Source organism: Ursus arctos, unplaced genomic scaffold (assembly GCF_023065955.2).
Source record: "Ursus arctos isolate Adak ecotype North America unplaced genomic scaffold, UrsArc2.0 scaffold_8, whole genome shotgun sequence".
NCBI classification, from domain to species: Eukaryota; Metazoa; Chordata; class Mammalia; order Carnivora; family Ursidae; genus Ursus; species Ursus arctos.
The window spans coordinates 70,471,826-70,541,353 of NW_026623100.1; the positions used below are offsets into that span (position 1 = coordinate 70,471,826).

The 69,528-nt window shown below is 56.0% G+C and overlaps 1 protein-coding gene and 1 long non-coding RNA gene across 3 annotated transcripts; both read left to right on the plus strand.

Annotated features, from left to right (window-relative positions):
- The first annotated feature begins 4,169 nt into the window (after positions 1–4,169).
- Positions 4,170–27,882, plus strand: SDC1 (syndecan 1). The gene is made up of 5 exons (XM_026519389.4): positions 4,170–4,533; positions 23,142–23,223; positions 24,165–24,628; positions 25,453–25,576; positions 25,728–27,882. The coding sequence occupies exons 1-5, from the start codon at positions 4,468–4,470 to the stop codon at positions 25,895–25,897; spliced, it is 906 nt and encodes a 301-aa protein (XP_026375174.2). The 5' UTR covers positions 4,170–4,467; the 3' UTR covers positions 25,898–27,882.
- A 20,998-nt stretch (positions 27,883–48,880) lies between these two features.
- On the plus strand, positions 48,881–54,000 carry LOC130543186 (uncharacterized). Of its 2 annotated transcripts, XR_008958331.1 has the most exons (3): positions 48,881–49,012; positions 50,819–51,090; positions 53,263–54,000. It is a non-coding gene; the product is annotated as an uncharacterized LOC130543186 (long non-coding RNA). The 2 variants fall into 2 exon arrangements; XR_008958330.1 differs by having other exon boundaries at positions 50,819–54,000.
- The last annotated feature ends 15,528 nt before the right edge of the window (positions 54,001–69,528 follow it).

Genomic DNA, 69,528 nt, shown 5'->3' on the forward strand with positions numbered 1-69,528 from the left:
AAATGCCAAGTTATATGGAGGATGTAGAAAAATGGGAGTTCTCATAACTGCTGCTGAGAGTATAAATTACCGTGGACCCTTTTGGAGAGCAATGCATCTAGAGAAATTAGAGCAATTCCTAAAAAGCTGAATATAGTTGTACCTAAAACCCAGCTGCAGCTACTTTTAGAGAAAGTCTCCCATGCACTCAAGGAGAAAGCTACGAGAATTGACTGCAACATTGTCTATGATATGGAAAAACTGGAAACAGCCAAATGTCCACAGATAAACGACCTGTGGCATAAGCATAAAATAAATGCCACAGCGATGAAGGTAAGTGCCAAATGTATCAACAGAGATAAATCTCAACACATAAATTGAGAAGACTCAATGGAATCTATAATGTTTCATTCATACAAAAATTAATGAAAAGAAAAGAAAAAAGATCATGTTAAGATTTGATAAATGTAGTAGTAGCCGTGTAGGTGTTTCTTATGTTATTATTTTGGGGGTATTGCTAGTGAGGTAGTTTTTTGCATTCTTTTTTATTGTAAAATATACATAATGTAAAATTCACCATTTAAAAAAAAAAGATTTTATTTATTTGACAGAGAGCACAAGCAGGGGGAGCAGCAGGCAGAGGGAGAAGCAAACTTCTTGCTGAGCAGGGAGCCTGATGCAGGACTCGATCCCAGGGCCCTGGGATCATGACCCGAGCCAAAGGCAGACACTTAATGGACTAAGCCACCCAGGCTCTCCCCATATATAGAGCTATATACAGATATATATATATCTAAAATTTAAAAAACTGAATAATAGAGTAAACTTAAAAATTCTCCTACACTGTCGCCGTCCCATTTTCCTCTGCTAGAGGAATTTTTTTTTTTTAAAGATTTTATTTATTTATGTGACAGAGAGAGAGCCAGCGAGAGAGGGAACACAGCAGGGGAGTGGGAGAGGAAGAAGCAGGCTCCCAGCGGAGGAGTCCGATGTGGGACTCGATTCCGGAACGCCGGGATCACACCCTGAGCCGAAGGCTGACGCTTAACGACTGCGCTACCCAGGCGCCCAAGAGGAAATTTTTTTTACAAAGTCAATGTACATTACACAGATGTTTGTTTGTTTTAAGATTTTATTTATTTATTTGAGAGAGAGAGAGAGCACAATCTGGGTGGAGAGGCAGAGGGAGAGGGAGAAGCAGGCTCCCACTGAGCAGGGAGCCCAATCCGATGCGGGGCTCCATCCCAGGACCCTGGGATCACGCCCTGAGCCAAAGGCAGACGCTTAAGGACTGAGCCACCCAGGCGCCCCATGCTTTTATTTTTAAAAAATTGTGGCCATACCATATAAAGATCACTCTTTAACTTGCTTTTTTCACCTAAAAATAGGCTTTAAAAAATGTTGCATGTCAGGACTTAAACACCTGCTTTATTTTAAAAACAGTTGTATAGGGGCGCCCGGGTGGCTCAGTCGGTTAAGCGTTAAGCCTATGTTTTGGGGCTCAGATCCTGATCCCGGGGCTCCATGCTCAGGAGGGAGTCTGCTTCTCCTTCTGTCCTTTCCCTGCTTGTGCCCTCTCTTGCTCTCTCTCTCTCAAATAAATAAATAAAACCTTAAAAAAAAAAGTGTTGTATAGTTTTCCACAGGGTGGGAACACTCACATTTATTTCACTTTTCCTCTACTGATGAACATTTAGACACGTCTGTTTGGACACTGGTGAAAACACTGGGAAGAGTAAACTCACTGAGGCAGAGCTCCCGAGCGGAAGGCTAAGTGCATTTCAAGTGCGGATGGATGTCGACTTGCCTGAGGATACCTGTGCTGGTTCGGGTGCCTAACGCAGTGAAGGGCAGCCCTGTGCCCAGGGTCCCACGCACGCCACGCAGGACCGGCCACCGCCCCGTTGGCAGCCGTGTGCATCTCTCCCGTAATGAAGCCCTGGGTGCCCATGGGAAGAATGAGAGGAATGAGGTGGGGGACACACTGGCCCTGCCTTCCTGGAACTTTCTTTCTCGTAGTGGGAAAAGGAAGGAACATTTCAGGCAGTTAGGGATTCACCAGGGATGATACTGAACATAGTTAATAACCCATGTTAAGAACACAAATCAGGATGAGGACCCTGCCTTGGTGCTTCCAGATGGGAGGCTAGAGGCCCCCTGCTCAGCCAGATATTAACCCTTTAGTTGCCAGATTTATGAAGGTCTTGGAGGGGGTGGGGGTGGGTCCCAAGGCAGGGGGCTGATGAGTACAGCAGGGATGGACGGCCATACCCGTGCATATGCGATGATGTCGCTGTGGCATGCCGAAGGGCTGTAGCTCTGACACAGTTTTCAAGGAAAAGGCTGGCTTGCTGACTTTGGACTGGAGCAGAAAGGTGGGCCAAAGGTGAGCCCTGACCCTCTACTTCCCTTCTTTTTCTCCATGCCTCCTTGGGACCCCTTGGTTGGGTCCCTCCTCTTCCTATCTGCCCAAAGAAATCCACATGGGTCTGGGGCAAATGTACTGTTGGAAAGAAACACTAAACTGGTGATTCTTGAAAAGATTCCATCAACTCCCGTACCCCCCGCCGCCCCAACTGTCTCTCTTTTGTGAAGTAGGGAAAGCAAGATTCCAAACTGACCTATTTTTCCTCCACATTGGGTTGAAAGGACTAGAGAACTAACTTCAGACCCATGGAGCCTGGCCCCGCGAGACACACTAAAAGGGCTTTTTAACCCACCAGGAGTCCCCGATGTCCCAGAGAGACCCTGCCTGGTACCATGCTATCGGATGATCCGTGATACCAAGGCACTCAGAAACCCCGCATTAGGCCCCCAAAACCCTGATGAGGATCTATCATCCTCCAAAGACAGACCTGGGGAAACAGACCCCAAAATGGGGAGGTGCCGAAGGTCAGACAGGTATTCAGAGCAGGGACAAAAACAGGGCTGAGTGCTGTTGGGGGGCATCATCTTTTAGTGCTCTGATAGGGGAGTGTGTCTAAGATGGGGAGGCAGGAGGCCGCATAGCTCTGGTCAAACCTGCTGGGTGGGTGAAGAACCCAGGGGCCCACAGCAGATTGTCCAGGCCTGCCTGCATAACCAAGACCCAGGAACGTTTATATCGTTTAAAAAGCAACACTGGGGACTGCTGAGAGGCCAAGAGACTTCAGGAGACCTTCTTGGTTCCCAGTTCAGGCCAATTGAGGCCGGCCTTGCCCACTGCCGGGAGAAGATGGGTGAGGAAGACGCCATCTTTGGTCTCTAGGTCCAGGTACGAAGGTCATTCGGCACCATCTCTACCGCCTACCAGACTGCAGGCAGGTTCTTCCCCTTTTCTCTCAAGGGGGTTTGTGCGACACCCACAGGCCTTCCATAGACTTTTTGCACAGAAGTGCCTGATGGGTGCTGGAAACACTGAGGTGCAGGGCCTCTTAGGGAATCACGAAGGAGCGGGAACTCAAGCGGTGCTTCGCAGAGCTGCACGCCAGAGGAGGTCCGACCTGGGAAGAAAGCTCTTTATTTTTCCGTTTAGCTCAGAGGATGAAGAGGGAGGGCAGTCTTCTCTAGAAAGACACAGAAAACTTTTTTTTTCTTTTACAGCCAGTCCTGAGCATGTCCTGCTGTTCAAAGTAAGGCCCCAAGTTTTCAGCACTTTCTGGAAAGCTGGCGGAAGGCATGTGGGAACCTGTCCTTGGAGAAGTGCGGACGCCGGGACCTCTTCCGAAGCCGGAGGAGAGGAGGGGGGAGGGCTCCATCGGTTTAGGGCCCCATCACCTCGAGGCTCCTCACAGCCAGGAAAGTGTTCCGCCGCCAGGATCTGGGGAGTCTAACGCACCTGGAGGACGCTCGGTGCCCACGCCCAGAGGGCGCTGCAGACTGGCGCCCACAGTCGAAGACCGACGCCCGCCCCTCCCGCCCCTCTCCCGGACAGCGCCCCACTATTCTGGGCCGGGGCGGAAGGGGGTGCGCCCCGAACCCCGCCACCCAGGAGCAGCAGAGCTGAAACGCCGGGCACAACGGCCTGTGGGGACCACAGCTCCGGAGGAAGGCGAGGTTCTGCCCAGCGGTGCGAGAGGGGGCGGGGCAGGGGGCGGGGCCAGGACGCCGGGGGTGGGGCGTTCCAAGGGGGCCGGGCTGGGTGGCTCAGGGGGCGGGGTCCTAGGGGGTGGGGACTGGGGCTGGCCCGGAGACCTGGCGAGCTGGGGGTGGGGGGCTAGTTTTTGCAACGGCTAAGGGCCTGTGGGTTTATTATAAGGCGGAGCTCGGCGGGAGAGGTGCGGGCGGGAGCCGAGCGGAGCCGAGCGGAGAGGAATCCAGCTGTAGAGAGCAGACTGTAGCCGGCGGGTCCCACAGCCCTCGCCGTAGACAGCTGCGCGCGGGGCATCGCCCGAGGGTGCAGAGCCCAACGACCCGGAGGAGCCGGCCAGGAGCCCCGCGCAGTCCGTGCCGCGCGGCGCCGCCCAGATCCCCGCAGCCTGCCGCGCTCCCGCCGCCGGTCCGGGCAGCATGAGGCGCGCGGCGCTCTGGCTCTGGCTCTGCGCGCTGGCGCTGCGCCTGCAGCCGGCTCTCCCGGTGAGTGCGGCCCGGGGCCGGGCAGGGAGCGGCGGGAAGCCGGTGCTTGCAGACTAGCCGATGCCGCCGGCGGCACGTGGAGGGGGAGGGGAAGCGGGGACTTGCCTTCCCGCGCTGGCCCGGCGGGCCCGGGACCGTGACCGCGAAACCAGGGCTCTCGCCTCAATTGCCTCCGCCGTCGGTGGGCGCCGCGCCGGTTCCGCCGCTAAGGGCCGGGGGCTCGGGCTCCCCGGGGAGAGGAGCCTGCGCCGGGGCCCCATGCTCAATTATGTGAACGGGCTCCACTTGCGTCGGAGCCCCCCAGCCTGCGGCGCCGCCCGGGGTCGCCGGCTCCCCTCCGGTCACCCCGGGCACCACAGCGGCCGGGGCCCCCGCCGGCGACCCCGGGAAGATGCAGTGACCGAGGCCACAACGCCCCGCCCGCAGACCCTAATTTAAAGCAGACTCGCCGAGCCCGGGTGCCCGGCCCCTTCGGCGGAGGCAAGTTTGGGCGCAGCGGGGCCCGTGCGTTGGCAGAGGAGCCCCGGCCAGGGCTGCGCGGGGGTCGCGGTGGCGGCGGAGGTGGGGCCCTCGGCTTCCAGTCGGCGGCCCTAAGGGAGCCGGGCCGAGCTGGCAGCGGGAGGTTCCGGGAAGTTGGCTCCCGAACACCAGAGCCCTGCAGGAACCCAACTTTGGGGCTCCTGAAGTTGTGCTGCCAGCGGAGGGGCGCGTGCGGTGCAGGGCACGGCCGGCGCGGGCTGCGGCTTCCAAGCGAGTGGACCCCAGAATGGCTCTTCCCCTCCCCCGGCCTGGCTTTGTGCTGGAGCCGCGCGGAGGGAAGGCGGGTCCCTTGGCGCGCCCAGTGGAGCCGGGGGGGAAAGAGGGACAAATGTGGAGCCCGTGGCGGGGGGAGGAGGCCTTTGGGTAGGACTCCAGCCTCCACCTTTGGCGAGGGGTGGGTCCCCCCCTTTAAAGGGGATCTGGCCGACAAAGAGCATCCCGAGGGCCCCCAGAAAGTGATATTCCGCCCCCGCGCCGTCCGCTAGCCCGCCTTCCCCAATGGGGGCGCTTTGTTCTCGGCCCCTGTAACCCTTTCCTGGGAACCGCCCCGCAGCGCCGGCCCTGCCGTGGGCTGGGACCTGGGCGGCCGCCAGGTGTCAGCGCTGGCCGCCCGGTGTCCACGTCCACCCCCAGCCCCCACAGCCGCTGCAGGAGTCCCGGGGCCCTCCCCACGGGTTGGGTCGGCCATCCCCCGGGATGGAGAGGGGAGGTGCGGACGGAGCGGGGGGGCTCTTCCCCTTCCGGAAGTGGCGGTCTCTCGCCACCACATCTGGACCGCTGGACTTCCCTAGCTCTGGGTAAGGGAGGCACGTGGGCAGAGAAGGATCTCGGCCGGGGGGCGGGGGGAGGTGCCGGGTCTTCCCCTGGTAATGTGGCATCTGTACAAGTCTCAGCAACGCCGACCATCTGTGAGAGGGTCCCTCTACAGTAAAAGGACCTACCAGCTATTGAGAGCTATGGGGTATTTTACAGGGTCTGGCTCAGGTGAGGTGCTTTCCAGGCTCATCTGTGAAGAGCCCTCCCTGCTTTCCAGGCGACTGTTGTGTCTGGAAGTATTTTGAAGTCCAGCACAGGGTCCCTGATGCCTCTTGAATTGGGTTGGAGGTGGGGACCAGAGGCTGCCAAATCTGAGGGAGCCATGGGGACAGATAGGATTTCTGAGCTCTGTCTCCATGCATTCCTGGCTTTCAGGTCCAAGAAGTTGGCATCTGGCTGCTTCTCTCCTTAGGGCTGCAGCTTCTGTGGGACTCAGATGGTGCCTTGAATCATAGTTAATACTCCGGAGAAGAGAGTGGAGGTGTGTGGCTTACTTCCGCGGCCCATCTGGCCTTACCTGGCTGCTCCACTCTCTCCAGGCCTAAGATTGGGCCTCAGCAGAGACCTGAGATGGGGTTCTCCACCTCTTTCTAGCAGAATCGGGAGGAGCTCGGGTGGTGGTTCTTTTGCCCGCATTGGTGGAGGCTGGCATTCTCGTGAGCTGAGATCCCAGAGAGCCTGTTGACATGGGGGAGGCAGATGGTATGTGAGGTTCTCTGTGGACCGTGTTTCCCAGAGTTTCCTGTGTATTGGGTAAGGGCAGATGCTGCAGTAGGAGGCATTATATCTTACCTAGAAACTTCGACACACTACAGAGGGAGACACAGGACTGGGAGGCAGTTGAGTCTCAAGGGGGGAAGAAGGGAGTCTCATTAGAATGTGTTGGTGGGAGGGCTTCCTGGAGGAGGTGGCTGAGTGGAGCTTGAAAACCCTAAGCTTCGGAGTCAGATCTTGGCTTGGAGCTCAGGTTTTCCTTTTTCTTTTATAAAGCGTAGTTTGTTTTCTGTTTCCCAGCCCTGCCTTTTCCCTCTTACAATGGGTGTCCATGTTGGGTTTAAAGTGGGGACATAAAGTGGCATAAAATACCTTCCCCTCCTCCCTTCCTAAAAGAAATAAGGCAATGGGGTTTGCCTAAAATAAGAGGATGTGTCTACAGGTTGCAGAAATCTGGGCCTCTCCCAGGGTTCACTTTGGTCCCAGTGGGAAGCAGGTCAGAACCCCCTGGGGACCAGTGAGGTAGGGCGTGATCCTGGGCACCTGACTTTGAATGGGCAAGGGAAGTCTGCTAGGGCAGAAGGTTGCTTGAAACCACTCCCAAGAGACAAGAACAGGTTTGTCTAAAAAGGCTTCTGTGTGTTTCCCGTGGTCTTTTGTTTCTTCCATGTCAGAAAAATCGCTTGTTCTGGAATAGTTATTTGCTGTTTTCCTCTCCTTCGCTTTTCTCTTTCTCGAAAGGCATAAAATCCCTTTTTGCCCTAATTATGGGGGCTAGTAGAGACATTTCCCAAAGGCCTGGCAGAGTGGGTGAGGGGTGGGGGAGGCGCTAACTGCCCCCCCCCCCCCCGGGCTCAGAGCCTTCTCTAGGTGATGTCACTCCTGGCTTCAGATCCACCAGGAGGGTGGAGCTGGTTTAAGTCTCTACCTGTGGCTCATGGTGGGTTCCAATAAAACCTCATTAGCCGAGGCTGGTGGGGAGAGGGATGAGAAAGGAGAGAGGCCTGGAAAGAATTAGTGAAAAGCTTGAATTTTGTAGCATTTTATAGAGGACTATTTCCTATTGCAGAATTTTGGATCCTGAAATCCCTTGGGAATGAGGTATCCTTGGTATCCAGGTTTTCTTAGCTAAGAATCCATATTAACCTCAAAAGTATTCTTACTTTGGGCAGGACTCTGCTATATTCATTTTCCTTCCCTTTATTGACAGAAGAACACGAAACATAATCTACTCTGGGGATGCCGGGGTCCTTATTGCTGTCACTGTGTTACGTTAAGCATTTAGGGTTTGTTGAGCTCCGAAGAGCACTTTGCCCCTGGTGCAGGGTGCCCCCGGGTTCGTACGTTTTGAATTCTGGTTTGTTCTTTTGCTCTTTTTCTTCCTCCATCTCTGATAGCAGCCCAAGGTGACAGTTGTGGGCCCAAGTGTAGCAAGCAGCTTTTCTGTTCAGTTCTAACTTGCGCTTTTCTCCAGCAGTACTGAGACACTAAACAGATTTGAGAATGATTTCTAAGACGTGAGTTTTCAGTGCTGGGTGAGAGTTGTGCTTGTGCGTAACATTCAAGATCTGTGACACGTGCGGTGTGTGTCTTTGTGGACCCAGCTGGGACCCCTGCAGTATCCCTACTAGTACCTAGAATAACAAAGGCTGTCAAGGGAAGTGCTTACAGGCTTCCTCGGTGAACAGGTGTGAATGACCTCTGGGAGGAGGCCCCTGATGACCCCTGTGTTCTGACTCGCTAGTCACAGGTCGCCTGGACCTGGTGAGGCTAAGTCACTATAGGGCCCTCGTTCTCAGCGTGGATCCTGTCTCCGTCTCTTTACCCTGTTTGATGTGGATTGAAGGGCACGCATACTATGTGGCAGGCCACTGGATTAAGTAGAGCCCCAGGACGGAGTCTCAACCCTGCCACTAATTCACCGTGTAATCTTGGGTGGGTCAACTCACTTCCAAGTCTTGATGTCCTCTGAAAAGCGGACATCATACCTGTTCTCCCTGTCTTCTTTCTGTCATTTGCATATTCATTTCATAATGAGTGTTTGAACGTGTTTGGAAGTGAAAGTGCCAGAGAAAAAGGGAGCTATGGATGGAATTATAGTTCCCTTTGATTGAATGCCTCCTGTTGAGCGCTCAGTGCTTTCCTTACGTTTGTATTTCATCTTTACCCCAAACCTTTACGAGATACGTCCTTGTCCTCCTTTTGAGGATGGGGCCTATGGACGTGAGCCCCTCTAAGGGGCTGATGTGGAAGAACCAGGCTTCGTCCGATGTGTGGGCCTATGTGTATGGCCTGAATGAACTGATGGACTCTCAGGTGTCTCTGATGAAGCCCGGTATAGGAGGCTGCCTGAAACTTGCAAGGCCCTATGGGTATTTGCTGTTCCATCCCAGAGAACTGTGGGTGTGCGTGTTTTGGACGGAGGGGGCATTGGGCTGCTGAGCTGCCCAAATGGTGCCTTTGGGTGAACCCTGAGCATTGGCAACATCCTGGGCTTGGGCTGGGTTCACCCAATGGCTTAGGGGCAGGCAAGAGTGGCTCCCACGAGCCTAGGTCAGGAAACAGTGGGATCCATGAGAGCAGGGTGGGACATGCTCCCAGGTCTGATGCCCATGCAGGGACCATATGTCCTTGGTTTGGTGCAGAATGGCCTGATGGGGCGACTGTCCCCATGATTGGATGGTGCCTGCGTGCTTGTCCCCAAGGCAGCAGCCAGTCTCCACTGACTTTCATCTTAGGCACCGGGGAAATGATTTCGGAATTAGTAGAACCGTTTTTAAGCTTGGGAGGCAGGTCCCATGGTACCAGCCCGGTGATCAGACACCCAGGACTCCTGGCTCCTGGACTGGGCTCTCCTGCTGGCCCCCTCCAGCTCTCACTCTCGCTTCAGGAGCGGCCCTGTGAAGAACTGGTCATTAAATGATTTCTAGTCGTGGAACGCTGTTAGTTTTACAGAACAAACGATTTCCTGATTTCTTCCTTCTTTTCAACGACCAGTTTTGGAGTCTTGGGTTGAAAGCCCACCCCCCCTTGAGGGCCTGCCTAAGTGTGTCTAGAGAGAAGGAACGGATTAAGGGAGTCTGTGGAAAGAAGGCTTTTGGCGCCAGGATCCTGCGCCCTGGAATAGATTCAGCACGGTGTCATTTCCCTCCCAGCTGTTCCAGCAGACGTTGGGCTTTCGATGGGAGCGTGTCTTCTGGAACCTCCCTCTGAGCGGACTGGGAGTGCCCCGATGGCGCCAAGGGTGGGCAGGCAGGGATCCCTGAACACAAGGAAGCACGTTTGAGGCCACAAAGGCAAGACCCTGGGCCCGGGGTCACCTCAGCAACTGTGCGACTTCCAATCCAGGAGACACGGGGAGCGCCCCGCACAGCCTCTGGGATGGCCAGCTCAGTCTGCGTGATGGCTCTGCTTCGGCCTGTCCTCAAGGAGCTTATACTGGGGAGGGAGTAGGCTCTAGAAGGTCCTCTGTATGTCTGGGCCTGAGACAGGGGCATCTCGTTAGCTCCCCTGTTCTCAGTGCTCTGGGGCACAGAGGAGGGAGCTGGTGATGGCGGGCGGCCTGAAGGAAGGTGGGCTAAGCTTCCTCTGGAAAGTGTCCTGCTTCCAGTCGTGCTGTGCAGGTCTGGGGAGCCAGGGGTCTGCAGGGGCTCAAGTGTGTGGAGGCAGGCTTATGGGGGAGGGGAGTGCAGGGGGCAGTCCTGGGGCTTGGGACCACGGGTCAGGAGAGGGAGACCTGCTCCTCGACTCAGTTGTTTGCCCACTGATGTTTCCTGTGACTCTCGAACTTGGAGACTTCCAGCTGCACCCCCTTCTGTCTCTGGAGCTCCTTGAGGGTCTCTGTCCTGGCGTTTGTTTATGGCTCGAAGGGCTGCGTGGTCATATGTAGAGGTTGCTTCCCCTCTGGCCTTCAGTGCTGGGAAGACTCCTGTGACTCACCTGAGGGGTGCAGACCCCCCGAAGCTGTGTGTGTGTGTGTGTGTGTGTGTGTGTACGCAGGTGTGGGGTGGTGGGCCCGCAGCATGGGTTACAGCTACCCCTGAGCTTTGCTTGGGGGTCTTGACTCTGTTTCCCCATTGGGCTCTGCCGCTGGTTAGGCTGCAGTCTGTTTCGGGGGGAACCTGGTTCTCAGCTGCCTGCGGCTTCCTCTTTGGAAGCCAGGAAGCGGTCTTCCTCCGCTCTCTTCTTTTCCAGTGGACGTTTCCCTCTTTAGCTGCGGCTCTGATGCTCTCTGTCGCTGGCGTTAGAAGTCTTTGGAAGTTATTCCTCCAGAGAAGGGCGTCCAGGACACCTGTCCTTCCTAGTCCCAAGTTAGCCTCTCACTGGCCTGGGCAGGTCTTTGCCTCTCTGTGCCTCAGTTCTCCCATCTGCCCAAGGTGTCTCCTTCCCCTTCCTCTGTTCTGATGGCCGCGTGGTCGCAGAGACCTTGTCTTGGGGAGGGTGAAGGTGGCCAGGGTGGACTTGGCAGGGGCTTAGGGTCCTCTGCTGTTACTCTTCTAGGGACTTGGGACACTCCCTGCCTGAGGAGTCATCTGTGGGGGTGGAGGGCAGGGCAGGCTGCTTGGAGGAGGTGAACTTAGAGCTCAGTGTGGGAAACAGAGGTGGACAGGGGACCCTGGGCAAGGTCAGGCTTGGTGATGTTCACACACACCCAGGCATCCTGGCCACGTGCCCCAGGTCCGCTCATCAGCAGGAACGGAAGCCATGTCGGGCAGGTTGGGGCAGTGGGGCAGGCGGGCATGTTTATCGCTCCACTGTCAGCTGAGTCATGGTGCCAGGCCCACAGATCCTCCCCTGACACTCACCCAACCAGTCCTGACCATGAGCCCACTATGTGCCAGGCATGGGGTGGGGAGCAGCCCAGCGGGGCTGACTAAGGCTCTGCTGCCTGGCTTCCAGCCCTGGCCCTCCTCTTTGCTGCCGAGTGACTTTGTACAAGGGCCTCTCTTGGCCTCAGTGAGTCCATCTGTGAAATGGGGGGAGGGGTTAAAGAAGCTGAGGTGACCATCATTCATTGGGGTGTTCATGATGTCCTGCTGTGTCACAGGACTGGTGGGTGTCTGGGTGGGGCCTATCTCTGTTCCTGCTGCCTCGATCCCTGAGGGTCCTGAGCCCTCCCTGGTTTGACCAGATCTGAAGCCCAGGGCCTGGGCACCTGCCATGTACATAGCCCTGTGCTGGTGGGGAGCGGTCTACACCTGGTCCAGGGGCACACACAGGAGAGGATGGTCATGACTGGGACCAGAAAGGAGGGTTGGTCTGTGCAGACGGGCCAGAGGGGTAGTGACAGTAAAGGTCATCCACTGAGACAGGGTTCATCCCAGAATCCCACAGCAGTTTCTAATCAGGAGCTTGGGTCATTTTCTGGCCATGGGAAGTATTAGGGGAGGTGGTGCCCTGATGGGGGCAGTGGGAGTGGCCGAGGCTGCCAGTCCTGCTCTGGGACCATTCATGGCACCACTGATCTCCAGCAGTAAGAAAACTGTCCCACCACAACGATGCTGAATTCCCCATCTTTCCCACTTAGGGCTGCCTGGTACTTTCTGTGGCCACGCCGGCCCTCCTTGGAGGCCCTCTGCCCCTGGGTGGGTGGAATGTGGGGAGGTAAAGGAGGGAACTTTTGCAGGGCCAAGGTGCGCTCATCCACCCCAGACCCGGCACGTGCCAGCAGCGGGCGGCCCAGGGGGACGTGAGGACCGCTGTTTCCATGCCCCCTGCAGCACTGTGGCCGCTCGTGCCCGGGGCCTCGCCTGCCTGCTTGGGGCCTGGACTGTGTCGGCAGCACTGGTTCTTCTCTCCGTGGCTTGTCCACATCCCGGCTGCCCAGGAGACTGTCCAGGACCTTGGAGTCCCATCACTGGGGAGTGTCCCCGACGGGTATGGGATCAGGTTTGGGCTCGCAGGGCCCCAGGCTGCGGGTGTTTTGGGAGCCTCCGAGACTGTGGAGAGGCTGACATCACTCTACCTTCTCCCAGAGAGAACAGCTGGGGCATGACACTGCCATTTGCGGTGACCGCGCCTCCTCCGGGGTGCGTGCTGGGGACCGTCGGGGCAGCAGGACCTGCGGGCTGTGGGCCAGGCTAGGAGAAGGGGCACACCTCGGCCCAGGGGGCTCCTCAGGCTCTGCCCCTGCCTCCTCTCCCTGCCCCCACAGGCACTCTGGGAGTAGGGGGTGGGGGTGTCTGGGGGAGGAGCACAGTTGCAGTGTTTTCCTGGGGTCATCCTGGTTGTTGTAAGGTCCTGGGAGGGCCCTAAGGTCTGGGTCCTGGTCCTGGGAATTGTGTGAGGAGCGGAGAACCTGTGACCTCACCACCCCTACCTCTACCCACTGCAGAACAGGGCCATTCTTCGAGACCCCTACCTAGGGCCTGGGTGTCCAGGGAACACCCTGGTCCACCTTTCCTCCCAGTGTGATGGCAGCAGTCTGAGCCTGATTGCTTGGGTCTGCCTATCTTTGGGGTAGGTTCTGAGGCCCTGTAGCTGTGGGGCTGGGCAGGCCAGGTGGGATCTAGAACTGGCGGGCTAATTGGCATAGTGAGTGTCCCCGGGGACTGGAGCAGGGAGAGGTGTCCTGCGGAGGCTGGGAAGGGCACCGGACATGGAGTTACCAGGCTCCATCCCATCCTCCCTGTGTACCTCAGGCATGGTTCTTCACCTGTCTCTAAGCCTCAGTCTCCTCTTCTGTAAGTTGGGGGTTTTCGTCTGCCTCAGAGGGCTTTGGAAGAGATCCCAGGAAGTAATGTATGTGGCATGCTAGAGAGCCCCTTCCTTGCCTGGGCTCAGAGGAGCAAGTCTAGGGGCGCCTGGGTGGCACAGTGGTTAAGCGTCTGCCTTCGGCTCAGGGCGTGATCCCAGCGTTCTGGGATCGAGCCCCACATCAGGCTCCTCCGCTATGAGCCTGCTTCTTCCTCTCCCACTCCCCCTGCTTGTGTTCCCTCTCTCGCCGGCTGTCTCTATCTCTGTCAAATAAATAAATAAAATCTTTAAAAAAAAAAAAAAAAAAAAGAGGAGCAAGTCTAGGGGAGTTTTGGGGCTGACTCTGGGTAGGGGGTCCCCTGGGGAGAGTCCCTGATGGCTGTGGCTGGGGGAAGGAGTACAGTCTGACCTGGCCTGGGCGTGTAGTCAGTTCATGGGAGTGGCCAGCTGGCCTTACTCCGGTGTGCTGATACCAGAGGGTCTGAAAACATGCCTTCTGCCCCTTCTCAGAAACTGGAACCTTCACCGGCAGGCCAGACTCTGCTCGGCTCTGCCTGAGCCTCTCCAGGGGCCGGCTCCTGACCCCGACGAGGTGTGGGCTGGGCCAGTGGGCGGTGGGAGGAGGCCGGACCCAGGGCACCTGGGCAGGAGCTCAGGCCAGCTGAGCAGGACCCCCCCACGCTGTGGGGGGACAGTGGCTTTTCCCCAGAACTGCAGACTGAAGGTCGCCTAGGAGAGGGAGCTGGGCTAGGCCAGGCTGCGGGATGTTGGGGCAGGGAGGGCCCCACTTCTATGGTCCTTCCTTCCGCACTTTCCCCTTTGCCACCTCCCATGGAAATGATGGCTCTTTCTTCCTGAGGGTAAGAGAGCCACATGGTCCTCCCTGAAGGGTGGCTGACAGCATGCCTGCTGGATTGCCTGGCCACAAACCCTCTCCCTGGCTCTTCATTGGCTGTGTGCCCTGGGACTAATGACATGTCCCCTTTGCCTCAGTTTCTTTATCTGGAGGATGGATATGGTCCTGGAATCTAAGGTTATTGTGAAGATTAATTAATTCAGTTAAAGTGCTTAGATTAGTGCCGGGCACATATAGTACACAATAAATATTCGCTGTGATAACTAGTTTTTTTCCTAAGGTCTAATTCAGGTATTTCTGTTTTTTGAGTAACCCCCAGCCCAGGTTAAAGCCTGAGGTTCTTACTGCCACCCTTGAGTGCCCCTGAGCCCTGGGCACGGTGTCAGGGCTACTCCCCCTCCTGGGTGCCTGCGAGCTCCTAAGACTGGGGCTGCATCCGGGGTCTCTCTTCAGCTGCCTTAGCACCTCCCAGGAGCTCAGCGCTGGGCGTTCGAGGCTCTGCGAGCCTTCCAGCCCTCAGGAGGCCGCTGGTGGATGATACGCTGACAGTCACAGGGCCTAGGCTGCTCTGCTTCAGTCTGAGGTGGGAACCCACCAGTAACCTGGGGAGCAAGCTCAGCCTATTCAGACCTGGTCTTCGCGGAAAATTCTGCCGTGTCTTGCTTAGGCCCAAAACTCCCAGTTCCACTCTGCCATGGTACCCCCGTGGGACTCCTTCAAGGACGCTCTGTCCTTCTTGTGTCTTTGTCTGGGTTTCTAGCTGCCTCAGTGTCTAATCAGTCTGAATCGTACTTTGCCCCAGAGGCAGGTTCCCAGGCTAGCCCATTCTTCTGCATGTGGGAGGAGAAGCCATGTATGTCTGTAGCTCGAAGTGGGAACAAAGGGAATTTAGTCTTTCTTGGGTATGGAGTTGGCTGGCAACCATATTCTGACACAGGTTGAAAAATTTGCTCTTGGCATCTCCCAGCCCCTCTTTTGTAATCCTTTCCCATCCTCCATAGCTCCTACCCACCCCACTTCCAGAATGGGCCCCTCCCCCGTTAGAGCTGCTTTATACTCTAGTGTGAGTGACTAGTACCAGATAGCCTTCCCAGAGGCATTTTAAAGGAGATACTCTGCAACTGCGGGGACACCGATTGGGTAAATTTGGGTGAGGAAGAGTTCCCCTTCCCTGCGCACACAGCTGGAGCCCTGACTGGTTGCAGGTGTGTCAAAAGCTACAAGTTTCTGCCTCTGTGAAACCTGAGGATACTTTATTTAGATAGAGCAGGGGGAGGGTGTCTCCAGAAGCCCACGTGCCAGAGGTGTCAGGCCCCCAAGCCTAGTGGAATCTGGGGGTTAGTCAGCTAGAGAGGAGCACAAGGGGCCCCTCTGAAGGGTGACTGGGGAACCCTACACTGAGCTTCTGGTCTTCGCTGTCTTCTTAGGATAGCCAGGCCTGGGGAGGGACGGGGCCCTGGAGGCCTCAGCCGCTCCCTCTGTCCTCATGGGTTGCCAGTTGCCATCCCAGAGCCCCTTTGATTTGGAACATCTCCAGCACCCTGCCTAGGCTGTCACCCACCTTGGGAAGCTGAGAGCAATGACCCGAGTCCCTGCGGGCAAGTGCTTTCCCACCCTCTTACCGTGGTGTGTCCTCCCCCGCTGAGCACCGTGGTTGTGGTGCACCCCTCAGGTGGACGGCCTCCTGTGGCCGCGGCACCTGGCTGCCCCTCGAGGGCAGGCCTTGACTTCCCAGCCGTAGACTGGGGACTAGGAGCCCCTTTGCCGTCACTCATTGGACAGATGGGGAGCTAGAAACGGCATATTTTCCAAGGTCATCCAGTAAGTTGGGAACAGAGCCCAGGCTAGAACCAGGTTTTCTTGGTGTTGGGTTTGGTCACTTTCCCCTGGCCATCTCTGTCTGGCTCCCAGGGCAGCCCGGCCACAAAGGCTGGCAGGGCCAGGCTGGGCAGCCTTGCTCAACGCCCAGCCCAGGGCGCTGGCGGGCGGGTGGGGAAAAGCCGAGGAACTGGTCTTCCAGCTCTGCGGCCCCACACCCGGCCCTCAGCTGGGCCCGTTCTGAGACGAGTCCCAGCACGTGGGCTGTGAGGCGGGCGCCAGCTCTGGGGAGGGGTGGGTATGGGGGTGCTGGTGGCAGCTCTGACCCGGCTTGGGCATCGGGCCTGGCGCTGGCTGCCGGGATCCTCCCTCCCTCAACGCAGCCTTGTCCTCTCCGGGTACTTGACACAGGCGGAACGGGCCAGGGCAAAGGGCTCTGGATCTTGACCTCATTTCCCATCTGGAAAGCCCAACATTTAGTGCCATGGGAAAGGCTACTGTGGAGGGGCTTTCAAGCTGGTATGGATGCCGCCCCGCACCCCGGCCCTGCCCTGGAACCCCCCCGCGTGGGGAGGTCTGTGTCCCAGTGGCCGTGTGGAGACAGCTCAGGCAGGTTGTGTGCGTGAATGGGGGAAGGGTACCCAGCGGGGGTCCCCTGGACATGCTGATGGGGGGTGGGGGCCTAGGCGCCCTCATGGCTGCTCAGGGTGACAGCAGACTAAGTCCCTTGTCACCCGGCTGCCCTGGGCCGTGCCCATCACGCCCTCTGCAAGTCCCAGCTTGACTTAGTTCTGGAAGAGAGACACTGAGCCGATAAATCACTGCCTGTCAGGCTGGAAACGCTGATGGGGCTCTGAGGCACTGGTGGGGCCCCCACCTCCTGTGAGTGTCTTCACTGGGGGAGATTTCAGGGTCTTGAGGCCAAAGCTGGGAGATCTGTGCCTCTCAGGGCCCTAGGCACGTCTCCCTGGCAGCCCCAAGTTAGGAAAGGAGGCTCCTGAGAGAAAGGGATTTAGCCGCCACCGCTCGGATCGCCTGGGGCCGGAGAGAGCCCGGTGTCTTCTGGGCCCTGGCCCGTAGTCCTGCCCCTCCCACCTACCCCGGCCTGGCTGTCTGCGGCCACCGTGTCACCCCTGTACTGCTCCAGCCCCACGGACAAGGAGTTGGGGCCGCTGCTCCCATGTCCCAGCCTAGCCTGTCAGAGCACTAGGGGGGTTGAGGGTACTCTGGCCAAGCCCCTTATGTTGTCTAGAGAGAGGCAGGGAGCTGCCCAGGTCACCTAGCAAGGGGGTAGTAGAGCTGGATGTGCCCCCGGTCAGGCTCTTTCCCCCGCCAACCCTGGCTCTGGTCCTTTCCCTGAGACCCTGGATGCAAGATGCTTTGGGTTTGACCTGCCTGGCCCCTTGGGTCCGTGCTTAGGCCATGTTAGCCGGGGCTAAGGGAGGGCGTACAAACGATGCCCCCGACGAGGAAAGCCATCACAAACCCCACTGCCTTAGGGCACCAGGGTGTTCGGAGAGCCCTAGGAGTAGGGCTGCGTGTTCTGCAACATTCTTTTCCCCTGCCACCCCCTCCCCCTGTCTCTCACCCCATCTCCCCGGGCAGGCAGATACCCCTGAAAGACTGCAGTGAGGCTCTGCATCATCAGAAATGCAGAGAATGTTCCAGAGCCATCTTGGGTCCCTTTGCCGCTAGGGCTTATTTACGGGGTTCTGTTGCTCTTTGGTATCTCTTCCCTGGACACAACCTGAGTAAGGGTCTTGGGACCTTTGCAGGGGTTTGCCTTCCTCGGCGCCCAGGCCCTGGGCAACTCTGGGCTAGAAGTTTTCCTGTCCAGGTGAGTGTTCTCCAAGTATAGTCTGCATCCCACCCATAGGACTGGGGACTTTGTTCAACAGCAGAGTCCTGGGCCTTTGCCCCAGACCCACTGAATCAGCCTCAGGGATGGAGCTCAGAAGACGTCATCTCTGGTGGGCTCCTGGTGATTCTCAGGGACGCTGAGGAAGAGAGCCCCTGGCCTGGACAAAGGCGATGGTTTGAATGTCCCCTTCGGTCAGTTTGGCACCTTGATGCACAGGTCGGGGGTAAAGGCTGGGGTTTTGTAGCTCTGAGACCTCAGGCCCCAAGAGTTATGAACTCTAGGTGTGTGTTGAGGGGGGAACCGGTCCCATTTCCTTAGTTCCGTAGATCTGACCAAGAAACTGAGGGGGTGAACATTTCTAAAGAAAATATAAATCTGTTCACCCTCCTGAGAATGTCTGCTGCCTCGTGGGATCTCAGTGGGTGGGAAGGATGGGTGTTTGTCCTGTCATGTCTGTGGGGCCCACCTGCCTGTTGACCCCACCGCTGGGCTCTTGGAGCCAGTTGGGGGTCCCTCCGGTCAACAGCCCCAGAGGCAGCACCAAGGCTGACTGCTGAGGAAAAGCTGTGGCCAGCCCTTTTCTTTCTGGCTTCCCTTGAGACGAGTAGGGCTGTGGATTCTGTGACTTGGCTCCTACCACCGCAGCAGCCCGGGCTTTGTCGTCCCGCTGGATAAACAGCGACCGGCAGGTACCAGAACCTCCCTGCCTGCCGGACGGTGAGCCTGCCACTGTCCTGAGGTCCCCGGTGTTGCCGAGGTTGGTGACATGGCGCTGAGCACTGTCTTACTCTCCCCAGGTCTGCCTGGGGGCTTCAAGGCCCAGCCCTTGTGTCCCCTGGAGGGTGATCCTCTGTGCCCCAGCCACCCTTTTGGAAGACCGAGGTCGGGTTTCTGGCTGTGTGCCCTGGGAGCTTGCCAGGACCAGGGCCAGACCACATCTTTTCTCTCCAAAGCCCCTGGATGGTATCCCCTGAGATTTGCTGTCCAGGACCGTGTTTAATATCAGTCCGTGACCTTCTTACACGGTGTTGTATTTCTAGCAGCATGTTCCCTGGAGAACAGCACAGTCCTGTGAACTCAGGAATGCTTTCTAGAGGATTCGTGCTTTATCCACTGCTTAAGTCAGGCGGCAGGTGACACATGGTTAGTGACTCAGGGTGTGGGTTGGAAACCGCAGGTCTTTGGACCTGTTGGCTGCAGTTGATGGGGTGGCGGGAGTCCAGCGAGCAGCTGGACAGGCAGCCTCTTCCATTCGTCCAGAGTCCGCCATCCTCGCTCGAACCTCTCCGACATATCCACTTGGTATCCTGACTTGTCATCGATCCTACCATGGAGCTCTTGTCCCCGAGATGTCTTAGAGGGATGCTGCCACATGGCCTCAGGCCTGTCGGCCAGCCAGGGCAAGGGGTGGAGGTCGGATGGAGGTCACCCAGGAAAGTGGCCTCTCTATGGCCGATGCAGGGTGAGAGCTTGGCTTGGCTTGAGGCTCTGCCTTCTTGAAGCTCCTCTCTTGGCCCTCTGCCTACAGGCTCCCGATCTGTTCTTGGGAGTGGCTGGCAGCAGCCCGATGCAGACTCCCAGCCCTTGGCAGCTGTGAAGTGTGGCCTGGCACCTTGGTCCCCTTGGCTGCTGGGGTAGGGGTCAGGGATTCTTACTCTGTGACGCTCTCCTCCCGTGGCACGGGAGCCTGTGGCCGTGTTGATGAGACTGGCATCTTCGTGTACGTGCCGCAGAAGCGCAGACAGGCGCCTTAAAGTGGATGGGCCTGCTAGGGGGTCTTTCGTGGCTGGGGGGAGGGAGAGAGCTGGGTAGGTGAGGGCGAGCACCTGCAGCCATGGCCCTGGCCTTGGGCAAGTCCCTCACCTTGTCTGTTTCAGTTCCTTATCTGTGCGAGAGCTGATCTCGCCCTGCCTGCCTCAAATAGAAGGGTAAAGGTGGAAAGGGATAGAAAGTGTTTCCCGCGTGGGAGAATGCCTCAGTGTCTCATACCCTCTTTCCTGCTCTGCTGGAGCCCTGACTCCGGGGCCCCTCTCAGTCCCTCCAAGCGGCTTGGGGGTGGCCAGACGACCACTGTGGCCAAGATGGGAATGGGCTAAGTTCCTCTCATACTCCATGCGTCTGCCCCACGACATCCGCCCTCCACTGAAGCCAAACCTGGCTTTGGCCTAAAGGCTGGTGGGCTTCTAAGGGTCTGGAGCAAATCGGCCCTTACTTTGAGCAAACCAAACGTGTGAATGTTTAGATCTTCCCATAGGGTTTTGGTTTGTTAGATGAAAAGCTGGTCTTCCTGGGACTCTGCAGAGATTAAGGAACCCCATTCAAGGTGTGAGCTGGCCTGCTGCTGGAGGTGGGTTCCAAGCTGGGCCGAGCTGTCCCGGAGCAGCCCTGAGCCGTGGCTGCGGGGTGGTCCCGGAGGGACCCAGGGCAGAGGCAAGGCTGCCAGAGAGCCCTGCATGCAGAGGCCCTGGGGACAGCTGGCCACAGGCTCTTAGCACAGCTGCCTAAGTGAAACCGGAAGTCTCACCCAAAAATGCCGGAGTCATCTGGCACCTAGCGATCCAAGTTCAAACTCAGCAGTTTCTGCTCATTTCCTCCCCAGGGAGTTGAGGGCCTCACTAGGGTTCACGCTGGAGGGGTTGGGGAGGTCACTGCAGCCCTTCCCCTGCTGGAGACCCAGCCCTGAGAGGGGAGGGACTGCCCTGAGGCCAGGGAGCTGGTTTCAGCAGAGAAAGCGTTTGCTTAAGAGCTTGTTGTGTAAATAAGATCGCACAGGGATAAGCTGAGCAGAGTTGAGGGAACAAATTGTTTTTAGGGACTGGGCAGATTCCGTCTTACCTGGTGGTGAAAGAGGCCCTGTTCTTGGGAAACTGCTAACCTGCTGGGGCTTCTCCGGTAGGTGAGAGGCTGGGCCTCCTGGGTGTCTGCCTCCCCTCACCTGTGAAATGGGGCCTGGGCCCCAGACTCTGGCTTCTGCTGGAAGATGCCGCTCTCCTGACAGTACAGCCGAGGCTGCTCTGGCTGGAGCCCTGACCCCCACGTGGAGCATCTTCTCCAAGGGAGGGAGGCGGTGCATTGGGGGGAGGCGCTCTGCTCATCTTCTAGGGCCTCCTTGGGAGCGCTGAGGGCAGGCAGAAGCATTGGGTGAGGGGAGTGGGGTCTCAGGGAGTGTGGGTGGGTGGGGGGCCCCTGAATGCTTGTGCCCCCCCCCCCCGCCAAGCTGCCCTGTGGGCAGTAGTGTGCTGCGGGCCTGGGACGGGAGTACGTTGGGGTGGGGGTACCCACTCTGTGCCTGCCCGGTGAGCAGTATTCTTTGCTCCTGAAGGGTACAGGCTTAGGGGAGGCGAGGGGCAGCTTCGAAGCTCTGTGGAGACAGGACAGGTGTTGGGAGCACCATCTGGGGACAGTGTAGGCAGGATGTGGCCTGAGGTGCAGGTGGGGGACAGGGATGAAGAGTTCGTGTAGATGGGCCACGAGAGCCCAGACGGGCCCTTCTGGGGCCAGAACATTTTTCTTGGGGGTGGGGGGAGACGTAGAGTTTGCGTTTTGTGCTTTCAGAGGAAGCTCAGTGGTATTTCTAGCCTGGTGGTTTCTACACGTGTCTGAAGCTTCCCTCTGACCTGAGCCCCTGGATGCGGAGCCCCCACCTGGTCCAGCCCTGCCCCAGGCAGCCTCAGGAGGCCACGGTCTTGTCTGTCCCTCCCTGCTCTGTTCCACTCTAGCGTGAAGCTCCGTGGCCTGTGGCCAGGACCCAGGAAGGCCTCTTGGGCTGAGGAGGCCTCACTCCCTGGAGCCCAGCCTTGGGTTTCCTGTGCCCCGGCTCCGTCCTGCCTCTCTTCTGAAACCCCACCACCTCCATCCCACCTCTTCCCAGCAGGCGCCCGAGTGCTCGTATCCATGCCGAGCAGCTCTCGCTCCCCGAGTTGGCGCAGCGGCGGCTGTCGGTGGGGTGCTGACCGCGGGCCGGGCTCTGTTAGGTCCTTCAGGAGCATCCCCTCAGTGAATTTCTGCAGCAGTCCTGGGACGTAGATATTACTACTGTCCCCATTTTACAGATGGGGAGACTGAGGCCGTAAGAGGTTTAGTGCTGTCCCCAGGGCTCCTCAGCTAGTCAGTGGCCCAAGGTCAGGGGTCTCTAACCCCGGGCACTGTGAACTGTCCGGCTTTGCCTGTTTCTTGTGTTTGCTCGGGCCCCTGACGTTGGGCCCTCCAGAGATGGCTGTATCACGAACTCATCTGGGTCAAAGGCTTGTTGCTGAGCAGGACCCTCATAGCTACCCTTCCTGCCGCCTGGCTGTTGGGTCTTCCCTTCTCCAACTGAGTTCTGGAGCTAGCGTTGGGGAGCCCTCCACCCCCCCACATCGCCCTGCTCCAGGCTCCTCTGCAGGCTGCTCGGCTCTGTGGTGTGTCTCGCCTCCTCCCGGGCCCACTCTTGGTTCTGCGGGTGCAGCCCCAGCCTCGGGAACCGCCCTCTGGCCTCTGCCGCCGCTCAGAGCTGCACCGGGCGGACAGGTTCTGGACGGCGGTTTGCACACACGGTCCCCACCAGGCCCAGAGCCCATTCGTTGGCGCCTCCTGAGTGCGGAGCCTCCCCTAGATCGGTCTCATTTGTCCCCAGCCTGATGGGCACCCTGTCCTTCCTTTCGCCAGGCGGCCTGGGCCCAGTCCTTCCCATGGATGAGAAAACAGGCCAGGTGTGGGATGGAGCGCAGTGGCCAGGCCTGGGGCTGTCCTGTGTGGGCCACCCTGCCGCAGCACAGACGCCTCCTTCCGTGCCCATCTCTGACCTCTCCCCACCGTTAGGCCCTCGGTGTCCATACCCTGGTGCCCAGCATGCCCGGAGAGTGCCTCTCTGGAGTCATGTTACTGGGGGATTGTTCCTGGGGCTCCAGAAAACCCCAGTCTTGGACCCTGAAGCTCCCTGGCCAATGGCCCCAAGACCTGATTTTCAGTGTAGGGTGAGCTGACAGGGTCCCACTGGGGCCACAGTCTCTGTTCCCAGTAATGGCGTCTTCTGCTGCTTTCCTAAGAGCAGACTGAGCTGCTCGGGGCAAGAGCCCCGCCCCCTCTGGTATGTTTTTGCCCGGTCAGCACCTGGCACAGGGCTGTGTTGTCATAGCATTCGGGGGTGTGTGGGGGACCAGAGGGCTGCCCTGAGCTGAGGGCCCCGGGGCCACACACAAAGGTTTCCTTCCTGTGCCGTGTGCGTGTGTAGTGGGGGGGCTCACTCAGCTGTTCTAGGACAGGGACCCCAGAGTAGCAGGGCCTCGGCCAAGACTCCACTCATACCCCTTTCTGATCTTTTTACAGCAAATTGTGGCCACGAATGTGCCCCCCGAAGATCAGGACGGCTCTGGGGATGACTCTGACAACTTCTCTGGCTCCGGTGCAGGTGAGCTGACATGAGGGGCCCCCCAAGATGGCAGTCAGGCGGCCCCCCTGGCTGGGTCTGGAAGGTGATGCTAGGGTAGAGAATGGGGTCCACACTGCAAGGAGAAGGCATGTCTGGGTTGGGGGAGTGAGTGTTGGGGTTTCAGGAGCCCCCAGGGCTGTCCACTGCAGACAGACCTGGGCTTGTATTCTCCTGACTCCCTGGGCAACCTTTGGAAAGGTGGACTTCTCCGGGCCTCTATTTCTTTATCTGTAAAATGGGAAGATATCTTGACTTCATAAGACTGTTAGGAGCTGTAAGGTAACATAGAGCCTGGTGGGGTATGGATCTTCCATAAACGTTCCCTGATCTTCTCCTATGTCCCCTTTCCCTGGGGGAGTGAAGTCCTTGAGTGGGAGGGGATCAGAGAGGCCTCCCAGAAGGAGGGGCTCTTGAGCAGGATTCTGGAAGAGGCTCGAGACCATCCATGGGGAAAGTGGCCGAGGTAGGGGCTTGGGAGCTGGAAGGTAGGACCCAGGCCTCTGTTCTTGGGGGGGGCTGGGCCTTTCTGGGGGAGAGGGCTGGTGAACAGGGAGGGGACCAGGAGGTGTGTGTACTGGGAACAAGGCCTTCAGGCTCCTGAGAATGCCCCCACCCAGGGAGCGGGCTTCAGCAGCCACAGGAAAGCGCCTTCACCTACGGCCTTGATGTGTTATGGCTCTAGAGACCACGCTGTCCCCAGGCACGAGCAGCAGGAAAGGGCAGCTTTCCTCATCCGTTTTGCAAAGCGGATTTCACCTCAGCTCTACCCTGGGGAAAGAGCTTCTCATGAAAGGGTTTGCTGTCTGGCCTGGGCGTCAGAGGCCAGGTCCTTGCCCAGGTCTTCCTCACTGCGTGAGCTCGGCTGATCTAGACGTTCTGGGCGTTCCCCGCTCCAACGAGCTCTGCTTCTGGGCCTCCAGGTGCTCTGCAAGACATCGCCCTGTCACAGCAGACCCCGTCCACCTGGAAGGACATGGCGCTTCTGACGGCTGTGCCCACGGCTCCAGAGCCCAGCGGCGCGGGGAACACCGCCGCCTCCACCTCCGTCTTGCCCACGGGAGAGGCGCCTGAGGAGGGAGAGGCGGTGCTCGTGGCTGAGGTGGAGCCTGGCTTCACCGACCGGGAGAAGGAGACCACCCACCCGCCCAGTGAGACCACGCCGCACCCAGCCACTCACCGGGCATCAACAGCAAGAGCCACCACAGCCCAGGGGCCTGCCACCTCCCACCCCCACAGGGACATGCAGCCCTCGGCTCCGGTGGGACCTGGCCAGCTCGACCCTCACACTCCCAGTGTGGAGGACGGAGGTCCTTCTGCCACCGAGAGAGCCACGGAGGATGGAGTCTCCACTCAGCTCCCGGCCGGAGAGGGCTCTGGGGAGCAGGTGAGTGCCCCCTGCTATAGTCCTCTGTGTTCCCAGCGTGGCTGCTGCCGCCTGGGAAAGGACAGTGCATGGCGCTGAGAGGCACTGGCTCGGTCATGGGCACACCCACTATCCTGTGTCCTGTAAGCACGTCCCATCCCCGCCGTGAGCACAGGGTCACGAGGTCCCACCTGCCCCCTGCCTCCAGGGCCGAGCCCAGGACAGGACAGACTGAATAGCAGACTAGAGCAAAGGAGTCCTTCAAGATCGCCTGCAAGAGGGCTTCCCAAACTTAAGCGAGTGTGAAAGTTCTACTCGCTCTAACTTTCTATTTTACAGTTATGGTGACTTTACACTTTACATTAAAATGAGTGTATTTCTTTTCTTTTTAAAGATTTTTATTTATTTGTCAGAGAGAGGGGGAGAGAGAGAGAGAGGTGTGGGCACACAAGTGGGGGGGCAGGGGCAGAGAGAGGGAGAAGCAGACTCCCTGCTGAGCAGGGAGCCCGATGCGGGACTCGATCCCAGGACCCTGAGATCATGACCTGGGCTGAAGGCAGACACTTAACCCGCTGAGCCATCCAGGCATCCCCCAGTCTATTTTCATGTAAATACATGGGCCTGGTGTCCCTTGATGTGCTGTCTCTGCCACAGTCAGGGTCTGGTGTGATAGGATGAGAGGTACCGGCTTTGGGGGCCCAGGAGGTCTGGATTGGCTGGACCTGAGCTGGTGGCAGTGGTGATCGGGAGGCCCCAGCTGCTGCTGGGTTTGCAAATAAAACTGAACGCTGCTGCCGGCAGGGGCCCACCCCACCCCAGCCTGAGACCATCTCTGCCTCCCGTAGGACTTCACCTTTGACCTGTCTGGGGAGAACATGGCCGGGACGGCTGTGGAGCCTGACCAACGGAATCAACCCCCAGACCATGAGGCCTCACAGGGCCTGCTGGACAGGAAGGAAGTGCTGGGAGGTAAGTTTCGCTCAGGTGGGTGGGAGGGGGACTGTAGTTGTCCCTGGAGCCAGGCTGACCACGGCCACCATGGGGGCCCCGCCTGGTGTGGGGGGGACCGTCACTTAACCCACGGAGCCCCACACCGAGCCGGCCTGTCTGCCCCCAACAGGGGTCATCGCTGGAGGCCTCGTGGGGCTCATCTTTGCCGTGTGCCTGGTGGGTTTCATGCTGTATCGGATGAAGAAGAAGGACGAGGGCAGCTACTCCTTGGAGGAGCCGAAACAAGCCAACGGCGGAGCCTACCAGAAGCCCAGCAAGCAGGAGGAGTTCTACGCCTGACGGGGACTGTGCCCCTCCTCCCCCTGCCATTCGCTAGGCCCCCACTTGGCTCTTCCGTGAAGCACCGCAGGCCCTCCACCATGCGACCTCCCCAGCGCCCTGCGCACGGACCCCCGGGCACGCTGGGGGCTCTCCACTCTGCTTCTCTGACTTCTGCCTGGAGACCTGGGTGCAGGGGCTTTCTTGCGCGTGACCTTCCCACCACAGCCGGCACCTGGCATCGCCTTCTTCTGACTCAGTTTCTCCAACCTGGAGCAGCCCCTCCCCAGGCCCAACTCTGGAGGGAGAGGCGACCCTGCCGCTGTGGCCCCAGCTGAGCCCGCTGGCTGGGGGCTGGTACATCTGTAGCACTTGCTGGCGGAGACCCCCGATTGGGGGTCTTTCCACCCCCCAGGGGTGGGGAGAGGAGTTCAGAGCTCCATCGGATCCACATCGTTTTGCCGGGGGGGGGGGGGGGGGGGCGTCTCCTTTAGATATCAACTTGTTTTTGCACATGTTTCCTCTCTAGTCTCTCTGTTCATAGCCCAGTAGACTTTGTTACTTCTGAGGTAAGTTAAGTAAGTTGATTCGGTTACCCCCGTCTTGCTTCCCTAATCTACGGCGAGGAGACAGCATCAGGGTTCAGACTTTTTATTGTGTTTTTTGTTTTTTGTTTTTTGTTTTTTAAACTAGGAGAACCAAATCTGAAAGCCAACATATAGGTCTAGTTTGTGTGTTGTCTCTGAGTTTGTCACTCACGCGTGCAACAGGGTATGGAATGTCTGCCGGGCGGCCCCGCGGCTGGGCTGGCTGATCCCGGCTGCCCACGGGCGGTCACCTCTGGGGCGGCCGTGCCCGCGCCCGTGGACCGGGGCTGCTGCCGTGGGTGGCCTGCGGCGAAGCGGAGGAGCCATGGGAGAAAGGAGTCCTGGCACCTCTGGCTGGGACCGAGGAGAGAGGACTGTGGAGCGGGAGACGGGGCAGTGGCCCCAGAGAGCCTCCCGCAGGACTGAGCCCTGCCTTGGGTGCCCCAGAATATGTCTCTGGGGGACATTTTCTTCTGGAAGGTGACATGAGGGGCCTGGGCACACCCGGCACGGAGCCGTTCCACGCAGGACCAGGCTGACCTCCGATGAGCTCCTGTGGCCCTGCCCTGGAATCAGGAATGTTCCAAAGAGTGATAGTCTTTTGCTTTTGGCAAAACTCTACTTAATCCAATGGGTTTTTCCCTGTACAGTAGATTTTCCAAATGTAATAAACTTTAATATAAAGTAGTCATGTGAGCTCTCCTGCCTTTGCTTCTTCTCTCTGCTGGTCGTGTGGACGTGACCAGCCTTTTCTCTAAACACAGATGATATTGGGAAACTCGGCCAAAAACTCTGTGCCTTTATCTTTCCCATGGGGAGGGATTCTGGGGCCAGAGTCCCTCTGGTTTGTTTGCTTTTCGTTTTTTTGTCTTTGCTAAAATTTTTCTGGAGGTCAGTAGGTTCAGCCAAGGTTATAGAAGGCCTGATATAAATTTCTGTGTTGCCAAGCCTGAAGCACTGTCTCCTCAACGGCTGGAGAAACTGTGGCGGCTCCAGCCCATCTTCGGCGGAGGCCAGGGGCCCCATAGCGGCCCGGAGCCAAGGCCTGCCTCTCAGACACCTTGGACAGACCTCCTCTCACACCTTTGCTGGGACCCGAGGCCCCCAGCCCAGGCCTCCTGGGAACCCCTCTACTTGCCTATTTAATTTGACAACGTTCCAGCTGCTCTGTTGGCTGTTCCAGGAGGGGGGCCTCTGTGACGCAGAGAGATGCACCGTCAAGTGAAGGGAACCTGTGCTCTGTGTTCGATACTGGGACTTTCTGCCTGGAGTGTGTGACTGGACACAACTGGGGGGGGGGGGGAAGGGCATAGGGGAAAGGGTGGGGAACGGGTCCGCGACTGCTCATCCCCAGATGGCGCCGAGCCTGTGGCTGGGCCCATTCATGTAACTGTAATAAACGGCACTTGTCATTTTGGGCTGTGGTGGTCGTTGAATCTCTTCTTGGCCTGGTCATGCCCCCCCCCGTCCTCTTCTTGGAGGGAGCCTGGCTCTGGGCCATGCTGTTGGTTGGTGAGGAATAGCGGGATTAGTGTCGGGCCCTGGGCAGTAAGGGAGGGCTGGGTCCCCCTCTGCCCTGGGTCTGGCCTTTGTCATCTCACCTCCTCCCAGGGCTCTCGGTCCTACTGTCTCCTGCCCCGCCCGTCCTTCTTGCTGTCCTTCCAGATCATTTCCTAACTTGTGGACGTGAGGGCTCCTTACCGACTCCAAGTCGGTTAGCTACTCTGTGCACTCGTCCTACAACTCCGGAAAGCTCACCAGCGAACGGTCTCAAGGCCTCAAAGCCTAAAAATGTCCGTACATTAAGGAAAAAGTACAGTGAAAATTTTGGAGGTTGAAAATGTGCAACGTGTGGTAGGAGCCCTTGCGTTCTAAGGGCATCTGGCGGCTCTCCCCTTACTGTCCCAGCCAGGCGGCTGACGCCCACCTGCCCCTCAGCTGCCCCTCCGTGGCAGGTCTCCCTGCCTGGGGCCCTGGGCATCCGCCCCTCAGGCCCTGGGTGCTGGCCTGCTCCCTAGGTGTGTCCTGGGAGCGCAGGGCAGGAGGGACCGCTCCTTCCAGGCCCTGCACCCATGGGGTGGGGAGCGCAGACTCCGGCCTGCTTTGCAGAGTGTCCTTTCGCCGACGTACCACGCTTGAAGGGTTTGGAGGCTCAGACAAAGTCCTTCACTCATTCATTTGTTCAACATCAAAAACCCCGGATGCCTGTTTTCTGCCAGCCCCTGGGCTGCACGGTGAGGGCAGGGTCGTAGAACAGGCACCTTCCTACTTCGAGCTCACCGTGGGCCAGATGCTGCCGGACACCACTCCTGGCTCGTCTCCTCACCGTGTCTGAGACCGCGCCGCTGCTGTTACGTCCACTTCGCAGACACAGCCTGGCCCGGAGAGGAAGCAGCTTGCGCACGGTCGCAGCCAGGGAGCAGTGGAGCTGGCTTTGGAAGCAGGCGGCCTGGCCCCTGAGCCCACAGCGGGCCGTGCACCCACGGCAGGCGGCACTGGGACCCAGGAGGGTTGGTGGCCCTTCTGCATGGGACCTGCAAGGTTCCAAGACCCAGTGTCCCTGGGCCACCTGCTCCTGTTCTCTCCAAAGGGCGAAGCTGTACCACTGCCCACAGCTGCTCTTGCTCTGCTAAGTGCCCCTCCTGCTCTGAGCCCCCGCCAGGGTCACCCCCACCCGACGCACCCCCGCTACAGGATGGAGCCATAAAGGCGGCTTTACTGAGGGAGACCCCGGGGAGAGAGCTGCAATGTGAAGGGTTACACAGCATCTTCATAGTCCTCGGGCACCCCCTCAAGGAATTTCTCTGCCCCTTTCTTTTCAGGCCTCAGCTTCGTGCCCTACTCCCCATGACCTTGACACGCTTCTCCCCTCTTTTCTGCTTTCCCAAGACTCTCCCCCTCCATGCTGGGGACTGGAGCACTGAGCGCTAGTTCCTGTCTTCCTCAGCTTTCCATTGTACCCGCACGCCCGGCCATGTGTCCGTCATTGTGTGGGGATGGGGCGCTTCTGGAATTTTCTGCCAAGAGTGCTTTCGAGCTATTTTCTAAACTAATGAGCCATCTTCTCTTACACTGATGGCGTTGCCTTCTTAGTTTAAGCCGGGTTCTGCTTTAAATGGCACCTTCTGCCTTGTTTGCCTGTCAGGTTTTGTTCTGGCTCGCAGGCTCACACGGTGCTTTCACTTCCAGAACAGAGATGCGCCGTGTGGCTCTCAGGGATGTCGCGGTCCGGGGGCTCGGTGTGGGCTGCTGGGGGGAGGTGGGCACTCAACCCAGCGTGGCGTCAGGGTCAGGGTCAGGGTCAGGGGAGGGGCCTGGAGGTGGCACTGGCACTGGGTCTTGAGGAAGGACAGAGGCCTCTCAAGCAGGGGGTGGGGGGAGGCATTCCAGGCAGAAGGCACGGCTTTGGCAAAAGTAGGGACTCGGGAGACCTCGTGCTGCCGTGGACTGAAAGCAGGTGTGGGGACAGGTGACGCTGGGATGTGGCGAGAAGTCACCTGCAACTTCTCTGAGGGTCCTTGGGGAGCAGCTCCGGGAATTGCAGGGGGATGTGGGGCCGAGGCCGGGGACAGCAGAGGGATGGGGAGGAGGGGCTGGCTTTGACAGCTGGTTCCGAGGTAGAACTGGCAGAACCTGTGAGGCTTGTCCCCACTTCACTGGGCGTCACCTTGCCCTCCCCCAGGTGCATGTCCCCAGTGGAGCCTGAGGTTGTCCTCTGAGCTGGCCCGTCACGGGCTAGGGACAGGGTCACGGGCAGCAGAAGGGACAGGCTAGGCATTGTTGATAGGCGGACCCCAAGCAGCCTCTAAGGAAGAAGGCTTCTTTCAAATGGGTCTGCAGGGCACTCCCGTGCAGAGAGGAGTGCGGGGCTGTGCTCCCACCTCCGAGGCACCCTGTCCTCCTCTCTCCCCACCAATCCTACCCCATCCCCCATCTCTCCAGCCTGGAGAGCAACACAGGAGTGAGGTGGGCGGGCTGCCCTGAAGGAGGTGAGCGCTGGTTCCTGGCATTGGACGAGCAGGGGCTGGAGGAGAGGGCCCCGAGCCAAGGGACCCGCGAGGGACTTGGGATCCCGCCAGTTCTCACCGGGCCGTGGGCACAGCCCTTACCTGGCTTTCTCACTTCCTCCCACTCCCCATTGCACCCTGTCACCCAGTGCCATCTTTGAGCCTTGCCAGCTCTACACCCACTCACAGAATGTGGGTATGAGGGTGAACTCACCCCCAAATGGGCCCTTGGCTGTGCTATCACACACCTGCTGCACTTCAAGCCTGGGCTCACAGCTCTAGGCAGAGGGCCTGTGTCCTCTATGGCCCTTCAATTGTGGGTCACCGCTTGGCACCTCTCACCATGTCACTGAGGTATTTGCTTCCACAATGGCTTCCGGCTACCCCGGGGGCCTCTTGAGGGCACACGCTTTATTAGGGTCCAGGATGACGCATGGGCTTGCTGCAGAAAGGGAGTCTTTGCCTTCGGGGTGCTCATTGTAGCCACCTGGTGCTGCTGTCTTGCTCTGAAAGTCAAGTCGTCTTTAGAAGCTTATTCACAGGGCATGACACCACCACACCCACCACGAAGGCTGACATCAGAGATGGACAATAGTGGGGGGGCCACGTCGGGGGCGTGTGGTTGGAGAGCGTGCTGATGGAGGCGAGCACTTTGGAGCAGTGTCTGTTGAAGAGAAACATGGGCCTTCCATATAATCCAAGTAGAACAAGAGCGTGCGTGTGCTGGACACTTCGTTCAGCATAGCCCAAACACGGACCCAACCCCCAACAGGACAATGCATGAATGAACTGACACATTCCTACTGTGGAACGCTACTCAGCAGTCAAAAAGGACAAAGTGCTGCTTCACATACAACGCCGATGAATATCACAGGCCATGTAGAAAGCTCGAGAATTCAGACACAAAGAGCCCCTGCTGCGTGATTCCATTTATATCAAGCTCGGGAGCAGGCAGAGCTAATCCATGTGAATAGGAGCCAGTGGTGCCTCTGCTGGGGCTGTGGGGTTGGCGAGGCAGGGACGGGAAGGAACCTTCTCTGGAAGTGTCTCTGGCTTGATGTAGGTGGTGATTACGAGGGTGTCTGCATAGGTAAAGAAACCGTCCAGCTCTACACTTCAGATGAGTGTGCCCTGTGTACGTTATTCTGCAATAAGAAAGTTAAAGCGGTGGTGGGAGGGCGGGGGGAGCTTTTAAAAGGGCTTCTGAGATTCTAATTAGTTCCTTTAAACCCCGCTGTAGCTTTTTCAGCAAAAACGAGGGAGGCCCACATGGCCTACGTTTTCTTCAGGATCCCAGAGGATTCTAATTTATGGGCAGAGGGGCCCAGGGCAAAAGTCTTTCCCAGCCGTGAGCTGAACAGAGCAAGCGGCTGCTTCCCGGGGGTGGCGGGGCGGGGAAGGGGGGTGACGGCTGGTGGAGAGGCCCGTCCGCAGCCGGCCGGAGGGTGGGCACCGTGCACAGAGGGCTGCCCCGAGGACACCCCTCCCCTAGCTGCAGCCAGACCCTGCTCTTCCTCTGGTTCCTGGAACCTGCCCGACCCAGCGGTGTTTCCAGCACTTAGGGCTGGGAGCTAAGCCGCTCCTCCACTCCAGGAAAATATTTGTTCAGGGCCTTGGCACCCGCCGAAGAGGAAATAGAAGCCAGCGTGGAGTGAGCGGGCGGCGCTGCTGCGGGTTGCTCCGTCTGCCCCTCCAGCCTGCGTCAGCCGGCCCGAGGCCCTGGGACCTCACCTGCAGCCAGGCCTGCCGCAGGGATGAGCCCGGGTGCCAGCTGGGTTGTGTGTCCATTCACTTCGGGTGGTCAGCTGTCAGTTCGGTCAGCAATTGTTCGTGAAGCATCCTGTGTGCCAGGAACAGTGCTGGGCCCTGGACGCTGTCGGTGACACAGGCCCTGTCCCTACCTTCCAGGCCATTGTGAGGTAGTGGGGGGGGGGGCGCTGGCTGGCCGGCAGGAAGGCCCTCCCCACATCATAGGAGCACAGGCTTGACAGGGGTGAGGCCAGAGTGCTGGCGAGCCAGCCAGGCGGGGCGAGACTGCTGGTGGGGGGAGGGTGGGCAGGCGCCTGGCGCCAGGCTGAAGGAGGAGGAAGGCGAAATGAAGAGGCAATGGGAGGGGCCGAGTATGCCAGGTAGATGGGACAGCATGGCCAAAGGCCCAGAGGTAAGACAGAGAGCAAGGGGCTCTGTCTGCGGTGTGGAAAGCGGACGGGGTTGGCTGCGGCCGGGACCCCGGAGTCGGGAGACTGGAGGGGAAGCAGCCGCTGGCGCCGAAGGACCTCCCAGGGCGAGCTCAGGAGCGTGGACTTTATCCCCCAGGGCAGTGAAAGTTTTTGTTTGTTTTGCAACATTTAAACACATTGATTTTGATTCTTTTTGATATAGGAAAGTACAAAGAAGAAAACCAAATTGGCCTCACATCCCACCACCCAGATATTTCCCGATGACATTTTACAAATGAAAATACTCTGTGCCCATGATTAGAAATCCAAGCAGAACAGCAGAGTACACCATGAAAAGGGAAAGCCTCCTTCTCCCCACCTGTCTCCCTCGCCAAAGGCCATTTCATTTAACAGGTTTTTGGTGCATGCTTCCAGAAGTTTTTCCGTGCATGTACTTGTGAGGATAAGCCAGGGCTTTCAAGAGTTGCAGCCGAAGGAAAGGCTCTCCCCAGGGAGATCCGCAGCTCCTTTCCCTGACCCCGTGTCATCTCGGCGCTACTCTGTTCTTCTTAACGCCTGCGGAGCATTTCGTGGTCCGGACAGGGCATTGCCAACTCTCCCCTCCTGCTGGACGTCTTATTTGCAGCCTTTTGCTCTTGCCAACAGTGCTGGAAGCCGCTTAGGCCGGCGGCTCTCCCACGGCACCATGCGATGCAGGTCTAGGGCCCTGTTCCCAGTACACAGCACGGGCCCCTTTCTAGCACTGGGTTCTGGATGGAAGGGGGTGACCCTCACGATGACCCTTCAAAAGTTTCACCACTTCGCCACAGCTGTCACCACACCCAGAATGCGTGTGAGAGACGCGTAAACACCCCCTCGCGGGCCATCACGCATACGAGCCACGAATTCCATTTTCCTTTTCCACGGAGCGGGGGGGGGGGGGGGGGATGCAGACGGTATCACACAGTTGTTGTGATTTTCATGTTCAACTGTAAAGGAAGTTAGGAATCTTCGTTCGGGTTTTTGGTATTTGTATGTCTTTTTTCATAGGGCAAACTGCTTCTTCATATGTTTTGGCCTGTTTTTCTAATGGGCCTTTTGTCTTTTCTTAATGGGGTGGCGGGGGACTCCTGGTGTGCCGTGATTTTAAGGGAGCAGGCTGTCAGGTTCTGGGGTCCAAAATACCCCTCTGGCTGCAGGGTGAGGGGAATGGGGGGCTGGTCAGCTGGGAGGCCTGTGTCGGGGTCCCTGTGAAAGGTATGTGGCCTGGAGCGAGCTGTGGTCTTGGAGAAGGGAGGTGTGAAGACGTTCAGAAAAGAAGACCAGTGGATTGATTTTTTTTTGCACAACAGTCCAGGGCACTTTGGGGTCAGTGAAAAAAACAAAACAAAACATTGCCACCTGGCTTCCGCAGAAGTTGTGACATAGGATTCATACCAATAAGCCACCCAGCTCACCTGAGGCCCCTCAGGACACCTGCTTGCTGGTTTGTGCCCCCCCTTCCCTGACTGTGTGGGGCATGGGACAGGTGGGGTGACAAGGAGGAAGGAGGTGTCAAGGATGGTTCCCAGGTTCCCACTTCAAATATTATGGTCCCATAAACCATGGAAACGTCTCAGAAATTCCAGTATTTCAGCACAGAGTTACCGACTGACCCATACCAGTCAGCATGAGGCCGAAGCGACCCAGAGTCCTCTAAGAGGGAAACAGGGGTGCACTGGGCCTCAGCACGCGTGTTGGGAGGTGTGGAAGGAGGCACGGGCTGAGGACACAAGCGAGAAGGGGTGGGGAGTGTCCCCGAGCGAGCGCAGGCTTCTGGGTGCCACTCCCTTTTCTGGGCAGAGCAGAGGGCTTGGCACACAGAAGCACGTTGGAAAGATCCACTAAGTCAAATTCGTTGATATTCAAATTTATGTTGAGGTCAAAATGAGTGGAAAAAGGGACAGAAAAGGAAATGTAATTTTCTTCCTGTTTTTTAAAAAAATTGAGATCTATTTTACGTACAGGAAAACCCATTCTTACTTTTACAAATGCAAACAGCCACGTAAGCGCCCTCACAAGTACAGCAGTGAACAGCACCCTGAAAACTCCCCAGCGCCCCTCTGTCGTCCAAACGCTCCTCCCCGCCCAGGCCCTTGGCGACCACTGATCTGTTTTCTGTCCCGGCAATTTTGCCTTTTCCAGATGTCCTATAAATGGAATCACGTAGCATGAAGCCTTTTGAGTCTGGCTGCTTCCATTCAGGAGACTGCCTTTGAGCCCCGGCCAAGCTGCTGGTGTATCAGGAACTTGTTGCTTTCTATTGCTGACTCGTATTCCGTGGTGCAGATACGGTGACTTTACTCATAATCACCCGAAACTAGAACAATCCAAATGCCCTTCAACTGTGAGGATTTCCTTATTTCTAGACTCATAAGTCAATACTGCCTTTGTCCAAGTTCAACTCCTGATTTCGGATCCAGAAGGCATGGTCTTTGTTGCCCGAGGGAGAGAAGTGACCTGTGATAACCGGCAGCGTTTCGCACCCCCCTGGGGAGGAGAGAGACCCGAGCCCGAGGCCAGGCCATGACACCTGCTCCAGGGCTCTTGCGCTGACTGTTCCCCCTCCTTGGAGGCAGGCCAGCCCTCAGCCCATGCAGCACCTCTGGTGAGTTTAAAAAGACTCCCCATTTGGGGCGTGGCTCAGTTACTGGATTATACCTTTGTCCAGTAAGAACAAGGACCTTTCCCTCCAGGCCCGTGAACCTCGAACCTGGAACACAGGATATTGGCCGCTGCCGGCCCCTGGACCAGGCAAAGCCTGCACAACCATGGGGCAGGCCAGACCGGGGCCCCTCACCCTTCCAAGCGGCAAAATGTGAACCTCTACAGCCCTGGGAGGCAAGCAAGCATGAGACCCCGTGTAAGCCACAGAGGAAGCCTGCGTGGTGTCCCTGGGCTGCCTCAGAGCCACCCCCCCCCACCCCCAGGGCGGTCTGGACCCCAGAGACCTTGGAGGGGAGCATCTTCAATCCCGGATCTATAGAGCCCTTCCTAGGCCAGAAGTCCTGAGCGGCCGGGACCCGCATTCGCTGGCACACTGCCCCACAGGTGTAAGGGCTTCTCAGGATGGGGGCTCTTGTTAGCCCCCAAAGTGAAGGTGATGTGGGGGGAACAGGAGAGGTGGTCACCCCTTCACAGCTCATGGAGAGGGCACACTAGCACGGTGGTTGAGACTAAGACTGGAACCAGATGCTTGGGCTCAGAATCCCTGTGGTTCTGTCTACCAGTTGCGTGAATTCCCTCACGGGGCGTCCTGAGGACTCAGTAAGGTACTAGGTGGGCCACATTTGGTCTGTTGCTGCCTTGTGGTAAGTAGCAGACGCTGCGGTTAAACCAGGGACAACACCACGGGCTAGCAAGGCGTCAGGAGCCCCAGCATGGACATTGCCAGCTGGTGTTCTCTCCCTCTGGACCCAGTCTCCCCAGCTAGGATTAGCCATAGGTGAGATCACCCCTCACACCTTCCAGAACCCTGCCAGGGCAGGGTGACCAGGAGCTTTGATGATACAGACCCCAGCATTCACCCTCCTGGGAAGTGGTCCCTGCAGCCTGGAGGGTCAGGGGAAGAAGGTCTCCACCAGGCCCCAGGGGTCCCCAGTGCAGAAGCAGCCGAGCCTCCCGGATGGGTCCAGCCTGGCTACTCCTGGGCCATAGCAGAAGCGGAGGCACGTGGGTTCGTTCCGGTTTAGCTAGTGGCTGGCTGTCCATAGTCCACAGAAGGAGGAAGAATTTGATCAACTGCTATTCTCTGGATGACGGGTTCTCAAAGCTACATGAAATGTTTATGTATTTCTCTCTTTTTAAATTATGATGTTTTGCCATACCTATCAGATGTGCTACCACTGGAACATATTAGAGAATCTCGTCTCCTGGTGGGACAGACAAGCAGCTGGCAGGCCTCAGAGCGCAGACGCAGAACAGGGCCTCGCTGTGTGCAAGGTGGACTGAGCTGTCCCGGAGATGTGCCCTTCCGCTGCGGCTCCGTACAGGCTGGCAGCACCCTCTGCAGCTGGGCTCCCACTCATGGGGCCAGGGGAGTCACAACCGTCCGCCCCTCACGTTCTCATGACGTCCTGGGACTGGGCGGTGGTGCTGGTGTTATCATCCTTCCCATTCTCCAGGTGAGGACGCAGGTCTGGAGAGAAGAGAGACATGCACGAGGGCTCAGGGCTCGAGCTTCAGGCACCCCGTGCTCCCCTGCCCCCCATCCCAACTCAGTTATGGGGCCCAAGGTAGGGGCAGAAGAGAGGGTGGTGGGGGCAGGAGATGGCCATCTGGCCTCTCTGCCCGCTCTTGGTCCAGGCCCCACGGTCAGCCCTTCTCGGCCCTGTCTTTCCAGCCTTCTTCCTGGCCTGCACCCACAGACACACCAGGCTTCTCCCAGGAGCCAGAGGCCAGCCCTCCCCCTGCAGAGGGCAAGCCCAGAGCCCAGACCTGGTGCTCAGCCAGGGTCTGCGGGAAGCAGCCGTAGGGCTGTGGAGAAGCCCGCACCACCTCGGGCCTCCGATTTCCTCAGCTGAAAACAAGGAGCGTAATGCCTACTTTCAGGTTCAAATAAAACTTTTTGAAAGAGATTTTTAAAAATTCCATCTCCTGATACATGCCAGACAGCAGGATTTTGGATAATTATTAATAAGAGCTACCATCTATCATGTGCCTGGAACGTGCCAGGCCCCGCACACACCTACCCACTAATTTGATGGACACAGGGAAGCAGAACGTCAGGAGCGGGAGCTTTGGAGTACCTCACTTGCTGGGTGACTAGGAAGTCCCCGGAACCTGTTTTCTCATCTGTGAAATGGGGCTAATAGGTCTGACCTCGTAGGACTCTGGGGGGATTACACAGATAATGTGAGTGAAGTGCGCTTTGCTGTGGACACTCTGCAAACACTCCACGAACAGTGGATTTTACTCTTATGTTCACAAAAGCCCTGAAAGGCAGGTATAACTACCTCCATTTTACAGATGAGGGAATCGAGGCCCCACGCCGTTACTTTGTACAGCTACCGAGTGGCCAAGCCGATGTGCCAACCCAGGTCTTTTTCCCTCGGAAGCCCATAGCCCTCCCCATACCACGGCAGCTTCCTGTCTTTCCCATTCCGGTCACAAAGGACCACCTGGGCAGGACCTGGGGGGGCTCTTCCAGGCCGGGGCTGCCCCAGCCACCCCTGAGGCTATTCCCAGGCATGGGAAAGGGTGGCCTCCCCGAAACGCCTGGGTGCCGGTGCCAAAGTCAACAATGATAGCCCGCCCTGCAGGAAACCATGGTCACCAGGCTACAAACAACTGGGAGGGGCGGCAGGTCACTTCAGCCCCAGCACCCGCCAGCTCTGTGCCCCTCTGTGCCGGGGGCAGGCTGGGGCTGGCACGTGGGCAATCTCAGACCCAGGAGGGGGTAGGATGCCCCTTCCCCCAATACGGGCCATGTCCCCTGTCCCTCTCCTGCAGTTCTCCTAGAAAGCTGGCCAAGTAGCTGGCACTGGGCTCTGCTGGGAGAGATCCAAGGGAGTGCCTTGAGTCCCTGAGTAGCTCCTCCCATGGAACCCTGGGCCCCAAGCTTGCTACTCCATGCATCTTACTCCCTAACTCAATCTTGAAGCCTCTTCTGGATCAGGGGCTGGGACCAGAGACCCCAGAACATAGCACTGGGCTCTGCAGAGTCGTCAGTTTTGTGGCAAGGACAGACATGAGGTATTAAATAATATAGATGTCCAAGGGCAGTGTTCTAGGGTCACGGAGGAAGGGCACTAGTTGGGCTTGCAAAGTTAGAGAAGACAGCCTAGAGGAGGGAACATCCGAACTGGGTATTACCAAAGGAGATGGCCAGGCCACCCAGGAGAGGGGTGTTTCTGGCCGGGGCTGAGTGCACTCAGGGACCCACAGGTGCCCTTCCGTGTGCGGTGTCTGCAGTGAGAGATGAGGCTGGAGGGCCAGCAGGTGCCAGTAGAGGAGGGCTTGGCATCCCAGGTCAAGGGGAAAGGGGTAGAAGTGGCGGTGTGCTGAGGTCAACAACTCCTGGCTCATGAGTGCTGATGGGGCACGAGTTCAGTGACCCTCACACTGTGACTTTGAAATCAGCTGTGGTGGGAATATTTACACCATGGGACCTGGTCTGTGCTACATATCAGAGCCAGTGGTTAAAACACACACACACACACACACACACACACACACACACACACACGGCAGCCTTTGGTGGATTTAAAAGTAAGGGCGTGGGATCATTAGCTTTGTTCCATGAAGGACGCTCCGGCGTTGCGATGTGAAGGATGGGTGGAAGGGAATGGGCTTGGAGCCTGGAGCGGGGCCTGGGGGGCCTCCCGGGGAGGGCGAGAGGCTGCCCACAAAGGGCCAGCTGGTGGGAGAGGACAGGCCCCGCCGTGTGGGCGCAGCCTGGGGTGGGGGGCGTGGAGGGCTGGGTGGCTCCTTCAGCCTTCTTCAGCCAGAGCCTGAGACTCCGCAGTAAAAGCCGTAATGGCAAACACCTGGGCGCTGCTGCGGGCCGAGAGCCGGGCGGCCGGGCGAGGGACGGGGCTGCGCATGGAGGACCTGGCTCCCCATCCCTTCCTTTGCTTATGCTCCGGCTCTTGCAAGCGTTCTGCCTGACTCCCTGGGCCTGGGCAGGTGCGGAGGCTGAGGTGGGGAAGGAGGCGCAGATGGGTCACGGGGCGTGGGCCCCTAGGGATCCTCTGAGCCAAAGCGCTGGCTGTGTGGGTGCTCATTCTATGGAAGCTTCTAGGGAGGGTCCCATGTGTCAGAGCCACAACCAGGCTAGGTCCTGGCTCTCCCCTGGCTTCCCCACAGAGTCTTGGGGGCGCGTGGGGGTGGGGGCTCCACTGGAGAGAGTGCGGGGAGGAGAAGGCTGATGCCCTCTCCCTCTGTGCCCCCCAACCCCAGCCCTGGGATGCATGGTGGGGGGAGTACCTGAGACCCAAAACGGGAGATTGGCTGATCCCAGAGCCCACTGGGGCTTGGCCTGGCCTGGCCTTCAGATCAGAGCTGACCCGTGGGCTTCAGTGCCTGGAGATGTGGTTGTGGGAGGGGGCTGGGCTCCAGGCCCTCCACCCACCCTTCCCTTGAGGGAAGCGCGGACAGGGCAGGACTTGCGTTGGGTGGGAGGACGCATCCAACCGCGCAGCGTTCCTCTTCGGCTTCTCAAGGCAGCTCAGCGCCGGCAGGGCAGCAGTCGGGGGCTCGCAGGCTGAACGCCGGCTCCCCTGGCTGGGAGTGCAGTGGTCAACAACCAGGTGTGTCAGAAATTGGGAAAAAAATGTTCTGGCACTAAGAGGATGCTGCTTTGTGAACTGAGTTCCCACATGTTGTGTGCCTTCCAAACCCTCCTCCCCACCCAAATTCCCACCCACGGATGGGTGACCCCCAGCCCAGCCTCAGGGCATCGGGGCCTACAGAACATCTCTGTGCCCATTAGAAACAGCGCCCGCTCTGGACAGATCCAGCTCTGCGGGCAGAGGGCATGGTGAGTGGACATGGCCTTGATTGTCATTAGAAAGAAAGACACTTCCTTCAAGAAGTGACCAGTGTGCACAGATGCACTGTCAGCCTCAAGAAGACCCTCCAGACCAGAGGAGAGGCCTTCCCTTGCACACACACAACTCTGCCCTCTCCACCCTTCCCCCATCCATGGGCCTCCCCAGCCCTCCCTAACCAATGGCCCTGAAAAGGCTGGGAGGGAGCTGCAGGGCGGGGAGGAGGGCCTTGAACGCAGAAATCCTCACAAGCTTCAAGCGCTGTGGGAGGTGTAGCCCACTCGAAACCCCGCTCTAACCATCCACCCCCCTTGAGGCCGCTTCCAGGAGGGGAAGCCCCGCGCTCCTTCTGGGCACCATGTGGGAGGGAGGCCCCGGCATCCAGAGATGAAAGACATAGGGCCGGCTGTGGCCCCAGCCACCCCTCCGGGGTTTCCCTCTGGTGCCATGTGGTCCCATCCAGCCCCCACCCCACCCCCAGACGCACGGAGTCACCAGTGTAGCCATAAACGCTCCTGGGTAGAGGAACTGGCCTTACCAGCTGGGCTGTGAGAGGCGGTGCCTTCATCCCAGCCCTTGGAAGCCGAACACCCTTCCACACCCTGGCCCTCTTGAGGACATCGACCCTTCAGGGTGCGTCCTCTGGGGAAGAGGGGGAAGGAGCCCAGAGCCGCAGAGCAGTAAGCTCGGGGACATTCCTTCTCTCCTGGGCCTCAGGTCTCCTCATGTGTGAAACAAGGTCAGAGAGCTGGGTCGTGGGCAAGTGACCGGCAGAACTAGGGTTGGAACCCCCAGCCGCGGCTGCAGCGGGCCGTGCCGACTGGGACACACCCCTCGTGATCCTTTAGGACGCGGTCGCCCCTCAGGGCTTCTCCACGTATATGAATTTCTGGAAATCACATGTAGGGGTCTTGAACTGAGGTTCAGAGAAGGGGAGTGATTGGCTAATCAGAGGGGGAGCCAAGACGTCCTGGGTCCCCTTGCTCCCGGCACCGTGTCTTTCGACTGTTCAGGTGGCTGTCTAGGATCCTGTCTGGTCAGACCGCATGCACACGGCACCTGTAGTGTGACTGGGGCCTCCTTCCCGCCGGGGGAGACGGTCTCTCTGGAGAAGCAGAAGCAGATGTGCCTTCCCCCATGACTGTAGCTGTCACATGAGGCCACCCTTTCCCTTTGTCCCCAGTTACTGACTCACAGAATAGCAGTTAGTTCCTCGAGGAGAAAGGAGCCGTGGCTGGTGACCGCTGGGAAGTTGTTGAGAGTTCCCTGGGCAGGTCGTTTGCTAGGACCAGGCCCCAGGTTCGTGCAGCCTGGAAGAAGCTGGGCTCCTGCCTGCAAAGCCTGGGGCAGGGCTGCACCCACAGGCAGGAGTTCCTGAAGCCAGCAGGCATGGGGACTGGGGAGGGATTCCCACTGAGCACCCAGCCCTAGGCTCCCCAGTGGAATAGGCCATTAGCAACCCCACGGTCCTGCTGGGGAGACACCCATCAGACTCAAGCACTTTTCACCGTGAGTTGATTCCAGGCCTTGTAGGAGCAAGGGAAGGAGGGAGAAGCCTGCTGAGGACTGTGGGTGTCCGGGGGTGGGGGCAGCTCTCAGGCAGGTCTGGAAGGATGGGTAGGATTTCTCATTGGGAAAGGTCTAGAGATAATAAAATATAAGGAACTAAGAAACCACGTCCGGCAGGGGCAGTGAGTTGGTGGGGGGGGGGGGGGGCTTCAGGCTTTCTGGGCATTGCTGAAGTGGGTGCTGTTTCTCCAGGAGAAGTTTCCACAGTGGCCAGAGCAGGCCACCCCCTCGGGCATGATGGTGCAGGGGATGGTGATGACATGAGCTCCTGGGGGTCAGGGGTCAGGAGTGGCCCCTGATTCCCAGCACTGCCTCCTTGTTCAGGGAAGACTTCCTGTGAGGGTTCAGGAAGAAGGGGCCAGCTCTGTGGGTGCCCCCAGGCAGGGAGTCCAGGCACCACAGTGTGTGTCCCCCACCCACCAAGTACCACCCCTGTGTGGAGGCAGCTTCTCTCGGGCCTTCTGGATGCTCCCTTTATCCTGTCTTCCTCTTAGCGTGCTGCCTCTCCCCACAGTGCCACCTGTGTCCTGGGCGGCTACCTGGAAGACGGATGCTCAGGAACTGGGGCCACACACCAGTGCAGCCAGCCTCCTAGGGAACAAGAGGCCAGGATGGACCGTGACTCCTCCTCCTTCTCCCTCCTCCTCATCCCACATACTTTTCTGGCCTCTGCTTCCCCTCATTACCTTCTCAGCAGCTGCCCACTGGTTCTAAGACTGCTCTACTCAGAGGGTGGGCTTCCAGGAGGAGGCATCACTGAGCCGGATCCTGGAGTGCTAGGAGGGTCCTTTTGTAATTCTAGAAACTTCCAGCAGTTTCTAGGAGCCTTCCAGGGCAGGGCTGAGGCTGTGAGTGGAAGCAGCTCTGCCCTTCGTCACCCACCCTTACTCTGACCCATAGATTCTCCTCAAGTACAACGTGAGTGGGGCGCGGGTTTGAGGAGTTCTCCGTCTGTGGGACATTTTGTCTGCCTGGTGGGATCTGCAGCTGGGCGGCAGCTGCCTGGGGCCACAGCAGGAGGACTTGAACCCGGAGGGAGGGAGAGACAGGAATGGGCGCAGAGAGAGAAGGGGGTGAGGCCGTCTCTCCTCACTGCCTCCACCGTCCGGAAGGCAGGAACATCCCTGGCTCTCACACCAGTGTCTCGGGGTGTCTTTGCCAGACACCCTCTTTTCAGCTTTTCGCTGGAGCTCCTGGTGATTTCAGTTCGGGGCCTTGTCCCTGTGCTGTGCTGTTGTGGGTTCTGTGTGGAGAGCTGGCGCCTTAGCCAGGTGCACAGACGGGAGGGACAGCTAGACGCTACCTACTCGTGACAGTTACAATACCCTGCCCCTCCCCGACCCTGCCATCGAGACTGATGACTTCCTGAAAAGGGGTTCAATGGGGGATTTGTGACATGGAACATTTGATGTGACCTGAGAACTTCCTGTTCAAATGACCCCCGGGGCTCCTGACCTCTGAAAGTGTCCCGTGCAGTCAGAATGAGCCCTAGGGGTCACAGTTTCCTAAACAGAGCTGTCTGCAGGCCACGCCTACCCTGGGCACCAGAATCCAGGCTCCCCTGCTCTGTAGGCTCATCTGACTTTTTGCCACAGAGGCTGCTTGGTGACCTTGAGGCTCAGGAAATCAACAGGGGAAATCCCAACAGGAAGCAGATCTTCCCATCGGAAGGTGTTTCCCACACCCCTCCCCACTCCTCAGGGCACTTAGGAAAATGGATCCCAGACAGAGCCTTGGGAGCCGGTAGCAAACCCCCAGGCCCTCCAGGCTCCCAACTGCGAAAGTGCCCTGGGCTGCTCCTCAAGGCTCTTTGGATTTCCTGATTTCCAGCGGGTTCCCCGAGAATGCCTGATCAGGCCCACAGTCTATAGGGACCCCTATGTCACCCTTCCTTACGTGAACTGGACCATGAGGGACGTTTACCCTCTTCACACCAAGGAGTCTTTGAGAAGCCTTAATCAGGGCGGCTGATTCTCATCAGAAACGTTCTTTTCGACACCATCTTGTGCGAGCTGGTATGTCTGTGCCTCGTGTTAAGAAAAAGTCTCTAGCAACTGATTTCTATGGAGACTCGCATGCCTCCAATTCTGCGATCCTCGGGCTATTCTGCGATGGGATGTGGAGCCCCTAGCTGTCATCTGAGCCCAGGGGCTACAGTCCATGGGGCATACATGGGTGTTCCTGGGGAATTTTGTGATGGGAAACCTGCTTCCTGCATGAAGTCTGAGCCGAAAATGGTTTGGCAGAAACAAAGATGCACGAACTTGTGTAACGTCTTTTCATTCCACCGTCCACCCTGACCCCCACGACTGGACGAGAGGGCCATCACTTCATGCCCACTAAGGTGTAGGATCAGTAGCCGAGCTCCTAAAGGATCTTCTGGAAAGCTCAAGTCCTCCGCAGTCTCTAGTAGATCACAGAAGAATGATCCAGAAAGCAGTGCTCAGGCAACTAACACCCTATGATCTGCACAGACCAGGCAGGAGAGATCGCTGGGTGCCCACCCTAAGGAGAGGTCCCTGGCCTGATGGCAGAGCCAGGAAGGCTCTCTGGGAAAAAAGTCCTTCCTGAGTGTTTCAAGGTTTCAGCATCCCCTGGTGAGTCAGAACAAGGGGCTGTTCCACGGGCCCTGTCTCAGCTTCCTCAGGCTGAGGTCCACACAGCTGTTCCTGTTAGCTGCATGACCGTCCGACCTGACCAACCAGTGGATCAGACCTGGGTTGCCTAAAGCATTAGCTGTCTGCCCGCTGGGCTGCCTGTGGAGCAATGTGTCTGAATCAGGCCTCGACTAGACACTAATGAATACCAGACCTGTGGGCCGGGGCTGGGGTGGTGGGGGCGGGGGCTTGAAGGGAGGCCAGCCTCGCAGGAGAAGGAGATGTGGTAATTTGTCGTGGGCACATGGAGACATGCGTTGGGCAAACTGCTGCCCTCTCAAAGGCAGTGAATCTGAGCTAAGACTCTAACTGCCCAGCGTTCTGTGGGTGAGAGAGCAGAGAAGCCTAAATGCTCATCCCAGGAGAAGGTCAGGCATGACTGTGGTCAGAATGAGGAAGAGGCAAACCAGAGTATGTTTGATTTCCTGGGAGAAGGAAAGCTGAACCGTGACTCAGCCGAGAAATATTCGATCAAGTGTTTGTGGACGGACAACGAAATCAGAAGGCAGTGCAGCTATGAAGGAGATGGAGCCCTGGAGAGTTTTGAAGGAGGTACCCTCCCCTTGCCCCGCACGTGTGCCAACACCAGGACCCCCTCTGGAGGAAAACCTGGATCTGACCTCCTGCCTCCTACAAGCCACAAGGATGGGTGGTTAAAAGGAAGACTTAAACCAAACATATTTCAGATTGAGGTGCCTCATGGTGTCAGCCTCCCTGGCTGACAGGCGGAAGCAACCCTTGTCAATATCACCGGCTGGGGGCTCCGGCTGTAACTCACCCACGGCCCCTCGGGGATGCAGTCTCCTGGGCCTCTCCTGAGGGCCCCAGCGTGCCCTGTCACTCCTCCCTGCTAAGTTCGTGGAGCCGAGAGCCTTCTCCCTGCATCTACAGGGCCGGCAGCCATTTATGCATTGATCCCTCTCCGAGGCTCCCAGGCTATTAGCAACATGGTGGTTCGCCTGGGACAGTGGAGTGGGTGGTATAAACGTTGGGTAGAAAATCAGGACTGCAGGGCTCCTGGGTGGCTCAGTCGTTAAGCGTCTGCCTTCAGCTCAGGTCATGATCATAGGGTTCTGGGATCAAGCCCTGCATCAGGCTCCCTACTCAGTGGGAAGCCTGCTTCTCCCACCCCACTCCCCCCGCTTGTGTTCCCTCTCTCGCTGCCTCTCTGTCAAATAAATAAATAAATAAATAAATAAATCTTAAAAAAAAAAAGAAAAGAGAAGAAAAAGCAGCTCAGGACTGCGGGAGGGCTGGGGTACCCTGGTGCATTCAGCAGCCTGGTGTCTGGCGGGTACCACTTCAAACTTATTGTTCCCATTCCAAATGCCTGCCTCTCTGCCTGGGTGTCCTCTCCCCCTGGGTACCTCCTGGGTGTCCTGAGCATCTCCAACTTTCCAGTTCCAGCTCTTCCTTCCCCTCACAGTCCCACTGCTTCACCTCCCTTCCTCAAAATGACCATGCTCTCCTAACTGGTACCTCTCTCCAGTCTCACTCTCTTTGAGTCAATTTGCCAGGTTTCACTCAAATTGAGATAAACAGAAGAATTTGCAAACATGTGAGCAAGGGGTAGGAAAACATCGAGAACTAGGGAGGTCAGCGGAGGCCTAGCACTTTGGCTTTCCCTCATGGGCGCAGCCAGCTTGCAGACACCCTGTAGGGAGTTCATGCCCAGAACCTTGGTCTCCTTTCTTTCCCCCACCTCCTGCTGGGGCTCCCTGTGGGCTGAGTCTGTCTCGCGGTGGGAGGGTGGAGGAGCCGGTGATGCTGTCCACACAGGTTGGTCTTCCCAGCCCAGGGCAGCAGGTGGAGGGGGATCTGGAGCGTAAAATGGGAGGTATTCACACTATGCTGACCCAGTCTTCACATGGCCACCAGGGAGATGTTTCCAAAACCCATATCTGAATTAAGTTCCTGCCTAAAATCTTGAGAATGGCCCAAACAATGGTATGAGTCAATAAGGGCCACCGCTCCACCCCCCAGCCCAGCTGGCCCCATTCATAGGACTTTCAAGGTCAATGCATTTTACAGCTGAAGCGACTGAACCTCAGAGAAGCAAACGCCTGGGTCTCACAGCCAGGGACTGGTGACACTGGAGCCTGAGGCTGGGGCCGACCCTGCTGTGACAATACCTCCTCTCAGGGCCCTCGAGGCTCTAGCCGGCCTGCAATCCGCGTAGTTAGCTCTCCGAAACCTCCATTTGCTCTCACCTCTGTGAGGCTGTAGAGCAGAGGTTGGCAAACTGTGGCCCATGGCCAAATCCCTCCCCACCTGCCTGTTTTCGTACAGCCTGTGAGCTAAAAACACTTTTTATATTTTACACGATTGAAACATTTGAAAGAATCCTATTTTGTGACATGTGAAAGTCGTGCGACATTTCCATGTCCATAAATAAAGTTTTATTGGCACGCAGCCATGCCCATGTGTTCACATACCGTCTGTGACTGCTTTGGAGCTCCCATGGCAGAACTGAGACGTTGTGACAGAAAAAGTATGGCCTCCAAAGCCTCAAATATTTACCATCTGGCCCTTTACAAGAAAAGTTTGCCAACGCCTGCCTCAGGGTGTTGCTTTTTGCCATGCTACTCAGTCTTTATTGTGTTTGTCTGTGTTTCAGTTTTACCTGTGACATGAAAATATGTGCTCATTTTGGGGGACTCAGACCAGACAGGGGAATGGGGGTCCATGGACCCCTGTCCCCATCTCCTCCCTGGGGTTGCTGGTACTATTTCTTCCGTCCTGGTTGCCCCATGCTGCTTCTCTGACAGACTCTCTGACAGACACCTCAGGCCCACTGCCGCCATCTGGTTTAGGAAACACCTGGCCATCCCTTTCTCTTCTATGCTGCTTCAGAGCCGGTCTACCATGGTGGCTAAGAGCACATGTGCCCAGGTTTGAATCCTGGCCCTGCTACTTACTTCCTTGGGCGAGCTACTCAACTTCTCTGTTTTCTCTCATCAGCTACAGTGAGGGGCATTCCCTGCTGTGCAGCTCACAGGATAAAAACGAGTAACTACATGGGACCTGCTTAGAACAGGGCCTGGTATCCAGAAGGTGCTGTGTAGAAGTCAGAGCAGCTGGGACAGGCCTCCTTCAGGGAAATTCTGGCCCGTTCTCTGCCATTTGTTCACATGCCTGTCTCCCCCATGAGGTCACGTGCTCCTGAGGGCAGTAAGCATGTTCTATTCTCTTCACGTCGGGAGTGGGTGCCGAGTAAAGAAACAGATTTACTGTGAGAAGGCCGGAGGAAGGGGTCTGGGCAGGGTCTCACGTAGCCCTGAGAGGATGAGACCCAGGATCTGGTGTGGGCTGGTGCTATGAGAGAATAAACAGGACGGCCCCAAACTTGAGTTCCCCGAGGCTGGGCAGGTGAATCTGGGACAAAAACAGTCAGTCAGGAGGAGCCCACCCTCTGTTTATTGCTGAAGAGTTTTTGGAAAGCCTCGGGTCACGGTGTCCCCAGATTTTGAGGAGAGGCCAGGCAGCCCAGGCAGGCCCTGGCCTTCCCTAGTGCCCCCACCGCTGGGGACTGTAGGGAGGTGGGGGGCATACTCTGAGGGGCACCCGCAGGTCCTCTAAGACACCTCATTGGCCCAGCAGACCTGGCCTTCCTGGAATGTTGAGGAAGGGGAGAGGACCAGCCTTGTCTGTGGCACCTCTGAGCTTCAGAGACATTCTCTCTCCCTCCCCCACCCCATCTCCCACCCACACAGCTCAGCCTCCCTGGACTTCCGAAGCGCGGAGCCAGACCTGAAATGGGCACGGCCTTTACGCAGCACAAAGGACATGCATAGTCCATTCAACCAACGAATCGGCCGAGCCTCAGGTAAGGCTGGGCACGGGGGTGTGGGCACAGCGGCGCATCTGGAGGCCGCTTTGGCCCAGTCTGAATGGAGGTTCACCAGGGCGCTCCTGGGGAAGGGGCCCTGGGGGTGGTGCGTGGGTGGGCGCACCAGGCCTGGAACATGCGTGTGCCTGTGCTTCCTGACGCCGCCAGGACGGGGGAGGAGGTGCGCAGGAGCTGGCTGTGCAGCTCCATTAGCCGAGGGCCGCGAGCGGGCGTGTGGGGGTGGGGGGTGGGGGGGTCTCAGGGTGAGCTCCTGCCTCCTCCAGTCCGATCTCGGTATGCTGGTCTGTGGCTGCAGGAGAGGGGACAGGCTCAGGTGACACAATTAGAAAAACATCTCCAGCAAGGCTGATCCCACCATGCCCTGGGGCTGGAGTCTGCTCCTGGGACACATGGGAGGCCCCAGAAGCAGCCCCGCAAGCTGGGGTCCTGCGGCTCAGAATGTGGTGGTGATCACTGGTACCCAGGCTGTCCCTTGTCCTTCCTGGGGCCGTCTCCCCAGCTTCTTGGAGCCTGCCTGGCCCTGCCCCCCCGGGTCCCCCCCGAGCCCGGCAGGCGGGTGCGGCAGCCGTTGTGCAAGGGGTGAGCTCACCCACGGAGCCCGTCCCGGCCTGCGCTGGCCTGCCCATTGCAGTTAATCATTGTTCAAAGGCCCTGGCAGGCGGACGCGCTGCGGAGGAAGACGTGATGGGCAGGGCCGTCCCTGCCAGGTCTCAGCAAAGCTCGTCCCGTAGGCCCGGGCTGGAGCCGTTCCCCAGGACCCCACAGTGAGCATCCAAAGGTGGGTGTGAGACCACCGCCCTTCATTCTCTGGTAGGAACTCGGAGAAAGTCCCTTTGTCGATCTCCTTTTTTAGTCAGGGTGGCTTCGGAGCAGTGTGGTCTCAGAGCAGCGTGGTACCAACACTGAACGACTTGGTTCGAACCATAGCGATGCCGCTTACCGGCTGTGTGACTTTGGCCAGGCGCCACTGTCACTCTGGGCCTGTTTCCTGGGCTCTGAGAAGCTGGCGGTGCTGTCGATGATGCTTTCCTCAGTTTCCTCAGAGGTCTGTGGTGAGGGTCACGGTCTACATAAAGGGCTTGGTATGCGGTAATGCAGAAAGCCCAGTACCCAAACCAGGTAAACTCATCACTGGGACCGGCCGATCCCCACGAGGAAGCCAGGAGGCCAGCGGGCGCTGGGCTGGGCTGTTTGTGCACGTTGTGTAATCACCCTCATGCGGGCCCTTGTGAGTCTGGTACAACTGTCCCCACTTTCCAGACGAGGACAGCCAGGCTTAGGGGAGTGAGGCGACCGCCCGAGGTCACACGGTTTGTGACAAAGCCGGGAAGCGAGCCCAGGTCCGTCTGCCCCCAGATCCTGAGTTCTCTCCACTACCCGCACTGCCAGGTTTGCAGATCAAAGATGCGAATCCGAACTTGCCAGGCAATTAACTTCTGCCCACACTCATTGACATCCTCTGCACGTGGGGGCGGGGGTGGGGACGGGGCGAGGGGGTTCGGGACTGAGTTCTGTTGTGGGAAAGACAGACATCAACAACACCCAGCCCCAGCCCTGTCCCTGTTGCTCAGAGAACCCCAGATGATGAGGCCAGAGTGAGCGCCATACACACGCCCCTAGAATCCTAGTACTACTGTGGGCTGAGATCTGGGGGAGCTCAGAACCCCCGACAGGCAGGCCTTGGGTGATGGCTGGTGGGAAAAGGGCCTGGAAGCAGTGTTTGGGGTTTGGTTTGGTTTGTTACAGTATATGTTTATTTGTCATAGTTTGGGGAAGGGGACTATGGGGATGATGGGAGGCCTAGAACCCCTTCTCCCTCCCACCCGAAGCTTCCCCATGATGCAACTCTTGGCCATATGGACTTGTGCGAGAGGTCCCCACAAAATAGAAGAACACAGGCCTCCAGAGGGGGTCTCGGCCTCCTGCAGGGACTCTTCTGTCTGTTTCAGAGGTGCCCCTTGAGGGAGCTTGCCTTTGGGCCAGCAGGAGGGAGCATTTGGGGGGCCCCATGGGAGTTGGCACAATGTGGGATTAGCAGCTAAGAAAACTCCATGTCAGACATGTATTCTGAAACCTTGGGAAAGAAAGGGCCACGAGACCAACTAATGCAGCCTGGGGACATCTGGACATCTGGGTGTGTGTGTGTGTGTGTGTGTGTGTGTGTGTGTGTCTGTGCACGTATGTTGGGGACTGTCTAGGGCAGCAATGCTTCTCCTGAGAATGGCGAAGTTACCAGAGTTCATCTCGTGACAGCTCTAGAAAGTTCTTTCTGGATCCTCCCGCCTCCCTTGATGTGCTGGCATTCTTCCCCTGCGATGCCCACCCCTTTCCCCACTCAAACACTCAGTGCTCCCCGCCCTCTCCACCCTCTCCAGACAAACAGGCTTTCAGAATATGCTCTGATAAGGGCACTTTCCCTGAGCTGTTGAGGACGGAAAAGGTTTCCTGAGTGGCCCTCCCAGCCACTCTCACTGTTCACTGACTGTCCCCCTGCCCCTAAATGCATGAACATCACTTATGACCAGGGAGCTTAGCCGGGGGCAGGAAGTGTGGCACCGAACAGCCAGGCCCTCTGGCTTTCTAGGACACTGAGGCGGTCTGTTCCTGCCTGGCTGCTGCTGGACGCCGATGAAAGGAAGCTGAAAACCAGTCTTGGCCACCGTGACGAATTCCAGCCCCAGAGGCCAGACTCAGGCCACACGGCTGTCCTGAGTGTTTACTGCCCTGCCTTGGAGGCCTGGGCACAAAGAGATCATTCCTGGATGCGGTGGAAACCACTGATGTGGGTGTTGGGAGACACGGGTGAGACCCTGGTGGATGGGAAAAGGTGTGACACATAGTACTGATGCCAGCAAGGTAAGGAATATTAAAAAGATACTAGAAAGACGCAGAAGGAAGGGAAAGGTCCAGTCTCCTCTGCCATCTGTCCCCTGCACACACCACCAGCATTATCCTCCTGATCTCAGTCAACGTGGCCATTCCCTGATTCTCAGGCTCTTAGGCAAACGGTGGTGTCCCCAGGGACTAGGTGGGGGCTCTGAGTCTTCAAGTGATGGGATGTTACAATGAAAGCAAATTTCAGATGAGATTCTTCCACAATGACATATTTTTAATAGCGAGTAGGCATAAAAACAGTCATTTGCCCCTCTCCACTAAGCCTGGGGGATTCCCCCTTCTTTGTCCTTAGCTATGCCGGCAAGCATGTGCATGAAAAGTTCGGTGCCCCAAAGAGAAGCCTATGTAGGTGCTGTCGGCAGGACCAGCCCACCTTCCAGTGGAAGAAGCTTCTATTGGAGTTGGGGGGTAGTAGGGGCTCAGAGAGAGACCCAGAACCAAATAGGAACAGACCCAGCACATCAGTCCATGAGTATAGTTCAAGTAAAGAGATAGGTGCCTCCACCATCTTTCCAACCAAACATAGTTCTTGAATATCACTTATGTCACCAATGACACATGATCTTGAACACCTTCCATGCTAACGAATGAGTTTTGGGAAGCAGATTTGGAGAACTGTGTTTGACGCTCTTGCTAGCCACTCCTATAGTGTGAATTCCTTCAGGTGCCTAGAGCATAAACTACAGGGAACTCCTACACAAACACACCATCCCTCCTGTTCATGGATCGGTGCTTTAAATCATAGACAGTGGCGCTAGCCCAGGTCCCCAGTCTCAGGACCACTGACACTTCGGGCTGAATAACGCTTTGCTGTGGGGGCTGTGCTGTGCATGACAGCACTTAGCAGCATCCTCGGGCTGTACCCACGAGATGCAGTGGCACGTGCCCCCCCCACACACCATGTTGTGACAACTCAGGATGTCTCTAGATGCTGCCAACTGTCCCTTGGGGGCAAAATCCTTCCTAGTGATTGAACTAGAGTGACCATATTTATTGTCCAGTCTGGGATGCTTCCTTTTTAAACTTTTTAAAAATATTTTTTATTTATTCGAGACAGAGAGAGAGAGAGTGAGCGAGCATGAGCCGGGGGGAGTGGGTGGTGGGCAGAGGGAGAGGGAGAAGCAGAGTCCCTGCTAAGCAGGGAGCCCGACATGAGGCTCAAACTCAGAACAACCCGGAGATCATGACCTGAGCCAAAGGCAGACGCTTAACCGACTGAGCCACCCAGGTGCCTTACTTTTTAAACTTTTTGTAGCAGACAATTTCAAACAACTATTGTGATATAGTGGTATAATGAAGCCCCGTGTATCCACATGAAACTGCAACAATTACTAACTCAACCAATCTTGGGTCATCTCTACTCCCGCCTACTCCCTGCTGCCTCCCAGCCCTCGGATTATTTGGAAGCAAATCTCAGACAACGTTCATTTATAAATATTGAAATATGCTATCTCTAAAAGATAAAATCTTTCTTTTTTAAAACACAACCACAATGCTCCTATCCTATCTTAAAAAATTAAAAATAATTCCATAATATCATAAAATATCCAGTAAACAAGACCGGGATACTTTTGAGAGTGTAACAGGGAGCTAATGGGGATAGCAGGCATAAATTGGGACTGTCCTGGAAAACCAGGACGGAGCCAGGCACACTGGAACATTCGGTTTCCCTAAATAGAACACTTCTAAAGCACATGTCTAAAAAGTCACTCTCTGGCTCAAACACCTCCAAAGGCTCCCCTGTGCCGAAGCACGAAGTCCTGACTCCAGCAGCCCCCCAACGCCCCCGTGATATGGCCCCACGTGCTCTGCCTTATCCTCCCGTAGTTCTTCAGCTGCTGCTGCTGGGGTTGCATCTGCTGACCGAATCTCCCGAGAAGGCCACCCCCCGCTCCCTGCTGCCCAGACGCCTTGCTGGCACAGGGGACAGGGGGCTGTGTGAGCGGGGAGGCACTGGGAGTGACCGGGGTGTGGTTTCTTTGCTCACTTAAGTTCTAGCTGTCCGTTCCAGGAATCTGGATTTGAATGTTGGCAGAAGTAGGATGTTTGTAAAAGAGTGCTGGGCTAGAGGTGCCTGGATTGCTTTTTTGTCTCTTTTCCCCCTCCTTTCTTTTTAAAAATATATATATCCAGGGCCTGCTTTGCTCTTGTGGGGCTAAAACGACTTCGTCCTGGATGCCAGGGCTCCTGTCCCTGCTCAGTCGGCCAGGCGTGCAGAGGGAGCTGCTGAGACAGGTGATGCTGTCCCCCCAATGCAGATGGACAGACAGACGTGCAGAGTTCAGCTTGTTTGACCAGAGTCAGCGCTGCTGCTTTCTGGGAGGGGCTCCCAGTGAAGGAGTCCTGCCCTCTCCAGCTAGAAGCGGCAGAATCTCTTTCCTCTCTGGCAACACCAGCTCCTGAGCCAGACTGAAGACCCCATCTCCATGTGTCTCTACAAGCCTCCTGAAGGTTAAATCTGGGGGCTTCTGGCAGAATGCAACTCCAAAGAATGCCAGCAAGCCATACTGCTTGAGAGGAAACGAAAATATAACCAGACGAGTCTTCCACATCCTGCAAGGACTTGACCCTAAGCTCTGGCTCACCCCACGTGCCCAGGAGAGGCCGGAGACCCGGGCGCCCATCACCAAGATGCCTTCAAGATCTACCTGGCCCTGGTGCTTCCAGAATCCTATTCCTTGGCTTCAGCCCGACTAGCTGAGTCTCTCTTTGTCTACCTCTCTGTCCCGATCCCCAGCCAGTGCCTGGCCCAGACCTTGTGTTGACCTGTGGCCCAGGTCATGTTTGCCTTGTCCTCCTGGTGGGCACCCTTCTGAGCCCTTGGAATCCTTTCCTGCAAATACACCTTTGTTCATTTATTCCCTAAACAAAGATTCATTGAGGACCTACTCTGTGCCGGGCCCAGGAGCAGGTCCTGGGACACGGGTAAGCAGTATAGACCAAACCCCTGTCCTGTGGGCTCACATTCAGGAGGGCAGGGCACCCAGGCCACGGAGATGAGTTTTCATACAGGCGTTGGGACTCCTTATCTTCTTGGAAGCCCTGGGATTCTCATGAACACGATTCCCCTCATCCCAAGGGATCAGGTTTACAAACCAAGAGGACTGCAGACAGATGTCTGCCCTGGTGGGGCCAGAATAGGTTGCATTTACCTTTACCCCTGAGGGGTGTCTCCAGCCCCTATGATGACACAAGAGAGAGGTCTGCCCCATGGCTTTTCTCTGAGGAAAGGAGGCCGGTTCAAGGTGACTTGCTATTTGTATCGGTGGAGACAGGAGTGTGTGTGTGTGTGCACGTGTGTGTGTGTGCACGTGTGTGTGGTAGTGGGGATTTAAGCTTCTAGGAGCAGTCTGGTGAATTCTATGAGGATTTTATATGGCTTCTGAAAGGGTCCCACGAAGCTTCTACATGGATTCCACTAAGATCTCATCAGGATTTTATGTTCATCCACGAGCAGCACACACGGCTTCTAGAAAGACTCTAAGAGATTTTAACGTGGCGAGCGCTGACACCTCGAAAAGTGAGAGGGATGAGCCGGACTTTGCTCTCAGCTGTGCCGCACTCGCCACACATGGGCTTTCACCTCCCCTTCCCCTATAAACTGTAGCATTTTTCTTTTCCTCTGGGTTCCTTCTTCTGCTCTTTACACAACCAATTTAACGAGATGAATTTAAAAATGAATAAAAGGAAAACCCCAGAGCAAACAGCACATAGGGAGCTTAGCCAAGGACATCCTCTGACATCAAAGGCTCTGAGGCCATTGAAGATGCTGTGAAACAAACACACGGTCCCCCCCCCCCCCCCCCCGCCAGTCCGGGTGCTGAAGGCCAGTGGTTTCTGAATGGCAGATGGAATCCAATCACCTGCAGCCCCCAGCCAGCTCCCCTCCCCAGCATGAGGTTTCTGTCCCTCAAAGCTCTGGTGGGTGGGCAGGTGGGTGGTGCTCTTGTTGGCCCCACCCCCGCTGGGCCACAGTCACCAGCTGCCGCATGCTGGCACCCGGTCAGCTCCTTGCACGTACCCACAAGCCCCATTCTCCACCCCTGGGTGATGGGGACAGCTGCAGACAGGCCTCGGGCCTGGGGCCGGGCAGGAGGAGCAGGAGGGAGGGCCTGAGCCTGGGGGTGGGCCCTGCTCTGTGCCACGGTCCTTCACGGCCTCCTCCAAGACCTACTCCTCCGCACGTGGCTCCGTTCCAGCGGGTCTGAGCGCTGCTTTTCATTTCATCTGACTTCCTTCCAGGGCCAGTGCTGGAGCGGAGTTTTCTGAGTTGATGGGAACGTTCTGAGTCTACACCTTCCGGCATAGAACCCCGACCCCAGGTGGCTGCGGAGGGCTTGCGATGTGGCTATTGGGCCTAAGGAACGGAATGTTATGTTTCGCTTAACTTTAATAAGCGTAAATACAAATTGTCAAACGTGGCTAGTGGGCAACTGAAGGGACAGTGCAGCTTTTTTTTTTCTTTTCTTTAAGATTTGTCTATTTGAGAGAGAGAGCATGCATGCATGGCCCAGAGGGGTAGGGGCAGGAGAGAATCCTCAAGCTGACTCCCCGCCAATCGCAGAGCCCAAAGTGGGGCTCCATCCCACGACCATGAGATCATGACCTGAGCCAAATCAAGAATCCCACACCCAGCAAACTGAGCCACCCAGGTGCCCCACATGGACAGTGCAGCTGGTGGATGGGGCCATGCTGGGTCCGTTGCTGTTCTCCTTCTCACGGTGTCTTCCACTGGCCTGTCACAGCCCCTCAGCCAGACCAAGGCTGACTCCCGTTCTGCCCTCCTGGGGCTCTCTGGGCTGCTGTTGGGCCTGAGGACCAACTTCCTCATCTCCGATACCAGGAATAAAGTCACATTTCAGAGCGTGTCTGTGCCAGGCTTTGGGGACATCTCCCACCCTCAGCAGAAGGCCAGCAGGAGTCCAGCAACTCCATCCCACTGTGATGCCCCAGGGACCCCCAGAAGCCCTGCAAAACCGCCTTTCAGTGACCTGTAATGTTCCTGTAGGAACTGTGCAAGGGCCATACTCAGAATAGAGCATTTTCATGTATCCCTGGATATACCACCTGGAATGAGGGGACTTCTGTCCATCTGCGGGTCTCAGCCTTCCTGGTGGCCATTCAAGGCCTAGTTCAGTGTCACTTTCCCAACCGAATGTGGAGGTTTTACTCTCTCACTCTCTCCAACTTCACTTGCCCGCTGCATATCCCTTTCTTAAAAATTCCGTCAATGCTCCCGGTGGGATGAAACTTCTCTGCTCCCCCCACCCTAGGGGCAGACGAGGCCTTCCCCCTGCACACCAGAGCAGGACTTCGGGCAGCGCAGAGTCACCCTGCCCCCACTGGGTGAGGTATGCTCAAGAATGAGCCGCACCTGCTAGGCACTGCTGCTTTCTCTCCCAGCAGGCCAGGGGCATCTGTCCCGCCTGCTGGCACCTTTGTCCCCTGCTCCTTCCAATTCTGCTGCCCATGCATCCCAAAGCAGCAGGACCCTTGAGGTACCACCTCGAGGCTGGGCCACCCAGGCAGGTCCTCTCTCCTTCCAGTTTGCATCACGTTATGTCACCTGGGCCTTAAGGTAGTTAGCTGCTGATGTCCGGGCTGTCATAAAGTTTTTTATTTCAGGAAAATAAAATGAAACAAAACCCTTTTCATTTTTTGCCTCTAACTCTTACGTCTATACGGTCTCAAAAACTAACCCAGGGGACCAGATGAGATTACATTCCCCCCGTGGCGCCGTGTTCTCCCCCTCCCTTAGCCAAACACCTCTTGCCCTGGAGGCTTCCCTTCTTCAGCCCCACTGCCTCCCCAAGTAAATGAAAGGGGAAAAGAAAACCTTTGGGCGAGCCTACTCACTGAAAAGGATTCCCATAAGACTGCCAAAGAAACTCACTGTCAGTCTCACCCAGAGAGTCAGTTTAGGGGGGCCCTTCCCATTCATCCTGCGTATGGGGGATCCCACTTCACTCCAACCCTAAGTACAGATCGGGGAACATGGCCAGAGCGGGACCTGTTGTAGGTCATGTGGTCAGTGACAGTTTTTCATGTATCAAGCTTCTATGTCTCCTACTACTCACGTGATTCTCGATGGCAAGGACGAGTGGGGGTTATTTATTACAATCACCCAAAGGACTTTTCGACCCCCTGTCCCGCACAGGGTGGGGATGTGCACATTCCTCCCGCAGGCATGATCAGCAAGGAAGGAGTTCTGGGACCCACCACACTACCCCTTCCTGTATCAAGGCCAAGAGTCCTTGTTCAATGGTGTGGCTGCCCTGGGACCCCGGCCAGGCTGCTCCCGGGTATGAGGAGACTGGTGGCTGCTTTGAGGGGCTTCCGGGTTCTGGTTCTCTCCTTTCCTCCAGAGGCCGTCCACTCGAAGGGCAGGAAGAGGACTCCTCCTTTTCCTCCACGTGATGTCCTGGGTGACACGGCACCATAGTGCACCTGCAGAGCCAACCCCAGAGCGAGGGTGACCACAAGCCAGGCCTCCCCTGGACCCCCCAGGGTGGGCCCCAGGAGAGGCCTCCAGGCTGCTGGGCAGGCGTGGGGACAGGAATCTGCTCCTGGCTGTGGCGGCTGTGCTGGCGGCACATGGAGTTCAGAATCGATTAGCCTGATTTGGGGTCAGATTGCTCTGCAACCCAGAATTTACTGAGATATTCTCAAGCTCAGATATCACCTTTTTTATCTTTTAAAGATATTTATTTATTTATTTGACACAGAGAGAGAGACAGCCAGCGAGAGAGGGAACACAAGCAAGGGGAGTGGGAGAGGAAGAAGCAGGCTCCCAGCGGAGGAGCCTGATGTGGGGCTCGATCCCAGGACCCCGGGATCATGCCCTGAGCCGAAGGGAGATGCTTAATGACTGAGCCACCCAGGCGCCCCTCCCTTTTTTCTTTTAATGTTTTAAGTTGAGTATAGTTGATGCACATCGTGACGTTAGTTTCAGGTGTACAACATTGCGATCTGACAACTCTGGGTGTTATGCTGGGCTCACGCTAGTGTGGGTCCCAGCCGTCCCCACACAGCGCTACTGGGCTGCACAGAGATTCTCTCCTCAGCCATGTCCAGTCTACTAACGAGCCCATCAAAGGCATTCCTCGTTTCTGGTGTGTTTGATCTTTAGCATTTCTTTTGGTTCTTAGAATTTCCGTATCTCTGCACACTGCCCCTCTGTTCCTGCACAGGGCCTACTTTATTCATTAGGGTCGTTATCATCTTATTAGAGTTGTTTTAAATTGCTGGTCTGATAATTCCAACATTCTAGCCATGTCTGTTCTGATGCTTGCTCTGCCTCTTCGAACTGTTTTGTTTTATTTACTTATTTATTTACCTTTTAGTATGCCTTGTAATTTTTTCTTGCTAGCTATACATGATGTGTTGGATAAAAGAAACTGCTGTAAGTACATTCTAGTGATGTGGCTGTGAGGTATGGAGCGGGGGGCGGGGGGAGGGGGGGGAACGTTCTATGGTCCTGTGATTAAGTCTCGGTCTTTCAGTGAGCCTATGCCTCTGGGCTGTGAACTTCACAAGTGTTTCTCCATTGTTCCTCCCCTCTTAGATGGGACAAGATGACTAGACTGGGTTGAGTTGGGTCTTTCCCTTCCCCTAGGTCAGTGAGGCTCTGACAAAACCCCAGCAGGTTAGGCTCTGCTTAACTGGTTTCCCCCAGGGCAGGACTTGTTAAGAACTTTCAAAATGGTTCCTTTCCCCTCTCCCTGCCAGAAGCAAGGGGATGTTTCTCTGTTTTTCACTGTGGGAACCTGGGACCCCTTGGAGATAAAACTCACAGAAGAGCCCCTCTCCCCGGGACTGGGTCCCCTGCAGTTTTTCTCCCTCAGCCTTGTCCTCACTGAGCCTCCAGCCATCTGCCCATCACGGTTCCGGTTTCCCTGCCCAGCACGGGCTCCCATGTAAGCTTCTGCCCCTGCCAGCTGAGCTCACTCACCCATCACTCTCCCGGTTCTGGGGGCCGTGGTTTGCTAGTGACTCCACCTCTCCGAAGGATCTAGGAAGAGGTGTTGAGTTTTCAGTTTGTCCAGCTTTTTACTTGTTGGGAGTGGCGACCTGTAGCTTTGTACATGCTGGACGGGAAGGAGGAAGTGCCCTCCCAAGTGCATAGACATGCATTTTTCTATATGCACACTCTCCCCCTGAGAAAATTGTCTATAGGTTTCATCAGATGCTCCCATAAGTCCGAGTCCTTTGTCATTGAGCCAGGTGGTGGATCGAAGGAAGGCTTGGTTTGGGAGACATGGCTCAGAGTTCTCACCTGATCCCGAATTACTGTGTGAACTGGACAAGCCACTTCGTTTAAGGCCCTCTCTAAAACAGGGCAATAGCTCTTGTGTGGTGAGTTAAAAGCACATCCACAGTCATGTTCACACATTTTTGGACATGCTTCCCACCCAAAGGCTGAACCTAATTGTCCTCCCTTCAGTATCTGGCGGCTTTGACGACGCTTCTGATGAACAGAGGCAGAAATGATACTGTGCGGCCCCAGATTCTAGGTTGGAAAAGGGGTATGGTGTCTGCCCAGCTTTCTCTTGCCCAGGAGCCTTGAGTGCACGTAAAAGGTCTGGCTACCCGGCAGCTGCCGTGGAGAGAGGCGTGTGTGAGGAGTCCCAGCTGTTCCTGCCCCCAGCTGTTGGCTCTTCCCAGGCCGGACCCAGGCATGTGAGTGGCCTCGGATGACGAGTGAACGCAGCCTTCGAGCTGATGCCAAGTGGAGCCCAGACGAGCTGGCCCCGCTGAGCCCTGCTCACTTGACACATTCCCAAGACAGTCAGTGTGCTCCGGGCGCATGAGATGATGACCCAACACCCAGCCTGCCTGTGCGGGACGTTGCAAGCTCCACTTAGCACAATACCTTCCACATGGTCAGCACTCCATGAAGCTAAATGCCTGTGATCTGGAAACTGGGGCGGGTGTGAGCAACCGTTGGTCACGTGACAGGATAACCTGGTCACTCCTGCTGGGAGTTCTGTTTAGCTAAGTCATCCTGGGTCTTCCGGAAGTGCAAAGAGTCCATCGCCCCAGCCCAGCCAATCGGCTGGTTCCTTGGACGGGAGCATGTGTCCCCAGGCCAGAAATAGGCCCTGTGGGGTAAGTGTGGAGAGGGAGGGTGCTCTCTGTCCTGTTGGCGTTACTCACAGCAGGCTTCCCAGGAAAGGATGGGGAGAATGAGGAGGGCCTAGGAGCAGTGGGAGGAGGCTGGGCTGGGTGACGGTGGTCTCCCCGGGATCCACAGACTGCCCTTCTGCCCTTTGGGGTCTGTACCCTCACCCTGAGGCTGGGGCCTCTCCTGTGTGCCTCCTAGACCAGCTCTGCGTCCGTTACCCCCGCTCCCCTGCAGATCTGTTTGCCGCTCCTAATCTCCACAACCGGGAAGGCACTGTATTTTATTTACGTTATAACCTGAGAACTTAGTACACAAGCCAGCAAGAGTGTGGTGTCCTCTAAATGTGTGTGGAAGGCCTCTGAGCATCTCACCACACAGCCGGGGACGAAGGCCTGGGCTGGCTATGAGATGAGATGGCCCCACCAAAGCTCACTGGGCTGGTGGCAGAAGGACCAGAGTGGGAACCCCTGAGCCCCCCAACCCCTGCCTGTCCAGTGTGGAGAGGAGAACCCAAGGAACAACACTCTGACCCCAGGCCTAGTTTTGAGGTCCCTGCCTGCTGTGAGCCCTGCATTCCATGATCAGATCCCTTGGCAGTCAGCTGCCCAGCCTGGCAGTCCTGTAGGATGGGGATCCCATGGCTGGGCTCCCCAGCAGCTCCCCACTCACTGCTGGGACCTGTGCTGCCTGCTGGGCCGGTCTTCTGGATCCCCTGCCTAGTCGCAGCTGTCTTCCTGCCTGTCTCATCCCACAAGCCACAGTCTGATATCAGTTCTGACTGCTGTTTTCCCAGAAAGGGGTTTGCCCAGACCCAGAACTCAGACTCCACGTGAAGGGCTACCAGGGAACAGGCTGAATCGTCCAGGGCCTGAGCCTTAAAGGAAGCGGCCCTGGCGGCCCCATGCCCCTCCACCAGCCCACACTTCCTAGCAGACACTTCACAGCAGGAAGGCTTGCCTGTCAGGCCTCCGGACCCCAGGGCCCCGGCTGCTCCATCTGCCTGCCTGCCCTGTGCCTGGATAGTTGCCCGAGCAGATGCGATCTCACTTGCTGCTGGAGAAATAGCTCTAAACATTAACTATCAACATAAAAGCTGCCCTTCCAACCCAGGACCGGGCTGTCGGAGGAGCACCCAGCAGCTGGGTGGGTCTCCATGTGGAGGCTGGGACTCTCCCACGTGTACATCGCTCTCCATCCCCCAACCCCCATCATAAGACGCCTTGGCCTGAGATCGTGGAGTGACCCTGATGGAAAAGCAGGCTAGCCTTGTGCTGTGTGACCTGGCCGTGCCTCAGTGTCTGCTCCCAGGCCAGAAGGGCCCAGAAGCCACATGCTCCTGAGACAGGGTGGCCTCTTTGTGGGAATGGAGTGTGGGCCATAGCTGCAGGGAGTGCAAGTTGATTGTTTGAAATCAGGGGGAAGCAAGGGAGCATGGAGGATGACGTTCCACTGGCCATGGGGCCGACCCTGGTGTGCCCAGAGATTGTGGGGACCAGGGCCCTGGCTCTCCCTGGAGCACAGACTTGACCGTGGGCACGGCGGGGGCGGTCCCTCGCCTCAGGACAACAGCTGCTGGGGGGGCTCTCCTGGGTCCTCTGGGTCTTCCATTCCTGGTACCTTACAAGCTGGGGAGGGTTTGCTGGTCACAAGTCCCAGGGCTCCTGCGAGGGACAGATGCCCAGAGCCTACTGCCGTCAGTCGGAAAGGTAACTTATGCTCAGAATCGGGGGGCTGGGCAACATGAGCTGGGCAGGCCAGTGGGGCCCACTGCGCTCACGGGTCCCCAAGTTGTGGGCTGGGTTTTCTCCTTCTTCCCACGTTGCCCACATTCCGCTTGCTGGGGTTCAGCAAACACATGTATCCCCGGTGTGCACCAAGGCTGGGGCAGTAAATGGGGCATTGAACTCACACTGAAGACAGACAGAGGCCGTGAGCGTAATTTCACACCGGCTACATGATGGTAGGTGGCCCATCGTGGCAATGCGAGTGGATCGTTGATCCCGGAGAACTGCAGCGGTGGGATCTGAAGCCGGATTCCTTCCCTAGAGTGAGACCAGGGGGAGTGCAAGAGCTGACCACACAAGCCAGTGGTTGGGGACAAGGGTCAGTGTCCTGCCACAAGGGAAAGGAGCAAAGAGCCTGAGTGGCCACGCCAGGGGACAGAAGAGAGAGGCCCGAGCGGGAGGGGGGTTTGCTCCCCCGTGATCTGCAAGAGGAAGGTGCTGTGAGAAGAAAGGGGTGAGTGGAATGGCGCGGAGGGCCACAGCAGGTCCCCTTTCCCAGCCAGGCCTCCTGAGAGGCTGGTAGACCTCACCCAGACGGAAGTGTCTGTGTTTGCATCAGGGCTGTCTGCGCGCGCCTGGTGGGCGCAGTAATAGCAAGACTGTTAACAGCTGATGGCGGGGCTAGACCTGCAGGCTTGGTGTACACGTCTGTGAGCACGCGCGCACACACACACACACCCTGTTGGGATGAGGTATGCTGCAGACAGATGCTCTGAGCAGGGTGGGCGGTTCTCACTGTGTACTTACTCTATCTCCATGGAGCCACCAAGGAAGAAGAGGACCTTTCTGCCATGGGGGCTTCAATCTGTCTGGAAGGACGCCCCCCCCCACACGCCAGACACCCAGGGGACAAGCAGTGCATGAGTAAGCCCTGGGCGGTAGCTGCGTCACCCTGATCTGTGGTGTGAGTAATGGGGCTAAGCAAAGCCATGGGACACACAGAAGGCACTCTGGGCTCAGGACTCTCTTTCTTCTTGGCCTGGTGTGAATCACAGCCGCCATTTTCCAGGCATGAGGATCCATAGAATTTTGAGGTCTTTTTCCCTACAGGTCGTGAGAGTCTCCTGCTGTCTGGAGTGAATCCCATTGAAATCCGTCTTTCCTACACTATAAGTGGCAGGCAGTGTCAGTCCCCAGGAGATCTGGAGAGGTGAAGTGTGGTGTGCCGTAGAGAACCAAAGCCCTGCAGGAGGGGGAACTGAGTATCCAGGACTGTGTAGTTACGACACTGACCTCCTGCCCAGCGCTGCTGGGGACAGCTGTGGGGATGACCAAGGAGCTGGCCTGTTGTCCCGGAGACTGATTGCTTGAAACACTTGGTTCAAAATGTCCCCCATGCCCTCAAAGAGCTGAGGCAGCAAATGGAAGTGATGAGGCATGTTTTGCTATAGTTGGTACTCCGTGTGTGTGTGTGTGTGTGTGTGTGTGTGTGTGTTGGGGGAGTCGGATCTTGCTCAGCATGGCCAGGGAGGGCGGGGAAGGGACAAGTGACATATCTGGAGTTGCCTGTGCTTTGGGAGCACGTGGCCAGGCTTGTGCCCTTCTATGGACAGAAGAGGTTCCCTGGCTTGGCTCAGTGCAGACAGGGAGGGGGAGGAGGTGAGGGAAGGATGGGTCCGGCCCAACACTCATAAAACCTCTTTGTCTGAGTGTTTATGGGCCCAGGTCCCTGCGGTAAGCCTTTAAAGTCACACAGGAGACTCCTGTGTGTTCATAAGATCCTTGCTGTCGATAACATGCTGCCCCAGCAGCACCTCCCTCCCAAGCCACCTGGTCCCCTCCCATGTCACAGCCACTGGGAGGTGGGGAAGCAGGGGCTGGAGAGTCTGTCCCAGGGTTGGGGGGAAATGGGAGGCAGGGATGCAGTGCCTGGGCTGGAGGCTGCTGCTGGGCCTAGGTTCCGCAGCCTCCCAAGGAGCCTCCCCATCCCCTCCTCTTCTGCCCAACCACCCGGTGGAGGGCAGGCAGACTTGGTGACATCCAGGTCTTCCTCATTCCGGGGAAAGTGGGTGAAATGGGGCTGCCAGACAAAACGAAGGTTGCTCAGTTAAATTTAAATTTCAGTTTAACAATGAGTACCTTTTTTTTTTTTTTTTAGTACAAGTATGTCCCAAACACTGAGTGGGATATGCTTATACTAAAGAAGTTATTCATTGCTTATCTGGAATTCAAATTTAACTCAGTGTCCTCTGATTTTATTTGTGGAATCTGGCAACTTGAAGGGAACCACGGTTTTTGTCACAAGTTGTTGAGAGCGCCCCTTCTGTGTTCCGGGCAACGGGCTGAGACTTTGCGCACATTGTTTCGTTTAAACCTCACCGTTACCCTGCAACCCAAACTCGGATGATTTACTTACCGCATTTGAGAGGTTTGCCATATCTTTTGCATACCACTTGTGTTATTCTTTACTTAGTTCTTTTCTTTAGATCAATTTCCTTTTTAAATTTTTATTTATTTATTTATTTTTAAAGATTTTATTTATTTATTAGAGAGAGAGAGAGCACACAAGAAGGGGAGCGGCAGAGAAAGAGAGAGAGAGAAGCCAACTCCCTGCTGAGCAAGGAGCCTGACGCTGGACTCGATCCCAGGACCCTGGGATCATGACCTGAGCTGAAGGCAGATGCTTAACCGACTGAGCCACCGAAGCACCCCCAATTTCCTTTAAAAAAAAAAAAAGACTTACATCCACTTATTTTTAAAGCAAATTATATCCAGTAGCACTTGTTATAAATAGCTGCACAATTAAATGCAATGTTGTCATTATATCATCTGCTGGATACTATTGCCTGCGGGGAGATCGGAGGCGGAGATATCCCAAGGTATTTTAACTACTGTTTGAGAGGTTCTAGGCTAACTGTGACTGACACCGGTGATCTACATCCTTCCCACACCTTCTTTCTGGCTGAAAGAGCCCTCCTCCTCCGAGGGGGCTCAGACATGCCATACTTTTCCCAGCCTCCCTTCAGCCGACATGGGTTTATGGCCCAGCTGTGGCCCCTGAAATCTGTGTGACACCTCCTGGGAGATTCTGAGAGTGATGTACTTCTCTTTAAAAAATAAACGAAACCCAGAAACAACCTTAATTCCCATGAAAGAATGAATGGATAAAGAAATGCAGTCCATGCGTACAATGGAATATTACACAGCCTTGAACAAAGAAGGGAATACCATCATTGGCTACAACATGGTGAACCTTAAGGGCATTCTGCTAGGTGAGATAAGCCAGACACAAAAAGACAAATCCTGCATAATTCCAGTTATATTTTTATGAAATATCTAAAGTAGTCAAATTCTTAGGAACAGAACATAGAACGGTGGTTGGGAGTCATTACTTCGGTATAGTCTTTCAGTTCTGCACGATGAGAAAGCTCTAGAGAGTTGTTGTACGACAGTGTGCATTCACTATTGTACTACACACCTAAGAATGGTTAAGATGATACATTTTTTAGAGATATTTTTTACCACAATAAAAAAAAATTGGAATTAGATGGTGGCAGTGGTGGTGGTCGTATAATCTTGTGACCCACTGAATAGTTTGCTTTGAAATGGTTATTTTATGTGAATTTCACTTCAGTAAAACACTTTGTGTGTGCGTGTACCTTAAAATAAACAAAGGGTGCTTGGTTGGTGCAGTTGGTTAAGCATCTGACTCTAGGTTTTGGCTCAGGTCATAAGCTCAGGGTCGTGGGATTGAGCTCTCCATGGGTCTCCACGTTCAGCTCAGAGTCTGCTTGAGATTCCCGCTTCCTCTCCCTCAGCCCCTCCCGCTGCTCATGCTCTTTTTCTCTCTCTCTCAAATAAAGAAATCTTTAAAAACAAACAAATACATCGCAACTTGAGCTACTCTTAATGTCTTTAAATAACATTAAAGTATGTGTCTTAAAGTATAAAGACATAAAGTACATGTCTTTACAGATATATACGAATCCTGGTGCTGGGGCAGCCATTTTGTAGCTGCAAAGGAACGTGACGAAGGACCAAGCCAATGAGGAGATGAGGAAAGATGAAAAGAACGTGGGCCTTGGATGGCTTCATTGCGCTGTTGAACTTCTCTGGAATCGCCTTCGCCTGTAAGGTTATGTGAGGTAATGCATTTTCCTCATTGTTTTATTCACTTTTAATTTGAGTGTTTGATTATTGCAGCAAAAGCATCCCAACTTAAACAAATACCAGAGACTTTCTTCTTATGTTATCAGAAGAACCCGGAGGAAAAAAAAATGAAAAAGGAGTACATTTATCACCATGCAATTCATCATTATTTAGAGGTATATCCACATACTATGTAAAATAACCTATTAAATCCCCCAATATTTCCTGTAAAATAAGCATTCTACAACGTGGGGAACTTTGTAGTATTACTATCTTTATTTTTTGGATGAGAAAATAGCTATGGTCATAAATCTAAGGAGCTGAATAACCTTCACTTACTAAAGAAAGTCTGAATTTGGTGCAGTTGGAAGTAGTACTTCAGGTGAGGAAGAGCAGGGCGGATTCCAGCCCTGGGTCTTCGTTCCCGCTGAGGGACTCTCTGCTTCCCTCTGACACCTCCACACGGGCTCCCAGGACAGTCATTCTGTTCTCCCTTGGAGGCTGCTTCCCTCAGACTCCTGACTCAGCCAAGATGGGCTGGGCCTCTTCCCAGCACCATGATGAATCCTGAATGAGACAAACATGGAAACAAAGAAGCCGAGAGTCACACACACGATCAAGCTCCTCCAGCACACTTCTGATTCAGAGACTCGGACTCACAGCTTTCCCGCTTCCCAGGCTCCCAGGCCAGCCCTCCCCACATCCTGCCTCATATGCTGGCTACTTTAGAAGCCAGCGGCCGGCCCCTCAATTCCTGCTGTAGGCCTGCCTTCCCATAGAGGGTGTCCCCCTACACACTAGTGCTTGAGAGCCGGTGTCCTCCATCCCTGGACCCTTCTACTGCCCAGCCTAGGGATTCGGTTCTAATCAGGCTTCTCTGTACTCACCTCTCGCCTCTCACCTTGTCTTCAAGGAATGATCGGTCAGTGGCCTGGTCCACATTCTCAATGCCTTCGTGTAATGATCCTTTAACCTTTGAATGATCATGGCATTCACTTACCAGGTTGGACCCTCGGACCCACATGCAGTAGGCTTTGGTCACAGAGATAGGCAGAAGTGCAGGCCTGGCCTGGGAGAGACAAGCTGTAAAGCAAATGGAACACAGTGGGGAGGGAAGGGTGGGGGTGGGGAGATAGGGTGGGGTGCTGTAGTTAAGTGTTCTTGGAGCCTCGCTGAGAGGGAGGCCAAGTTAAATAAACCCATGAGCTGGGTCCCCAGTGAAAGAGAGAGCCCTCAGCTCTGCTGTCCTCCCCACCCTCCATTCCAGAGATTTCCAGGCAGTTCCAGGCACTTGAGGGGACAGAAGACCTGCATTTGGCCCGGGCTTCCCTCTCTGAACTCCAGTGCCTCCCACAAAAAAGTTCGTATGTGTATTCTATGGGAACATCCACATGGAAAGACTGTGTTCCTATACCATAGTGACCAATTCGAAATTATATGTGAGAAAAAATCCTCTTCACAACACAATGAAAACTCATAACATATTTAGGACTAGTCCTAAGAAAAAATGAGAGGCTTCTGTGGAGAAAGCCATAAAACTTAATAACGGACATAAAAGAAGACTCAAATAAAAGGGGGTATATACTATATCTGGAAATCTCCATATTATGAAAATATCCACTGTAGAGATTATCCATAAATTCAGTACAATTCCAATAGCCATCTCACTGGGATTTCTAGTTAAAATGGACAATTTTATTATTACTCACATGGAAGAAAAGATGTGGAAGAAAAGACTATTTTGAAAAGGAAGAACAGGGAAGAGGAATGTATCCTGCCACATATCAAAACATATTGTGAGGTTATAGAATTAAAAACAACGTAACAATAAATAGACAAATAGACCATTGGAATAGAACAGTGAGTGCAGACACAGATCCGTGAACATACAGGAACTTAGTGTATGATCGAGTTGGTACTTCAAATGAGTGAAAAAATATTTAATTAAAAATGTTGAGAGAAATGAGTACAAAAAAATGAAAATCAAGTTTGCACCCTACTCCACGCCATTCACCATAAAAAACCCTAGAGTACTTAAGAACAAGACATTTTTAAAAACTACAAAAGAACAGAAAAACAGAGGAGATTATTTTTATGGTCCTGTGGTCAGGAAAGCTTGGGAAATGACGAAGATGTTTTTGTAGATAGAGATGAATTATTCTAAAATTTATATGGAAATGTAAAGGAACTAGAGTAGCTTAAACAATTTTGCAAAAGAAAAACGAAGTAAACGTTAGTCTACCCAATTTTCCAAGTGTTACACAGCTACGGTAACGAAAGCTGTGTGTTGTTGGTGTGAAGGACACGGATTGGGGGGACAGAGCAGAGAACCCGGAAAAAGACCCACACAAATATTCCCAACTCCGTTTGGATAAAGGAGCAAAAGCGACCCAACAGAGGAAGGACAACCTTTGGAACAAAGGGTGCGGAACATGGGACAATCCAAACGCAAAAAAAAGTGAACCTCGATCTAGACCCCATTGCCTGTATAAAAATTAACTCAAAATGGATCATAAACTTAAATGTGAAACATAAAACTATAAAACTTTTAGAAAAACAAACGAACATAGGAGAAGAATCTTTGGAATTTGGGGCTGAGCAGAGTTCTGAGCCTGGACGCCGAAAGCACTCTCCATAAATGGAAATATTGATAAATTGGACTTACTCGAAATTTAAAACTTTTGCTTCGTGAAAGGCCCAGGAAAGAGGATAAAAAGATAAGCTGAAGGGGCACCCGGGTGGCTCAGTCTGTGAAGTGGCTGCCTTCGGCTCAGGTCATGATCTCGGGGTCCCGGAATTGAGCCCCAGGTCGGGCTCACTGCTCAGCAGGGAGTCTGCTTCTCCTTCTCCCTCTGCCCCTCCCCCAGCTTGTGATCTCTCTCTCTCCCCCAAATAAATAAATAAAATCTTAAAAAAAAAAAAAAGATAAGCTGCAGACTGGGAGGCGGGGGAAATACTTGCAAAACCCGTGTCTCACAAAGGACCATCGTCTAGAATACGTAAAGACCTTTCAAAACTGAACACTGAGAAAACCAACCCATTAAATTAGAAAATGGGCAAAAGACATGAACAGATACTTTACTGAAGACAATATTCTCGTGGTAAATGAGCATATGAAAAAATCTGCCATGTTCTGAGCCATAGAGAAATGCAAATTAAAACCACAAGAGATAGCATCACACACCTATCAAACCTGCTGAACGAAATACAGTGACAACCTCAACTTCTGACTGGGATGAGAAGAACTTGGATCACCTGCACTTTGCAGTTGGGGGTATAACACGATCTTGCCCCTGGGAAACAGTGTGGTAGTTTCTTAAAAAACTAAACATGTAACTGTCACTTGACCTAACAATTGTATTTTTGAACAATCTGTACACAAACATTCCTAACAATTTTATA

Coding starts and splice junctions, on each gene's coding strand:
- SDC1 (XM_026519389.4), top strand. CDS start 4,468: ATGAGGCGCGCGGCGCTCTGGCTCTGGCTCTGCGCGCTGGCGCTGCGC. Junction 23,224..24,164: donor CTTCTCTGGCTCCGGTGCAG/GTGAGCTGACAT, acceptor CTGGGCCTCCAG/GTGCTCTGCAAGACATCGCC. Junction 25,577..25,727: donor CAGGAAGGAAGTGCTGGGAG/GTAAGTTTCGCT, acceptor TGCCCCCAACAG/GGGTCATCGCTGGAGGCCTC.